The sequence below is a fragment of the Mastigoproctus giganteus genome, chromosome 7 (assembly GCF_048544385.1).
Source record: "Mastigoproctus giganteus isolate SK-2022 chromosome 7, ASM4854438v1, whole genome shotgun sequence".
Lineage (NCBI taxonomy): Eukaryota > Metazoa > Arthropoda > Arachnida > Uropygi > Thelyphonidae > Mastigoproctus > Mastigoproctus giganteus.
In genome coordinates this window covers 23386134-23458222 of record NC_143581.1, presented here as the reverse complement: position 1 = coordinate 23458222, position 72089 = coordinate 23386134, and the positions used below count along the sequence as shown (strand labels likewise).

Here is a 72089-nt window from a genome sequence, read left to right as displayed (position 1 = left end):
GGTTTTCCACTCCACACACAGCCGTGTTAGTCAAACTCCTAAATTTTCTTTCACGTAAAATGATAATCCAAGCTCAAACACGCATTTCAATATAGAAATCTCAAATATCCCATTTTATTTAGTTACTGGGACTGTCTTGTCTAAATGCATGAATTTCTCCTTTAAAGCTCATAAAGCAAATAAATATTTAAACCGCATAAAGTGCCTCCACGAAAATTTCTTGCTTAGCTTGAATCGTGTAAAAACATTACCTGAAAGAACAGGGTTTCACAAGGAAACTGGAGATTTTAAAATCTCAATAATTGACTAAAGAATTGGTATTTGACAAATTACGAATTTCTCATCGTACAGGACGTCTTACAGTACATAACATGCCATTTCTTTTTGTGAAGATAAAATACTCGAGGTTACTTGCGTATCTGCTCAGACATTCTTCTAATGGTCCATTCATGTTTGCCATGACCGGGCGTAGCATCTCCACGGCCATTCCGGATATTCCTTCATGAGTTACTTCTTCCAGCTCATCCATATTGTGTGGCGATGAGAGTACTTGCTTTTCAAGTGCCCCCAAAAAAACCCCACATGCTGATAGATCTGCAGAACTTGGAGGGCAAGAAATGTCAATATTCCTGGAGATAATGTCGTTATTAATAAAGAATGGTACTGCTTCCATTGACTTTATGGTAGTATGAGACATTGTGCCATCTTGTTGAGACCAATTAATCTCATTGAGTTGAGGAAACTCACAGCGGCCTGAAGTAACAGTTGTCACCCTTCTTCAAAATAAGGGCCAATAATCGTTTTCAAAATCATCATAGAAATAATCGTCTTCAAATGACCAATTATGGTCTTCAAAAAAAGGGCCATTAACCCCTAAAATGAAATTGTACCCACCCACACTGTTTTTTCCCTTCACTGCCCGATGGTTGTTGATGGAATTGGTGACGATTTCCTTCCGATCCCACCAATCAGGAAAGTTGTGTTTATTCACAAAACCCTTTAGATAAAAGTGAGCTTCACCATACATCCATATATTACAAATAAAGTCTTCATCATGGTCCATTTGAGTTAGAATTTCTTGTCAAAAGATTTTTTAGGGAAGAAGTATGCTCGTGTCAGACAGCACATGGGATTTCTTCCATCTCCCCGAAGTCCTGGAGGTTTTAATCCTTGGAATATCTGTATCTTGTAAGTCCCAATGCAATATTGGTTGTATGCTCCTACTGGATTAGTTCACGACGACGTTCAGAACTCTCTGGACTTAATATGAGTTCGGTCCTGACTGATGCGATATTTTCTGAAAAGTACTGACGTTTTTTATTCCTCTGGAGGCTTCTTTTTGAGTAACCAATCTCTTCAAAATTATGTATCCTTTGTTTAATGGCATGAGCAGATGCAAAAGTATCTCAAAGCTTAAGCTAAAAGTGAATGGAAATTAAACGTCGAGCGGTTTCGTAACTGTAGTTATTTTTGTAATTCCTTGAGGGCAAAAACACATTGAAAACCAGCCCATTCTTCCAGTGTTACTAAATGGCATGAACTGGACAAGAGTAGATCGGGTGACGAAGACCTGCCCACCACAGTGGAACCCACAAAACTCGTTTTTAAAATGGCCCGTTTCTTTGACCGGCCCTAGTAATGGCATAAATAGCAAATATCTGCTTTGATGCATTAATAATGATCTGATAATATTTTGAGTACAGAAAGAAACCATAAAATCATGAAGTAATGTTAACAAAATGCTTTTTTCTGGATGTTCAGAATAATTTTGGAATTCTTTTCCTGTTTATTTTCCTAAATTTCATGGTTGTTTAATGCCATAAAAATTATTTATATTTCAGGATAAATGTATACCAAATGACAGAATTTCTTGTTTTGGAGAAGGTCTTGGTTGCCACGTATGTGGAGCGGCAGGATTGAGGACCAAAAAACAAATGAACGCTATTTACGGTAAGTATCTTTTCAGTTGAACTGTTAGTATAACGAAGCTGCAGGTAAAAACACCAAAAAGCTAAACATAATGAATAAATAATGATTATATTCGAATGATCATCAAAGTGTCTAAAACAACAAAGAACGTTTTCCGGTTGTGTCATTTATTTGCTTCACACAACCGTTACTACAGAATTATCCGACATTTCACCCTAAATTACGAACACCATTTGACCTTACAGTGTGGACAAGGCGTGGGTTCTAATCCGGTTAAGAAGCGTGGAATTTTTATGTATCGAGTTAGTCTGCTTTCGGAGAACATTGCATAGCTCACATCTGTTTTTATATTTGAGAAAACATGCAAATCTGCCATAGAAATCGCAATCAACACAAATGATTAATTGCTTCATTTCAATTTTTTCCCTAGATAATTCAATCTCCTCATCCACCAATGAAAACTAATTAAATACTGCAGCTTGTTCAATTAATCATGAAATCCATCAGTCCTTTCTCTATCCAGTTCCTTAGACCAAATTAGAAACTGTATAGAAAATGTATTGTTTTATTCTTCCTTACCATAATCCCATTCCTTCTGCTTTGAATTCGAACGGGTAGACAGTCTCTTTCAAATGTTTTGTGGGGGTGGGGTTTTATATATGTATATGTTTATTATTATTATTATTTTATATTATTACTATAGTATTTATTGTTATTTATATTCTTAAAAATCCCCACTTTGCATCTGACTTGTTATCTCACAGAAGAATTCCGGTTCTGAGAGAGTTCCTATATTAGTGCACTCCTCCTTTGGATTTTTTTTTTTTTTTTTTGCTGTGTGTTCAGAAATGACCAAACACTATTTTCATTAAGTTAAACATAATTAGTTTATTATACATAATTAGAAATAAAAGATCAAGCAATTCATTACACATTATTCACTTCATATATAGGTACATGGCATGGATTACGTTCCTGGTCATTAGGCTCTCCTATCATCATCTTCTTACTATTCGGCAACTAACACATTCCTACGATTAGTTTTACCTAAGTCTTTCTTAAATACGATTGACATTTTTTATTTATTAATCATACTTATCTAGCACAATCCTACATTCTTCTTCATGGTTAACACAATTCCTCTTCTGGAATTATGTCCACTTTACACATTATTCTATTCTATTCTATTCTCACCCTAACACATTAAAATTACATGTTAATGAAATATACATTGGTTTATTTATTTCTTCATCCTCTCAGGTAAACTTCAGCATATAGCGACTAATTTCTCTACTTCAGTAACATTATATAAATAACATACAACTGTACCTGCTTTATAGGTTAACCCGTCCAAAATTATTACTTTTACTCCATTAATTGATCGGTAAATAGACCACAACTGTAAACCATCCTTCGTTAAACTAATTCTACAATATTTCTTTGCTTATCTATGCAACATGCACTGAGTTAACTGTAAGCTTCCCTAAATCTCACTTAATATTTATCTATCTTCCCTGCAGTCCTTTGCAATTACATAGAGGTAAATTCGTTGTTTAACCACTTACTTCTGGGGATTTGGATCTTACCGCTAATACAACGTGTGGCCTGCGACTTTCTGCTCTGCTTAGCCGATCATCCTGGTGTCGTATCCTTCTTTGCTGTGCCGGATCATTTAGTAGGAGTCGCTTCCCATCACTTTATTTATACAGGACGGTACGGTATTCTTCTCGCTGTCCTCCTCTCAAATATATCTCTCGTTGGACGCTTTCCGACTTCTATGTCCCATCTCGAGAAAGTTCCCCTTTCTGTAACTTATCTACACTTTATTAAAGCTATCAGAATTTAGTCAACTCACCATAACTGGTTCTACTGGTGGATTACTTCTGGGGACTGTTTCCCGAGCCTACCTCCGAAAAAACTTTCATCACCTCCGAAAAATTTTTAATCAACTCCGAAAAACTTCATCACTCCTGAAATAAACTTCATCACTCTTTTAACCAGCGCGCTCTTGCCTTTTTATTTCCCAAAATTTCGTAACGCCCCTCCTTTCCTCAACCAATCATTTCTATCTGACCATCATCGTCTCCATTCTCATTTGCCTATGACCCATGACACGATGGTCGAGCCCCTTCCGGTGTAGAGAGGACTTCCGTTTCTAGAGAATTCTCGAATGTTCTGGAAATGACCAGAAATTTCGGAGCTCAGAATCCATCCGGAAAACATCTGCGTCCATTTACTTGATTCGTCTCGCCTTATTATAAAATGACCACACCTGCTCTGTTTGCAGTAAACAAAAACGCTTACACCTGGTACCCCTATTGTAATCTCTGGAGCACTCCGTCCCTTTTTCCATGCCATCAATTAACCCCCCACGGTTCCGTCTTGATATCTTCACTTGCTGCTTCAGATAGTGGGCGCAGATCGTATATCTGTTTCTAATGTTTATCTTCAAGGTATATTTGCTTGTACATTAAATTTAACCTTCTCTTAAATTAATTCCATTAGCGCGAGACCCATTATCTTAAACAATATTTGTGATTTTAAGTGTTTTCTTGTAAGGTCTATAATATCACTCTATCTAGCATTCTATCATTAATTATATAGATATTTAATTTGTAAGACTTTGTGTCTTACAGTTTCTCGATTTTACTGCTCTTTGTATTCCAGCTATCATTCTTGGAACAAACTTTACAATCTTTAAATCCCTTCTCCTAGAAAAACTCTAATTTTTTTTAGGGACAGGTGTCTTACAAGGCCTTTTTCTCTTTGGGAAAAAGGAGTTCCTATTTGGGAGAGATGGCCCGAAGTTTGCTTTCTGCCAAGGCTTGTAATTCAAAACACCTGGATGAGCAGGGTGTGTCCACGTCAACTAGAAGACAGGTTGCAGGGAGCAGTGAAGGAGAAATTCGGAAGAAAAAGAGAAAGGTCTATCCAGAAGAACAGAAATTCCACCCACAACAGGGAAAGAGCCATTGTTAGCACAATCCTATCCATAAGTGAAGTCGTTTATTTTAGCAGAAGCACACAGCTGGTATTGCTTGGAAAAGCTCGCTTTTCCAAGCAGTACCAGCCTAGAGTTGAATAAGTGACCCTAGAATAGGGACACATCAAGAAATAACTTAGAGACGAAGGCAAAACCATTATAGGTCAGAGGGAACTGGTTGTTGGATGATTGGGGAGGAGTTGATGTCAGGATGGGGCGTCTTCGCGTGGAGCAAGAAGTGGCAAATGTGGTAAAACCTGTGAAAGCATGTTTCGAATTGATTAGCACATTAACAAGTTGCGTAGTATTCAGGTTAAGATCTCGGAGTAGTCGTAACCGAGGATCAAGATAGAAGGTGCAAAAAGAGATTAAGTGTTCATTGGAGGTAACACGACCATTTAACGATATAAGGGATCCAAGAGAACAAACGCCGTATCACGACAACAACTGCGGTAGCTTGAATGGTGGACAGAGACAGTCTGGATAAATGGATTCTTTAGGTTCAATCCAGTCGTTCCTCTACAATTGGTGTAAAAATAAGTGAAAATCGAGACTTGTCAGACAACACAATTCGTTTGTCGCACAATTTTTAATTTCTGCAGTTTCGTTCTTGAATTACCGAATATCTTCCTTTTTGAGCTGCTTCTCCTTTCGTCTTCCACTCAAGATATATTTGTGAGGTGGCCCTTTCGACACACCAGTGATTTTCGTTTTCTCAAGTACGAGTAAATTAGCATTCAATTAGAAAGGTAAGAAATTAAAGTACATCGTTCATTGATAGGAGTTTAAAATTTCCACCAGTCATCTACAGAATTCGAGCCAAGAAATCTAAAGACGAGTGGCAGAGGGCGCTGTGTAGGGTTTACTAAGCTGTCACGGGCGACAATACAAAAGCTATACTCACTGCCCCAAAAATTAGAAACCTTTTAAATACTGTCAACAGATAACTCAAATTTTCAACGTGAACCGATCAAAAGTACCCTTGTATGGCTGACGTTTTCCTGAGATTTTTAAGTCGGTCCGTGGAGAGGTTAGGGGATCTTTTCGATTTTTAGAAAGATGGCATTAATGGAGCACTATTAATAAGAGAAACAATTGAAAAAACAAAGGAGATCCAACAAGATGTGCACCAAGCAACTGTCTCAATAATATTCAGTGAGTGGAGGACGAAAGGAAAAGCAGCAGAAAGTCTGTACTCTTAGAATAAGATCGTTGGCATTCAAAGTTAATTGTGGATCAGATTAGAAATTCCAATGTGCAGAAAATGACGAAAGAATTTAAGTTAGGCAAATAAAAACCAATTTCCATCCAAAACATGCGACGGCAGTTGAGGAGTCTGGGTTTGGGAGATCTTTCCCCTATATGAAAGCCACTTCTGTGAAAAATCGAAAGATTTGACTGGAGTGATGCTGCCAACGCCAACCCTTGATTGTTTAACATTTGAGATGATCATGTGGTCTGAAGAATCTCGATTTTCACTTTTATGAGCAAATGATAGTGCTAAGGTATGGCCTGAATCCATGAAGCCATGCATCTAGACTGTGTCGTATCCACCACTCGTGTCAAGTTGCAGGTGGTATCGCGGTATGGTGTATCTAGCTTTATACAAAATCACCACGTAATGTCCTCCCCCGATTGTATTAGGTATGGGGTATGTTCTGTTGGTATGGACTAGGTACACTGATATCATTAGGAGGTCGTATTTCTTCCAGTGAATATCTTTCTTTCGTGTGGGGCAAACGCTATCCTCCATTTTTTTCATTTTTACTCGGATTGCGATTGATTCTATCTAGACGACAACACAAATCCACCGTGCAAAAACTGTATCCGAATGGTTTGGGCAATATTCACAAGACTTCTAACATCCTCCCTGGCTGCCTAATTTTTTAGATTTGAATCCAATTGAGAATATCTGAAATATTTCGGGCAATTTGGCTTTGCAGGTCTCTACCGACCAGAATACCGCAACTGACAATTATCCTAATGGAAGAATGGTCATATCTGACTCCAGATTTCCTCAAATAGCTAGTTAATGTATACCACGATGTGTACCTGCTGCATTTGTCACAAAAGGTGACTCTTCTAGACATTAAAAAAGGCTTCTAATTTTTTGCCCATTGATTTTATAATAAGATATGCATATAAGATTAATGGCATTTAATAAACGCATTTATGAATTGAATTTCTCTAATTTTTTTATTTAGGTTGCGACTGTGCCACCCTCTGCTATTCAAACTATGAGGACAGATATCTGAATGCCGCGAAACATTCAGAGGATATTAAAACAGGAGGAGGAGGTGATCCTTGTATAGGTAAAAATATGAATCGTTTTATCCTTGGACATTAATTTATTAAAATTTATGGTTGAAATTTTCAGATTCATATTCAGTATTTGAATTAATTAATAGTTAATCTGATTCATATCTTTGTTTTCAAGGAGAGAGAGAGAGAGTGCACTAACCTTCGCGGGAACCCCTAAGCTATTTTACAAAGAGGTTGCTCAAATATGTGTACTTTTCATTTATTATTTGATGTGTATAGGAAAGCCAAATTAAAGCTTTTTTTGCCAAAATAAATCTGCAGCTATGCAAGAATTTCCCAATTAAAACTTGGGCAGGGCAAATCTGGATTTACCATCCGAGTTCACTGACAGAGTTGGCAATACCAATGGATGCAATTATTGGAATATTTGTATCTTATAATGTCATAAATACTCAAAATAATGAAAGATATCATAATGGGGCGCGCCATAGACACCTCTCTCTTAATCTTTGATTATTCGTCTGTTTTAATCGTTGGCTTTTCATCTATTTTATCTCTACTGTGAAATTATAATCTTATTTCTATTTTTTTCACAGAAACTTTGCCGATTACAAATTTCCCCAATTTTATGAAGGAGAATTACTATTTCAATGGGGGAAGGATTCAGCCGAATTGCCCTGTGGGTAGTTTGGTTCTCTGTGATCCAAATAACGTGACCGTTATTAATATTATTAAGACAGGTAAGGAAAAATTTTTATTGTCATACTAGAAAAGAAACACAAACATTTCTTTTGTTTTCTATTTATAGACTTTAAAAGATATTTGAAGCAAAAGAAAGAGTCGTTAGACGTGTGTAGTTTTAACTGCTTTATCTGAAAAAGAAACACGAATTATAGACACTGAGGCCACGTTATATATATTATTCGCTATCATTACTTGTGAGCAATTCACAACAAAGCTGTTGAGGTTGGAAGCTGAGCGAAAAGGAATACAAATGGGGGAAAAGAAGAACGAAAAATGGGAGAAAAACAAATCAATATCTTTATGCAAGCTGTCCAGAATCTGTAAAATGAACTACACGTTACGAACGAAGATTCCAGCCAATGACTTCGTTTGCCTTAGTAGCACTTGAATTGAAGTATAAAGCACCAATGAAGACAATTTATTCCAATTATTAATAACTGGCTTACTGAATGAACATTTCCTGCAATTCAATTGAACTTCTTTCCTCCCTGTAATCTGAATATATGCCCCTTAGTTTTCGAATCAATATTAGCAATGAAAATTCACCTCTGCCGTTTCTCTTTCACCGCTCACAGCCTTATACACCCCAGTCAAATCGTCTATGGTGGCTACTTTCCATGCTCTGTAGCCCAAATATTCGTAGTGTTTCGTCAGTTGGTCAAACTTTTGATGATCTCTAAAGACGAGTCAGTTTGTCTGTTTGTTGGACGAAAAACACGAGTTTCTTGGAGAAAATACCATGGAACCTTGGACTGAGATCAAATAGAGGATTGAATGTCCCCTTCCACCTTTATTTAATCTACAGGCCAGAAATAATTCTCTGCTTGGGAAATAGTTCAAATAATCGAGAATCTGTTAAAAGCAATAATGGCGTTTACATTCCACTGGATGTAACTTTAGAAAACGTGTGTAGATGATATTTTAACCAACCATTCTTCCCAGCACTAGTGAAATGACTATTTTTGAAAAGAAATACGCCAAAAAGGTCAATAAACAATAATTGTTGTTCTTTTTTGTTGAAATTTACCTTTCAGATCGCAATACACAATGGATCATTCTGATGAATGGTCCATTGTGTTCTTCTGAAAAAAGATCAGCCTTAGATTCAGCAATTATGTTGTTGAACTATAGACGTACCAACGTCTTCCCAATCTATTAAAGTGGAGCCGATATAAGGGCGAATTATCGATCAGTGAATTCCCTTTTTGGTTAGTGAAGTTATGGAATCTATGTGGAAATACTCATTACAGAGCCAACTGGACTAGACAGTATCGAAAATGAGTGTCAGCATGGTTTTGTGAGGGCTGATCTTTGCTCACTAATCTGGTAGTGGCATATTATAACAAGGATGTTATAATCATTTGGATGAGAAAAAAAATTAACATTTTTGTACCTGGAATTTAGAAGACTTTTCTCTCGAGTTCCCCAACAGTGATTATTTTATAAATTAGAGTGAATCAGGATAAAGGAGTAGCTCTATCAATGAATTAGGGCTTGGTTGAAGGATAGGAGACAGGCATGCGAGTGAGTAGTAAACATGTGTTCCTCAAAGTGTGGTGCAGTAGCAAGTCTCCGAAGGGCCTTGCACTGATTCAAATGTCAAAAATATGGACACTCGCTGACTGCATGTAGAAATACACAGACATGTGCCAAATTTGGATCCAAAGAACATCAGATCGAAGACTGCTCAGCTCCAAATCCAAAGTGCCCAAATTATAAAGGAGCGCATCCTGTCAATCCTTGTACTTATCTTCCTAAATGACATTGATGGGAGGATAAAGAAAAATTCAAAGAAGAAAATAATACAGTATATATCCAGTAACTAGAATTTTAATGAAAAAGAATGAACCTTTCAGGGCAACTAGACCCCTTCTTCAGCAAACGTATACAGATTATAACAGAATATGGACGTTTTAGATTGAATTTCAATAGATATAAGAGCTGTGCTTGCTCTGGTGCATGTATAGCTGCAAAATTGACATTCATCTGCTAGATTGGTGTTCATTATTGGTATACGGATTGTGTGGGCTTGCTGCCAGCGTTTATCAAGCTTCAAGACTGTTGATTCCAAGATAGGGTGTAGCCTCGTTCCTTTGCAGCGGTTCAAGGTTTTTAAATTGCATGATATGTTCAACGATACCAGCCAAAGGGGTTGGCAGAACTGTCGGGATTGGTCGATCACTTCGTAATCGCGTTTAGGTCATGGTGGGTCGACCAGAAATGTTCCGCGATTGCGGAGTGGTCAGTGTCACCAAGACAAATTGATCTGTTATGTTTTGCAAGGTGGTCCTGAAGGCGTCTCGAGCTCTCCCCTATATAGCAACTGCCACCAACTTTGTAAGTTACGCGGTATACTCCCCACACCCGGTGGGAAAGGCCCGGGTTCGAATCCCGTCGATGACGCGAGGAACTTTAATGGGCTTTTTTTCACTCCGTGTCTGAGTTAGTCGGTCACAGGCGTAGATAGCAAGATTCTCCACCTCCCCCCCCCCCACAGAGACTGGGGTTTTTCGTTCAGCAAAGAGATAAATCGACCATAGAACACACGCAATTAACACACATAAGACAAAGCACGGCAGATGAATTTAATTATTCGGGGGGCCTAAATATAATATAATAGTTAGTACTACGCGGTATATCACTCTGCGAAGCAAAAGTGGGCGATTGGAGTTTTCACTTTGGAGACCAGAGAACGTAAGGTCCTACCAAGTAATTGGACGCAGTTTAGGTGGTATTCCCGGAAGATTTTCGAGATGTGGTCCGACAGGCCCGAATATAGACAGTGGGCATATTTTCATGTGGCGATGACGGACTCGCGCAGAACATAAGCTCTTGCGCTTGTAGCAAGCACTTGTCTAATATATAGGTTGGGTAACCACAATTGACCAGGTCAGTTTTTACTGTGAAAATCTCGGCGCGCATAGCTTCCTCTGAGCTGGAATGGGTCCAAGCTCGGGAGAATAGAGTGCGTGCGGTGCGGTGCTGTTGAGATGGCAGGGGGCGTGGCCAGATCTGTATTTGGTAGACTACCCGCACCACATTGGCTTAGAGTATACCGAGGTTTACAGGTGTGAGCCCATTCACTTTACTAGAACATCTAAGGTTGGAAGGGACCCATCCACTTCCAGTTCTAAAGTGAACTGGATCAATAGTGATAAAGAATTGAGATATTCTAGTAGTGTTGTCCACGTGGGATGACGGTGAAGATGTCATCGACGTATCTGAACCACATTGTAATAGGTACGGACGGGCTTAGGAATACGTGTTCCTCTAATTCCTCCACGGCGATGTTGGCCATAACGTAGCTGACAGGGGCACCCACAGCTGCACCGTGTCATTACCTTCGGGAATCCCTGTTTAAACAGGTACACAATCAGTATTCATCCACTTCACTTTAGAACTGGATGAATACTGATCTACTACTAGATGGTCTCAGGAGACAGTAGCATTGTTTCCCCACACATCGAAAACTCAAGCAAACAAAAGGGACAATCACAAAAGACACGCAAATTACAAACATCTTTGTAATTTGAAACCCTACAACCACCAACCTACCTCCCCACACTGCGTAAAAAAAAAGATTCGAAAATTGTTAATGTGCGAGGAACTTTTACTGGCTTTTTTTTCAATTTTTTCACCAAGTGTGAGTTTCACCCAATCTGAGTTTGTCTGTCTCAGGAGTGGACAACAAGGTATTTTACTCTAGAAACTGGGGTATTTGTAGAGTTTCAGGCACGTCTGCATTTTAGTACATATTGTGGCGAATCATGGACATAATATACATGGGCTGAAAGTTTCTACTTCAGGTGGGGGTGGGGTATTTAACAAGACAGCTTTTTTATCGCAATAGCCGACGATGGAATAGGTTTCCACTCATGTGAGCAGAAATGAAGGAGAGGTTAAACTGGATTCGGGAACATCAATATTGGACAGTGTATGATTGGTAAAACGTTGCGTGGTCTGGTGAATATCGGTTGATACTATCTCACGATGATGGGAGGAACACAATATGGCGTAAATAACATGAATCCATCATATCAAGTGCCAACAAGCAGGCTGATGGGCGCTGAATAATGGTATGAGCTTTCCATGATATATTGGACTCCTTGATTCAAGGGCAGTAATATTTGGATATTAAAGGTTTTCTAGAAATTGATTCCAAAAGGCACATCCCTTCATTGCTGAAGCCTATCTATCTTGATTGGATTTTTCCAACAGAATAATACATTAAGTCAGTAGATTATATAAACTGGTTTAATGAGAATTCAGCCTACTGCGGTGCCCCTCTAGTCACGAGATCTCAGTCCATTTGGGCAAATGGGCGATGAGGTGGGACGCACTCTTTGGAGTTATATGTAACTTTGTCATTTCAAAATATTAATAGAAATAATTTGAGTTATCATAGAGATTCATCCATGTGACACGCTTTCACCACTTCGCGAGACTCCTTGCCAAGAATAATATCGCATCATGGACACTCTTTGCAGGGCCTGCACAAGTGCATTAAAACAATTCCTTGCATTAAATAGTGACATTTATCTTTCGTAAAAATTCATAAACTGAATTAATATTATTATCATATTACGAATAACCACTAACTGTTCTTTTATGCAATTTCAGCCGTGAATCTCTTTTTCTGCAATCATTTCGAATGCTTTAGATATTACATCGAATCTCTGACAACTACGTTTTATGCTTCCCAGTGTCAGCAGTGCAATTTATGTAGTCTCGCCTCGCCATGTTTAATTGGTTGTAACAAAGCAGGATTCGGTTTTGAGCAAAACACACACAGTGGAGATTTTTGCGTAAATACATAGTGGAGCTTATTGGGGTAAGTTACTTCCATGTCCCAGTTTATTATTACTTAAATTGTCGCAACCGTTATTTGAAGTTTAAGGCGCTTATGATTAAAATTGATTAAATTAATTTAGTCTGCTTTTGAGTGTTTGAGTGTTTGTTTTCAATGTTTCTTCTTTCTTCAAGTTTTCCTCACAGTGATTCTAGACATTTAAAACATCTCTGGGTTGGGAAGTGCTACATGAACGTTTGGTTGCCTTCCATGGTCACAATTGGCCTCATAATAAGCAATTGGATTACATGAAGTGGTCAAGTGATTTATCTTGGAACCAATTAATGCGTTTGTTTGAGCTGAAATAAAGATGCTCAAGTGGTAGACCAGAGAAGTTAAAGATTCAATTGAGAAAACTAAATATCGCGTGACAGTTAAAGACTATTGTGAGATACGTATCACTAAAGAAAGAGTTAAAGTGGAGAAGAAGAGTGCCTTTCGTAGAAGAGTGAATACAATAAAGAAGACATAGGTCAGATAGTTGCGATATTTACATTGAAAAGGAAAAGCCACAATCAGCACAGTAGAGGTGGAAGACAATATAAACAGGTATTTTTGCAACAATTTTTACAGTAGAAAGACCTTGCGAACCACGAGCCACCAGTCACAAGAAGTCAGATTGTATTAATTCAGTAATACTAGGGATTAGTGTTTGGACACTTGTTTCTCATTTTCCTTAATGACATTGATAATGGAATATATGAGAAATTAGCAGAGGCATATGATGCAAGAAATCAAGTTTATACAGCATCAGCCAAAAAAACAACTTTTCCCATTAAATCCATCCACTCGCTCTAAACGTTTGCCCAGTCCTTTCTTCTTTTAATGTATTTAAGTTATCAACTTCCACAACGAGAGCTGAAAGTTTGTTCGAACAATCAACCACCCGCTAGCTAAAGGCAAATTTCCACATATCTATTCTACAACTGCCTTTCCTCAATTTGAGTTTTTTGCCCCCTCAGGTGCTGAATCTTAGCAATAGGAACAGTCCCATCAACATTGAGCCTGTTCAATCCATTCAAGGGCTTTTTTCACCTCTCAGGTGCCTAGTCTTCAGACGCTGCAATTTGCAAAACTTAAGCCTTTCTTGGTAAGCGCACCCCTAAGAGCAGATTCCTAATACAGTACTACGTATTAAGCTATCTACGTATCAGAAGAATGCATATTTTCGGTGGTAGTATAGAGAAGAAGCTGGTGGCACAAATGCAAAATTTTGGGGAGTAAGAGGAAGCTATCATGAAGTTTACCTTTGGACAACATGTTGTGGATCACTGGAATGAATTCCCTGTCACCGTGATGGAGGTGGACAATTCAGTAGAGTTCAATGAAAAACTGGATGGACACTGTTAGCTTCGAGAAATGTGTCAATGATTCCAAATTGCAGTCCGCACCTTATGCCGTCTGTAATTCTTTTGGAGAGGTGCGTTCGATGACTGGAGAAATCTTCCGATAATCTCTTCATTCAGGGCTGTATTGACTCGACATCAGGCAGAAGGATGAGGTGGTTTCTCCTACATCTCAACCTGAAAATGTACAATTAAATGCATGAAAAACTTAAATAACTAGTAGTATTCGAGGTCCAAATTCAACATTTTCTCATGCTACTGTTTCAAATGGTAAAATTATAATTACTAAATCATAATCTGAGCCTCAATTGGTTTTATACAATATTTGATAAAGAAATGAATCCGAAAGAATATTTTACTTCTGTGGACTCAGTTAAAGATCTCCAAATAAATATTATCTCAATTTTTATTGCAGACTCCTGTTCTCCTAGATAAGAAGAACGAATAAGAAAACAATGTCAAAAGACCAAGCACTCCTCGAATTTCAGGGACCCCAGTATTAGTGAAAAATTCATTATTTAATTATTATTATTTAATAAGTTATTTGGACACGCATATAAGTCCTGCTTCTTAATGAATGTACTGCATTTATTTACCTTGGGATGTAATGGAAATGTAATTCTTAAAGGAGAGATTTAGGAAATGGAACTTAGTCCTCCTTCTTTGTATTTTATATGAAATAAAGTTTTCCTTTTTATGCAATTAAAAGATGTGTACGATTCTTCTTTCACTCCATGAATGCTGCTCTCCTGTGATTTTGTTTAGAGTCTTGTACACGTTTTCTGCCCTCGGATTCACATTCCACTGGACAGTTTAAACCAATATAAATACAAAATCAACACTGCCATTTATTTATTAATTTTCTCATTAGATGAATACAGTGGGATTTATAAATTCAAAAAAATGGGAAAATGACTCGCATATTCACACAAATGTTACTCTTATTGTGAAACTGATGTAGTAAAGACAAGGTTGAATTCCATTATGCAGCAGTTCAAAACTAAATTCATTCTTAAGAAATTATGGAAGTGGAGTAACTGTATGAAGCATTAGAATAAACGTTCCATACCTGAAAGATGATATAACCGTTGAATTGTTAAATGAAAATAATAATGAAATTTCAGATAGATCTGACTAAATATTTAATTTTTTTTTCATCAAATAAAATCGGCTTAATTTCATTTCAGAAGTACACCGATGATATTTTGAAATAAATCGAGGGAAAAACAGTTTATTAGATGATTAGTTGATAAACAGTAATATGTAGTCCAATTTTACCATCGCATTCAAGAATTCTCTCCCAAATTCATTTTTTTAATTTATTATGTGTAGGATACCAAATATCCCAAAAATGACAAAAAAGGTCCCGATGACATATTCCGATTCCATTCATATTAACTGTTAGTGACCCAGCCAAAAATGTCAAACAGGAACGAGAAAGAATAGTAAACAAACTAATCCACATCTGGCAAAACAGATGGATAGAGACAATCATTGCCAAAAAATTCTTTCCAAATGTTGTCGTCCTCTATCCCATTTAATTGATTAAATGCTTTAGTCCCAGTCTGTGTGTGACGTTCCTGATTACAGGCTATGTTTCAATCAACGACAAACTGTCCTCAATGGGTACAGTTCACGATCCTCGCTGCCTCTGCAGGCTCAATAAAACTTGGAAGCATCTCTTCTGTGACTGTCCCCTCTATAAAGACATAAGATCGCTCTTCTTTACCAAAATCCAGCAAATACCGCGAGGTTATGAACACCTTCTAATTAATGATGAATAGTAAAGGGATAAGACGATACTTATATTAAAGATGTGCCTTTGTAGGCAGCAAATAATGGATAGCCATCATGCTCCAACGTTGCCTTGAGTGAATCAGTCGTGGCAGAAGGGACCAGCTTTGTGGAGATCTGCCCAAAAGGACTACTTTCAAGGGTACAAAATAAATATTTGGTAATTCAAATTTTAACTTACATATGGCATCATTGCTGGAACTTTGCACCCCATCAGGCTACTGATACATGCGTACTATTGGTTTTTTTATACCGTTTTATTATGACACGTCAGTACAACTTGTCTTTAATAATATACATCTCTTGGTCGATATTCAGGTTTACTGAAACTAAAACAGAATTTCTGGGAGATAAAACTGTGTCCCTCGCGGGAAAAAGCAAAAAGAAATTCTTCTGAAATTGGAAACCAGAATGTACGAAACACTAAAATGCTGCTTGGAACAGGTGGCTTCAACACATGATCCTCTTTTGTTCCACAGTGCGTATTTAACATATTCACTAGTACGCTGATTATGAAAGAAGTCGTTTTTGTTCCTAACCTATTGTTCTGTGGGAAGGGATCATCACTTTGATATTTCCGTCATAATATCCGTCCCCAGCTACATTACATCTACTAAATACACTCACTGCCCAAAAATATAAAATCCTTTATTCAATATCAAATAAAGCCACCTTTGTTTCGAATAACAGCAAGTGTATGGTGCATTGTAGACTCTATAAGGTTCTTTTGTGCGTTTTTTCTAACTGTAACCATTCTTCTTCCATCTAACTATTGTGCAATTGCGACAAAGGTGAAGGAAGAGGCGTTCTCTGTCGATTCGCTCTCTTCAGCATATCTCACACATTCTCAATAGGATTGAGATCAGATAAATGTGGAGACCAGGAAGATGGTGGAAATCCGTGTCATATTCTCCGCACCATTCTTGCACGATTCTGGCAAAACGCTATTGTGTTTTCATCCATAAAGTGGCCATCACCTTCGTGCTAAAAGTGGTGCAGAAGAGCTGATACAGATCTCATAACGCTTGTGCAGTGTTTTTACTCAATGGGGGCAACACGTCATCACCCCATGTTACACTTTCTTTCCATCTATTTGTATTTATTCACATTTATTTGCATATCTTGTGTCTGTGACTGAACGAAATTCAGCAAACGGAAAAATCGAGCAAAGTCAAAAATTCAAAACTCAAAATCAAAATCAAAATTTTGATTTTGATCCAGAAACCTGAGTTACCCTCGCCTGAAAACGAACTCAGCAACACTGAGAAAAAATTCTTCATATCATCGACTACATTCAGACCCAGGCCTTTTCCATCCGGTGTCTTGAGATGTTAATTATATCCACGTGCTTCCCGCGAGGGCCTTATATAATAATATAGTGGTAAGTTAGTTACAATAGAGTAACATTAGAGAATGTTAATTTCATTCTGTACAGAGTGTATAAGTCAGAGTTTTCACAAATTCGTTTCTAGCATGGGTATCCTGGTTCTCATAGGACACTCTTTGATGCTTTTGTCATCTCGGCTCTGTGGCAGTATAAAGTTAAGTTTTTGCAACTTGTCTCTGGTTTAGAGCGGTATGGGTTCGAATTCCGTCAGGATACAGTCTCCTCTTTAATCGATTCTGTAGTTAGCTTATGGCATTGGCCCAGGAATATATACAGGCGAAATAAATGTTGTGTAAAAGAAGATGTTGAAGAAGGTCTGGAGCCAAAATCCCTCCTGTAAAAATCTGATATAATAGTTTCAGATTAAGAAAAGCTCTATCAGAAAAAAGCGACTCCAAACTGAAAGAGCAACAAAGTTGCTTGTAGAAGACTTTGGTAGAACAAGGATACTCTTTTAGTAAGGCAATTAATGCAATTTCTGTGCAATTGTTCCAGTTGGTGTATCAGGTGACAGACGAGCAGATTCCAGACAATAGACAAAATTTTCAGGAGCGGTATTACCAAAGATTTAAATAGAAGAATGGAGAAACGTTGATTCCTGGAAATGTATGTATCTTTTAATAAATCTGACCTGTTTCGTTGTTTGGAAAAGCATATTTCTAATATGATTATCAAATTCACAGTTTCTCTCAAACAAAACCGCGACATCTCCAACATCAGAGGCAAAGACAACATCAACCCCATCCACAGTATATTTGGAGAGAAAAGAAACCTTTCCTTTAAGGGCCAGAAAATGAATGAGAGCGGCATTTACTTGCATTGACACTGTGAGCCATTGTAAGTTTCCCAATGCACAACGGAATTTATTGGTCATAACATATATATCTAATAATCCATGTTTGCATGGGGTCCAAGTATTCCGTCGTGTGTAAGTTCAGTACAAACCAGGTGGGGGAGCACTTTCTCGAAGACTTTGGCAAGCTCTATGTAAATAACATCACATTCATTTTTGGAGCAATATGGTCTTTTTTGCCGATGTTCCTAAAATTCTATTACAATAACAACATCAGTTTACATAAGTTTTTGTAGAGACTGTTGTTGGTTTTTCGGAGTATTAATTCCGTATATATTGTTTGTAAATTACGTGGGTTCGGTGGTAGATTTTCTGTTTGCTGGATGAAAACCCCGAGTTTCCGAAAGACAAAACTATGCTACCCACGCCTGAGACCAACTAACTGAGCCACATTGTGAAAAAGACATAAAAATTCTCACATCATCGAAGGGACTCGAATCTAGGTCTTTTCAATCAGGTGTGGGGAGGATGGCGATTTTACAAACTGTGCTACCCACGAGGGCATGCAGAGATTGGAACCTTGGTCCATTCCTTCCGTAAAGCTGCGGCTAGTTCTTTACTTGAATTCGGACGTGATGTACTTGATCTCAATTGTTCTTTCGAAATATCCAAAAGGTGGTTATCTGAATTCAGATCACGGCTCTTGGCTGAAAATAGCAACAACGCCACGTATTCTCCTAAAACTTCTTCCTGACGTTGCGCATTGTCATAATACATGTGCCCTTCCCTTTCAAATCCCTGCTACAAAGCAGAATTATACAGAATCTCACAACAGAGAAATAAATCAGTGGTTTCTTTGATGCTAGCCACTAGACAAGTCCAAACCACATAAGCAGGTCCATACACTAGTACCACCAAACAGCGCTCGAATTTTAGTTTCATTCGAATATTAGCAAATTTTACTAGAATTGTATAAATTAGATGGCTTCACTACGTTTGTACTCCACTGAAGGTTGTTTGTGTTGGGAAAAAAAATTAAACAAGAATCGCTTTTGGGGAATAGCGGATATCCATGTATCTAACGCCAGATAACTGAGATTTGGCCCACTAGATTTGTCTAGTGGGCCAAATTAATCGAAGAAACCTGCTCCCTCTCCGGCATACATGTTTTATTATCATTTTAATCTAGTAAAAAGTTCTAGATATTTTATGCAATAATAAAACTACAGAATAATTCAGACAGTTTTCACGCTTCAATAACTGCACCTTTCCCACGTCACGATGTTTTTCAAACCTTTGATATACGTGTGGTTGGTTGCAAGGCCAATGCAGGTACATTGAAAAACAGAATAACTAACTTTTCAGAACGGGAAATTCATGGCATTTTCATAAAGAATATAAACACGTACACAGCACTCGAAAAGCCATATAAGACAAGCGTATGAACCTCTGAGTCAGTACCAGGAGCCACTCATCATGATGAATCCCTGTTCGAGATTGTTGCAGATCGCAGTTCTGATCGTTGTTCCTGCTCATCTCTACTGTTTGTTACAAGATATTCTGTGTGGCGAAGAGTTGGGTGGATTGTGTGGCCTTTCTTTAAGCAATAGTGGTAAGTAGTGTCTTTTCAATCTTGCATATATTTTTTATATTACATTTTCATTCTGATGGTAATCCTTGGTTAGAGGTAGATACGATCACTGTTCTTCCACAGTACGTAGCACACAATTAGGTTTCGGTACGTACAGAAGGGAGGAATCCATGATGTTTCTTACCTTGTCGCTAAAACAGTAATCTATCTCGGAGAAGAACTCAGGTTTTCTACCTTTTTTTTTCGGAAACAGTTTATTTATGTGCCATGAGTTTCTATAACTATGTGTATCGTAGAAACTCATGAGTTGACTGCAGCTCATGTTACTCTGCCCAGTTATTTGCAGCCTCAGTTGTCTTCTTGCATCAACAAGGTGTGTCCGTCTTCCGGTTCGATGTTGGGCCGGATGTTATTTGATCATTGAACCACCCCGATACACACTCGTAGTGAAAACCCCAGCACGATTGCAGTATCTGAAATACTCAGAACGGTTCGTATCCCGCAGATGACCCTGTAGCCATCAAAATCGATTAAATCTTTCTTGTTTTCTATTATCGCACTGAATTACAATACACAGCGTCAATAGCATGCCCACCTGCTTATACTGCATGGTAAGAACACATTCTGCTGTTGGTCGTGGTAGCACAGTGGGTAGGATCGTCGTCCTCCTCACACCGCGTAGAAAAATCCTGAGTCGAATCCCGTTAATGACATGCACAATTCGCAACGCGGCAGCGTTAGTCGGTCTCAGGCGAGGACAGTATTTTTTTCTCCCGCATCCTCGGGTTTTTCCTCCAGCAAAACAGAAAATCGACCACACAACACACACACAATATACGCGGAGCAATATGGCTTTAGTTGCCGATGCCCCTAAAACCCAACAACTTGGTAATAGAATCTAACAGTGAAAAATTATGCAAGGAAATAAAGCTTACAGCGAATTAACCAACAAAATATTTATTTTGTGCTTCCCTTCTGTAACAATTAGTCTATTTCTTCCACCATAAATTTATTTAAACTACCCACTTCTGCAAACACCAGACATTTGGCAGGAAGGAAATTTTCATGCATCCATCCTTTTATAATAATTATATTTAGATTCTCTTATCTGTGTGCAGTCCGAGAAAGCGTATGGAATCGATCAGCATTTATTTTACTTAATCCATTAAAAGCCTTAAACATTTCAATCACAAGGTCCCTCGCAAGTGCTTAGTTTCCAAGTATTGCCGTTTGCAGAACTTAAGTCGTCTGTGGTAAGAGTGCTAATATCTAATTTTTTTCTTAATAAACCACAATAACTATTGATATTGTTTAATGAGGAATAATTTTCTTTCAGTTTCCGCCAAATATTATGAAGGTTACGGAAACATAAGTTGTGGCACCTGTCCAAACATTGTTCCACGATGTGCCAATGAAGACCCAGTCAACATGGTGCTGTATACTGCACAGAATCCAAATGGTGTGAACTTCAATGATATCGACTGTTCGTTGATAAACTGTCCAGCAGGCTCAAAAGTGTACTTTCTTGTACACGGCTGGAACCCCCAATATTCATGTCTGAAACGGCTAATGGTAAATCTCAGTTATACATTTTATGTAAACGATGTAGTTGTTTGTTTGTGTGTTATTGCAATTGCACTCATTGGACAATTTGTGAGGGACAACACCCTTGTAGTACAGCAAATCCGTTTGTGGCAGATTTATGGTTTGTGTTTGTTCAGATCATTTTCGAGACCCTTTTGTTTATGTAGATATATTTTAATATACTATGGAATTTAAAAATTATAATAAAGGGGATACGTACCAGATTTCAGGAATTCTCATCTTTATTTGAAAATCAATTGGAAAAAAAAATTAATGATACTCCCACAAAGTAATTAAATACATAGTTTATATTTGCTTCTTTTTCAAGAAAAGTGTCCATCATTTAGTCATAATTTACATGATGCAATGCAGAATTTCCGATTGGTAAAATCGCTAAACTTGCTAGGTTCTCCCGAGATATTGTTGAGTTCAAGTAATTTTTGACTCTTTTAAAGTACTGAGCGATCTTTCCCTGGAAGCATTTGAAGTGGATAGCTTAAGTGGATTTTAAGAATCGTTTCTTAATTTGAGAATGTGGCACTTAATCCACCAATAACCATCTTATAAAGTTCAGTTGGAGATTTTGATGATGTGAAATTGTCACTGCTGTGACTGTTGGAAAAATGCAGAAAGTGCCTTAACTCATCCACGAAACAGCATAATCAGTGTCTTCTGAGTATATATCCAATATTTATTTCATGTTTTCGTTTTTCTTAGCCTCGTAAAGTTCTTTACAAAGTAACCTGGAATATGTTAATATTAACTGAGTTAACCCATTCTTCATGAGCGTTCATTCTTTGCAATACACCATTACAGAATATTGAAAGAATAGCGCATTCATACTTACCATATTTTTACTCAGGCTTCTCATTCTCTGCTACAGCAATATGAAGAAGGACATTTTTAATATCATGGTAACTTTCCTTCAAATTCAATACGGTATCGGCTCTTGAATACCACCTTCCATCACGAATCCTTTTCACTATTTTCTTTTGTTGTAGATGCCAATTCAAAATACTCCACCGATTGTGGATGTTGACTAAAATGTGTACACTTTCTGAACAAAATACGTAAATACAAGCTTCACTTACAAACAACAAACTGAGCAATGTAAACGGCAGTTCAGGAAACCCCATGGTGTTCTATCGATGATTTATCAAACAATATCCTATAGCATAGAGAAGCCATAATCCCATTCTATAAGGTAATTGTAAGACCGCATTTGGAATACTATATCCAAGTGTGTGGGGTTTCAAGGTATTGAGCTTCTTGAAAGGTTCAATAATGGGCAAGGCAACTTGTATGTTGAGATCGGCAAAAGGCTGACCACACGAGGAAAGACTTCCATTATGTGGGCTACAGAATTCGGCAACCAGACACATTAGAGAAGACCTTATTTTGGTTTATAAGGCTCTGAGAGGGTCTACTAAAATGAATGAACACGCCGTTTTAACTGTTATGAATAATTCCAGAACTTGGGGCCATAAATTCAAATTACAAGGAAAGACGTTTGGACTTTGTTGGATTAAAAACCAGAGTTTCCTCCCGGAAACTCTGGTTTTTAATCCAACAAAACAGGAAATTGGCCTTAGTTGCTAATGTTTCTAAATTTCTACTACCACATTCTGACTGTCGTCAGTTTCATGCTGTTTTGATTCAATGTTGCTGAATGCTATCAGGTTCGATCCACGGAAATTCTGCTAAGAATCTGAATGCACGTAATTGTAAAGCAAATTATTGGAACAAGGCAGTGTTTGAGTAACCGAATATATAATGTGCCTACAAATTCTCCAATATATTTAGATTATTTCTTTATATTTTTAAGAAAGATTATTTATTTTTGCACTTTGCAGTTTGTAAGTTTTCACTTTTCCAGGAACTCAGAGACGCACTTCTTAAAATTCCATCGACTTGTGCAGTTGTTATAGTGGACTGGAGTGAGGGTGCAAATGAGTGCTATGCACAAGCAGTGGCAAATGCAGAATACGTCGGTGCCTTCCTGTCTAAATACATGAGTACATTAGTCGTAAGTATGGACTCCATTATTCTGATTGATAAATTCATATTAAAAAAAGGAAAAAAGTTGAGGTATAAATGTAGTTGGTACTATTATGAAGTACCCTTTTAAATCATAAAGCAATAATATCTAATCCTACAGGACATGGTATGGTATATCCAGCTCATCCATATTGTGCGGGGATTAGAGTACAGTACTTGCATTTCATGGGCTCCCATAAAAACCTCACATGCTAACAGGTCTTCAGACCTTGGAGACCAAGAAATGTATGTTCTCTGAATATGATGTGGTTATTAATAAAGAATGGTACGGCTTCCATTGACTTTAAGCGGTATGTTACGCCATCTTGTTGAAAACGATTGGTCTCATCCTGATGTAACAGTTGTTACATTTCTATTATCGTCTTCAAAAAAAGGGCCCGATAATCCGGGAAGATGAAATTGTACCTCACACTGTTATCCGTTCATTGCCCAATGTTTTTTGGTGGAATTGACAACGGTTTCCTTCAGACCAATAAGGAAAGTTTTGTTTATTCATAAAACCGTTTAGATGAAAGTGAGCTTTAATGATTATTTATATTTCTTATAAAATTTCTAACTTCTTATATTTCTTTTCTGTCTTATGTTTGTTAAAATTTCTTAAAACATTCCAACCTTCTCTCAACTCCAGCCAACTCTCCATCAATTTCATTTTCAAATTATTAGCCTTTTCCAGGAAAGTGAGCAGAACAGATAATGACTAATTTAAATGTCTTTTTAATTAATATTTCAGGATAAATGTGCCTTACCATATGACAGCATTTCTTGTTTTGGACACAGTCTTGGCTGTCACGCATGTGGGGTGGCAGGATTGAGAACCCAAGGACAAATGCACGCCATTTATGGTAAGTATCTTTTCTGCTGAATTGTTAATAGAACGGAATTGCAGATAAAAACACCAAATAGGTATAAATAATGAATAAATAAAGATTATATTCGAATGATCATCAAAGTGTCTTAAATAGTAAAGAATGTTTTGAGTTGTGTCATTTATTTGCTTCACCAACCGTTACTACAGAATTATCTGACATTTCACCCTTCCAGTAGCCCAGTAATTATGAACACGGTTTTATCTTACAGTGTCGAAAAGGTGTGGGTTCTAATCCCGTTAAGAAACTGGAATTTTTATTAATCCAGTTAGCTTGCTTACAGCCAAGTAGAAACTTTATACTTGTATTCACATTACAATCAGTAATTTGTTTCCCATACTATTTAAATCCAAACTTTTTTTTCTCTACATGAAATGTTTCGATATAAAGTTTCTAGCTATGCACTCAACTTCAATTAACCTTTATCTCCTTAATTACTAAGGAACTACGCTGTCCAATTTATTTTCCTATTGTTGGTTTCTTATATTTTAACAGCATCATTCTTTCTTTGGGAGGGGTTGTTCCTAGCGGGTCCTTCCTTTTCTTTCCTTATTTTGGCAGAGGTGCCTGTTACTGGAATGTTCCTCCTAGAATTGTTATCCTGCTCTCTATACGTATTTTAGGGGAAGATCGCCTTCAAACAGTTGGCTACCAAAGTTCTTAATTTTTCAATTTATCCCTTTGCTCCAGCATCCGCTTTCTGCTACAATTTCCGATTTTCCACGTGTATAATAGAGAAATTATAAATATCCTAAAAAGGTATTCAAACCATTCATTATAGAGTGCAATCTGAAGCCACGCTAATCCGAATCAGATTCTGGATTAAATTATTTTTAATAAGTTTATATTCAGGATATTTGTCAGCTGCTGTGTTTTCTCGGTACAGCACTGCGAAGCCATTTCCAACAAATTGTTTAACATTTGAAAAAGATAATGTGGTCTAATGAATCTTGATTTACACTTTTTTGCACAAATGATAGGGTGAAAGTGTGGCATGAACCCATGCATCTAGACCGTCTCCTGTCCACTACTCAAGCAGTTCCAGGTGGTATCGTGGTATGGGGTATTTAGCTTTCTATAGAATCACCACGTAAATTCCGTTCCCAACTGTATTAGGTATGGGGTATGTTGTGTTAGTAAGGATTCGGTACACTGATAACGTTAGAAGGTCGTATTACTTCCTGTGAATATCTTTCTGTCGTATGAAACCTACTTCGCCCTGCATTTCTTCATTTCTACCGGGATTGCGATTGATTCTTTCAAGTAGCCGACACAACTATCCACCGTGCAAAAATTGTATTTAAATAGTTTGAGGAATATTCACAAGACTTCCGACATCTTCCCTGAGCGCCTAATTCTACAGATCCAAATGGAATTGAGAATGTCTGAAATATGTTGTGCAATTTGGCTTCACGGGTCTCTACCGACCACAATACAGCAATTGACAATTGTCCTGATGGAAGAATGGTGAAATCTGGAGTCAGATCTCCTCAAACACCTAGTTCAATGCATGCCATGACGTGTACCTACAGAAATTCGACGAAAGGTGGACATTGAACAAAGGCTTATCTTTTTTGCCCAGTGAGTATGTAATAAGATATGATTACGATTAATGGAACTTTTAATAAATGCATCCATGAACTGGATTTCACTTTTTTTTTTATTTTAGGTTGCGACTGTGCTACAGCGTGTTATAAAAATTATGAGGACAGGTACTTGAATGCCGCAAAATATTCGCAGGATATTAAAACAGGAGGAGGAGGTGATCCTTGTATAGGTAAAAAATATAATTTGTTTTAGAATTACAGACTAATTTATTAAAAGTTAAGGTTAAAATTTCCAGGTTTATGATAAATGGAGTGCAGTATTTGAACTAATTAATAGCAATCTGATTTATATCGATATTTTAAAGGAACGAATGCACTAAAGACCGGAGGATCTCAAGGTATTATACAAGGGGCTTTGCTCCAACGCGTATGATTTTAGCTTATTATTTGATGTGTGGGAGAAAGCCAAATGAAAGCTCTTGCAAAATTAAATCTACGCCAGGCAGAAATATCTTAATTGAAAGTTGGGCAGAGCAAATCTAAAATTTTCCATCCGAGTTCACTGACAGAGTCGCCATACCAATGGATGCAATTCTTTGGAAGATTTAATACTCAAATTAATGCATATTATCAACTCTCATAATGGGGGCGCCATAGACACCTTTTTTCTAATATTTGATTATTCATCTGTTTAAATCGTTGACCTTTCATCTTTCTCTCTAATTTCGAAATCAAAGTAAATCTCATGTATCGGGACGTTGATCTCAGTAATCCCCCTTTCTCCAAAGAACTCTTCGAAGAATTGACGCGGAATGAGCATATGAATTCTCGCTAAACAAAAAACAGTTATTGTGTTCGTGTAACTGTGGCCTGACTGGACCTGTCGAATTCTTTCCAACAAGCGTTTCATCCTCTAGTACGTTTCATTTTCATTTGCAAAACTCGTTTCTAGAAGTGGGGTACACGTATAATGAATTACAAGACTATTTGGTTCGTGTCAAGTCGATGTACAAGATAATTTAGTGAAAGACAATTGGTGAATTGGTTGAGAGTTGTGAATGCGTACTCGCCTGCCCTTAACCCATCCACAGTACTAGCCTGCTACTAACTTTTTTTCAATAAAACGTACAGCGCTGAATGCAAAATGAATGTCAGAAGATGCACATTACCCACCCAACACTGGAACAACCCTCCCAACCCCATTTTTTGTCATGTTTTGCCATACACCGAATTCTCCCAAAGAATTTACCCCATAGTCGTACTCACCGAATTGTCGTAGCCACCAATTGTCTTTCATCAAACTATCATATACCAAATTGTAATAAACACTGCAGAATACAGTAAACGCTACTGTGAAATTATAATCTTATTTCTATTTTTTTTTTTCACAGAAATTGTGCCGTGAAAAATGAATGTCATTTTTCAATTTCCCCAGTTTTCTGAAGGAGAACTACTATTTCAATGGGGGAAGGATTCAGCCGAGTTGCCCTTTGAATAGTTTAGAACTCTGTGATCCAAATAACAAGACCATCATTAATTATATTAAGTCTGGTAAGCAAAAATTTTTATCGTCATGCTAGAAAAAAAACACAAACATTTCTTTTCTTTTCTATTTATAGACTTCAAATGATATTTAAAGCGAATGAGTGCGTATTAGATGAGTCCCTTTTTAACTGCTCTTCTCCAAGATAATTGTTCAGTTAATTTATAAATACTGAGAAATATCAAGCGAATGATCCAATAAATATTATTCCAAAGTGGTGGTCAGATGGAACTTATTCAAAACAGATGCTGTTATTATGCAATTAATTCGATAAATTCGTACATCGTTACCCTCTACGATGGGATTCTTTCATTTTAGAGAGATTTTAATAAAGATGTTAACAACTGAATGAGAAAACACGAAATTATACACACGGTATCCAAGTTACATATTATTTGCAGGTATTACGTTTGAGCAATACTCAACAAAGCTCTTAAGGTTGAAGCCAAGCGTAAAGGAATAAAAATAAGAACATCGATGAAGGAAACCCCTATTTTCGAATAAAATCAAATAAAAATGGGAGAAAAACAATTCAATATCTTAGCACAAGCTTTCAAGAATACGTACAATAAACTACAAGTTGCAAATGAAGATTCTAGCCAGTGCCCACGACTTCGTTTGCCTTAGTGGGACTTGACTGTAACTGTTATCCTCGTAGACTACTTTTGTTCACTAAATCATTTAATACCATAGCTCAATTCAAAATTAAACGAAAGGAGAAGTACATTACATAAGGGATAGGAGTTATTATTAGTATTAGCCGATTGGGACAAGAAAGACCTAGCCTTTTGCAGAATCAGTTAAAGAACAATGAAATAAAATACGGATTTGATTCCTCCTCCTCATGTAGGTGTTTCTCAATCAGACCTTTGGATTTTCCCAAGTTGTTAGTGTAAACCACCGATGAGGGTAACGTATTCTAATAATCAATAACTCGCTGACTGAATGAACATCTCCTGCAATTCAGTCTAAACCTGTTTTCTCCCTGAAATATGAATTTAGGGTTGAATGCTCTCTTCCAACTTTAAATAATGAGGACAAAAATAATTATTTTCTTGGAAAATGGTTCAATTAATCAAGAATCTACTAAAACAATAACTGTCTAGATGTAACTTTAGGAAAGGTATGTAGATGATGTTTTTGGCATATTTCAATAGTTTTTCTTTTTTCTTGAAATTTATCTTTGAGAGTGTAAAACACTAAGGACCATTCTGGTCAATGAGCCATGGTGTTTTGCTGAAAGAAATTCGGTTTTCCCGAAAGAAAGGCGCACAACCAACCACCAGTAATGTTAATGAGATGATCCTTCGATTCAGGAATTATTTCCTTGGACTAGAGACGTACCAATGTCTCTGCAGTCTATTAGGAAGGAGCCGATATGATGGCGAATTATAAATCAGTGAATTGACTTTTGGTTGATAAGATTATCGAATCTATCAAGAAATACGCATTACAGGACCATCTCGACAGGACTGGCATCCTAAATGGATCTCATCATGGTTTTGTGAAGCTGATCTTGGCTCACTAATCTGGTAATGGCAAATTATGACAATGACGTTGTAATCACTTGGAAGCAAGAAAAAATTGACATTACATATCTGAAATTTAGAAAACCTTTTGCTAGATTTACTCATCAGTGATTATTTTATAAATTGCAGGAGATCAGGATAACGCAGAAGATCTGTCATTAGATTAGGGGTTGGTTGAAGAAAAGGAGACAGAGAATGATACTAAATAGGAAACACATGTTCCTCAAAGGGGAGTACAGTATCAAGTCCCTGAGGTATTTTTGGACTTCTCCTGTTTCTTATCTTCCTAAATGATATTGATGGAAGAACACAGAAAAAAACTGTCACCTTTTGAAGAGTGGCTAATAAGCAATCCAAGGTTATGCTGTTTTAAATCGATTTGGAGATACTGCAAATATGATCAGAAAAACAGCAGCAAAAGTTTAGTTCTATGAAATGCGAAGTATTGTAGCTCTGAAACAGAAACACAAGAGTAGGGAAAGAGAAGTTAAAAGACATTTAGAATGTGAAACATAGGAATTACCATAAAAATACATCGCGTTAAGTATGTCGCGTAAGCAGTGAGCAAGAAGCGCAAATGTTTTTACTATGATTTATAAGAATTTTACAAGTAAAGTGAAGGTGGACCTCTTCACAAGACGATGGTAAAACAATACTTAGAATATTGTATTCAAATACTGTAGCTGATGAATCGCAGCAGCCAATCGTGTCTATCCTAATATCACTGGTTATAACCACGGTCTTCCGCACACTTAGTGGTAAAGACCTGAATTCGAATTCTGTAAATGAAACGAGGAATTTTTATAGGCCTCTTTCACAACGTAGCTGAGGTCGTTCGTCTCAGGAAAGGATGGCATCCCCCTTCCTTTCCGGAAATTCAGATTTTTCGCCCAGCAACAAAACTAAGAATCACAGAAGACATGCAATTTACAAACATCTTATATACGCCGCAATATGGCCTAAGATGCTGATGCACCTGAAACCCTACAACAACCAACCAAGCAACCAACCTCCCTACACCGGGTAGAAAAGGCCTAGTTTCGAATACCGTTATGGCTCGAGGTACTTTTATTCATGGACATAATTTATAAGCTTAAAAGTTCCGACTTGGGGGGAGGATTCTTAATCAGACAGCTTTTTTTATCGCAGTGGAACCGGATTCCACGTCTGTCAGCAAAAATAAAGGTAATGTTACTCGGAACATTAACATCGGATAGCGTATGATTGAAAAATGTTATGTGGCCTGAAAAATCCCGGTTCCTACTGTTTCACAATGATAAGAAGAACACAATATGGCGTAAATTGCTGGAATTCATGAATCCATCAATGTCAGGTGCCGAGAACGAACGTTGATGGCACTTGAGTAATGGTATGAGGTTTTCCATAGTACATGTTGGGCCTCTTGATTCCAGTGGAATAATATTTGGATACCACATGTTTTCTGGAAATTGATTCCAAAAAGGCGCATCCCTTAATTATACAGAACTGGTTTAGTGACAATTCCACCTGCTGCAATGCCTTTCCAGTCACGAGATCTCATTTCCAGTTGACAATATGTTCGATGAGGTGGGACGCGCTCTTCGGAGTTATATACAACTGTGCCATTTAGAAATAATCGAGTTAACCTAGAGACTCATCCCTGTGACATGCTTTCGATATTTCGCTGAATCCTTTCTAAGAAAAATGTCTCATCATGGGCATTCTTTGCATAGGGGTGCACGAGTATATTAAAACATTTCCTCGCATTAAGTAATGACATTTATTTTTATTAAAAATTTATAAACTGAATTAATATTATTATCCTATTACCAATAACCACTAACTGTGTTTTTTCATACAATTCCAGCCGTTAATTTCTTTCAATGCAGTCATTTCGAGTGCTTTAGATATTACATCAAATCTCTGACAACTAAGTTTGTTGCTTCCCCTTGTCGGCAGTGTTCTTTATGTATTTTCACCAAGTCATGTGTCAGCAATTGTAACATGGCAGGATTCGGATTTGAGCAAAACACACGCGATGGAAGCTTTTGCGTAAATACAAATTGAAGCTTATTTTGGTAAGTTACTTCCATATCCTAGTTAATTATTACTTAAACTGTGGTAAACGTTAACTGAAGTTTCAAGTACTTATGATTGAAATTAATAAAATTCATTTAGTCGGCTTATTTGCGTTTGAGATAATTCTTCTTTCTTCAAATTTTCTTCCAAACACAATTTGGTGTTTCTCATCTCGCCATTTAAAACATCTCCGGGGGTTATCAAGTGCTACATGAACGTTTGGTTGCCTTTCAAGATCGCAATAGGCCTCATAATAAGCAGTTGGATACGAGTTCATTATATGAAGTATTCAAAGGATCTATCCTGGAACAATTAATGCATTTGTTAGAGTCGAAAGACAGATTGCAAAGAGGGAGACTAGACAGGTTAATGATTTAATTGAGAAAAATATAAAATCATGGGACAGTATAGAGTATCGCGAGATAATGGTTATTGCGAGTATTATAAGGATAAGTGCAACAAAAGTGTTTTCCTTAATGGCATTGATAAGGGAATGTAGGAGAAGTTGTCAAAGTTTGCTGATGATTTAAAGGTAGGAAAGATTGTTAACTTGTTAACGATCGATCAGAACCAGGCCGTTTACTTCAACATGACTTAAATCGGATTGACAACTGGTCTGATTAGGACATAAAATGGCTTAGAGTTTATAGTACAATCCAATACGACATATTCCATGCAGGATAAACAGGTGGTATGGAAGGCACATCATATCATATGATGATAAACAGAACCTTCACAAGTAAGGAAAGGGATCATATTGGCTTTATATAAAATAACATTGAGGCCGTTTTTAGAATATGATGTTCACGTCTAGAAGCAAAACTTGAAGAAAGATATTGAGCGGGCGCGAACTGCAAAGCTTGGAAATTGGACATCTTAAATGGTACCTAACAGAAGTATGCGTATTTTTAGTGGTAGAATAGTGAAGAAGCGGGTGGCACAAATACAAAGTTTTGGGGAGTGAGAGAAAGCTATAATCAAGTTTGCCTTCGGACAACATAGTGTGGATCATTGGAATGGATTGCCTGTCACCGTGATTGAAGCGGATAGTTTTTAGCATTAGCATTAGTAGAGGCATATGATACAAGAAAGCAAGCTTATGCAGCATCAGCCGAAAACAAAACGCTCTCATTTCACCCCTCCGTTCGTTTCAAATACCTATCCAGCTCAGACTTAAATTTATTTAGGCTATAAACTTCCACAACAAAAGATGGAAGTCTGTTCCACCAACCAACTACCCGCTGGCTAAAGGCAAATTTCCGCACAACTATCCTACATCTGTCTTTCCTCAATCTGAATTTATGCCGTCTCAGGTGATTATTCTGAGCAAGAGGAATAATTCCATCAGCATTGAGCATGCTCAAACCATTCAAAGCTTTATACACCTCAATCAGATCAACTCGCAGGTGCCTTCTCTCCAGAAACTGTAATCTGCAAAACTTAAGCCTTTCTTCGTAAGAGCAACCCTTTGTTCCACACACTGATCTTGTTGCCCTTCTCTGTACTGGTTCCAACAGCTCTGATCATTCTTAAAATGAGGCTTCCAGACCTGCATACAGTACTCAAGATGTAGCCTGACCACTGCCTTATACAAGGGGATAATCAGCTCCTTATCCCTACTAGAAAAATTCCTGTATATCATTGGGCTACTTTTGGAGACTGTCTGCACTGCTCAGAAAACTTCATATCTGCCTGCACAATTACCCCCATGTCCTTTTCGTTCTCTACCACTGTCACTGCAGTACCACACAGTTGACTCTGGGGTTACTGCTTCTCATATGTAGTACCTTACATTTGTCAATGTTAAACTTCATTTGCCACCTCTCAGCCCATCTGCTCAACTTTTCTAGATCATGTGGCAGCAGTGTACTGTCATTAGAGTCCTTAACAACCCTGTCAACCTTGGTATCGTCTGCAAACTTGGACATTAAGCTTGATATACCATCATCAATATCATTTATAAATACAGAAAACAACAATGGACCCAACACTGTGAAGAGCAGTGTCAATTGATTACCACTCGCTGTCTTCTCCCACTCATATATGATATAAAATATATGATATAAAAAATATATGATATAAAATTATTCCCTGCACCCAGTTCCTTTGTGACCACATCATAGTATCTAATTAAATTGGACAAGCAAGTCTTTCCCTTAACAAAACCATGCCGTGTCCGAGCTATAACTGAAATCTTGTCTAGATGATCCTGCAGTGCTTCTTTGACCAGTGCCTTCATTAATTTTCTTGGAACAGAAGTTCAACTAACAGGTCTGTAATTACCTGTGTCTCCCATTGATCCTCCTTTGTGAATTGCGGTCACATTTGCACATCTCCAGTCTATGGGTACCTCCCCTGTGTCCAAAGAAGCTCTCAGAATTATGGCTAAGGGTTTGCTTACTTCCTCTGCTGCCTCCTTTAATATAACCGGATAGATCCCGTCAAACCCGGGTGCATTTTTTGTGTTTATCTTCATCAATTTCTCCTCCACTTTCCTCTCAGTTATTACAAAATCATCCAACTCACTGCCAGAGTTTACTTCACCTCTGGCATTCTTCTCCCTGAATAACTCCTCATGGGTGAATGTAGATGGAAAATACTCATTTAGTTTGTTAGCCACCTGAGCAGGATCATCAACAGTTGAACCATCAATATCCAGTGGACCAATCTGATTCATCCCTTTCCTTCTAGAGTTCACATAGGTAAAGAACTGTTTGTTGTTTTACTTTGCGTCCTTTGCCAAGGATTTCTCATAGTTTGCCTCTGCCTGCCTAATCTCCTTTGTGACTTGGTTACAGACCAGCTTATATCTATCATAGGCTTCTGTGTCACGTGTTAATTTGTATGCATCCGATGCATTTTTCTTCTCTGCCATATGTCTCATTAGTTCATCTGACATCCATTTAGGCCTAAACCTTGAACAATATTTCTTACTTGGTATGTAAAGCCTAGTAGCTTCCAAGATAAGTTCTTTGAATGCTTCCCATTTTGAATTTGCTGTTGGTAACATCATCAGTTGGTCCCACTGTATAGAATTTAAATACTGTCTCAGTCCATCGTAGTCGCCTTTACGAAAGCAATAACCCTTCCCTTTACCCCTAATGGTAGTTACCTCTTTGAGTAAATCCCACTTCAGCACACTGTGATCTCTGCCACCTAGTGGTTCCTTTATCTGCAGATTCTTAATGCATGAAGAATCACTGCTGATAATCAAATCAAGAGTATTACTCCCTCTAGTTGCCTCCCGAACATGCTGATTGTAGAAAACAATCATCCAATAAATCCACAAAATCCCTGCTAGTGTGTGAGTGACCAGCCCCCAAATTCCAGTCAATATCTGGGAAATTAAAATCTCCCATTATAAGACTCTCTGATTTACTGGCCCACTCTATTTCCCTGTACAGTTCCTTATTATACTCATCAGAGTCATTAGGCCTATAGCACACTCCTACTCTCAATTTTGATCTCCCAATGCTTATGTCACACCAAACTGACTCGACACTGCACTGTCCAGCGATGTCGACTGGCTTCACTTCCTTGGATTTCATGTGTTTCTTAACTAATAGCATAATCCCTCCGCCTTTCCTATCTTGTCTATCCTTTATGTAAACGTTGTACTCCCCAAATTCCAGTTCTGCATTCCTTATATGTGTGTGACACCACGTCTCTGATATCCCAACAATATCTGCCTTTGATGTTTTGAGCAATACCTCAAATTCATCAAATTTATTTACTAAACTCCTAGCACTGGTGTATACGCAAGTATACATGCACCTGTTCCTATTCTTAGCTACCCTAACACAACTCATGTGTTTACTTGTACCGCAATGACTCCCAGCAGTCTCTGAAATATCCTGCATCTTGTTTTCCAGGCTTCTGCTCATTCCAATAGAATCAGTGCAAGAATCACTTTCACCTCTGCCAGTGGCTACTGTTAATCTATTAGTCCTTGTGTCCCCCCAAGCTAGCAGTTTTCCGACCCACCTAACACTGCCTCGATGCAAAACTGGATAGTCACTTTAAGCTTCGGAGAATGTGTCAATGATTCCAAAATGCGGACGGCACCATATGCCATCTGCAATTCTTTTGGAGAGGTCTCTGTTCGATTCCCTTCAATGACTGGAGAAATCTTCTAATATCCTCTTCATTCAGGGCTGTAGATGTTCAATATCAGGTAGAAGGCAGAGGTGGTTTTCTCCTCCATGCAGATCTACACTTGAAAATGTGCAATAAAATGCATGAAAAACTAATAATTGAGAAACTAATCCGAATTCCCAAGTTCAATTTTAATTCGAAAGACAACAGTGTATTATGAGTAGTGTTATTTTTTTCTCATGCTACTGTTTCAAATGGTCAAATTATAATTCAGAATTGCTTTTAAACAACATTTGATATAGAAATGAATTGTAGAGAATATTTTCCGTCTGTTGACTTAGTTAAAGACCTCTAAATAAATATTATCTTAATTTCATTGCCGACTTCTCTTCTCCTGATAAGAAGAACAAATAAGAATACAATGTCAAAAGATCAAGCTCTCCTCGAATTTCTGTGACCCCAGTATTAATGAAAAATTAATTATTTAATTATGAAATTATTATTATTTAATAAGTAATTATTATTACTATTACTATTATTTTATTACTATTACTATTACTATTATTTAAATCATTCATTATTCTGATTATTTTGACAGGCATATAAGTGATGGTTCTGAATGAATGTACCTTCTAAATGGAACTTAGCCCTTCTAATGTATTTTACATGAAATAAAGTTTTAATTTTTATGCAAATAAAAGATATATACAATTCTCCTTTCATTCCATGAATGCTGCTGTCTGTGAATTTGTTTAGAGTCTTGTAATTTCTTTCTACACGTTTTCTGCCCTCGGATTCAAATTCCACTGGACGTTTGAAACCAATATCAGAATTGAAAGTTAGCAAATTTATTCCAGTCAGTAATCGGAAAACTAAGAATATTTTCTTAATAACAGAAAGGCGATGCTTTTGGACCATCACTCATTCAACGCAGCGACGGTTGCATCTGATGTTTACTCTTCAGTAGGCACGTTTAGCCGAATGAGGGCAGTTATGTGGCGTCTCCCCATGCTTACAACTGGGTTCGACTCCCATCGATGACACGAGGAACTTTTATGGGCTTTTTTCACTCCGTAGCTGAGTTAGTCGGTCTCAGGCGCAGATAGCAAGGTTTTTCCTCCAGAAACTGGGGTTTTTCGTCCAGCAAAACAGGAAAATCGAAAAGAGAACACACGCAATTTACAGACACAATACATATATGAAATAACTTTCCGGGTGATCCTAATGTAATAGTATGGAGGAAGCCTCTCTAGGGGACTCCCTGCCTCCATCCTGGACATCACCATTGACCAAGTCAAAAATTTCAAACAGAAACGAGAAAGAATAATAAAATAACCAATCCAAATCTGGAAAAACAGATTGACAGAGACAACCAAAGGCCCCATTACCAAAAATTCGTTTTAAATGTTGCCCAGCTCTATCCCAAGCCTCCTCCATGTTTAGTCCCGTCTGTAGATTACGTTCGTTATTACGGGACATGGTTTAATCAACGACTAACTCTCCTCAATGGGCATTGTACACGATCCTCGCTGACTCTACAGGCTAATGAAACTTGGGAGCATCTTTTCTATGACTGCCCGCTCTATAAAGACACAAGATCAGTCTTCTTTACCAGAATCCAGCAAATACCGCGAGGTTGTGAACACCTTCTAGTTAATGATGAACAGCAATATCGTGCCTTCTACCAGTTAGCCCAGGATCTATTCGCTAATAGGAAACATCTGCAAATTACAAATTCCCAGCGTTTACTCCTAATTCAATACATTCAATAATGTATAACTGAAGACATAAACTTAAAAGGATTTGCGATAGAACGGATTTTCAAATAACAGAAATGTTATTCGATTTTTCTGTTTGATAAAACCTATTAACGTTTCTGAAATCAGCGTAAAACATGAATTAAAAACAGCTACTAGTTTAAAAAGTTCGAAAATCATGCAGAGTGGTGTAATCTGTAGCTAATCATTTCTTGTTCTGGGATGAATCTTCTTTGGGAAGGCTTGAAGTAAGAGGTTTTCTAAAAGGGACAAGATGACACTTGTATTAAAGATCTGTTATTTGCTGCCTATATAGGCAGCAAATAGCGGAAAACCATCATGTTCAGTGCATTCAGTCGTTGTAAAAAGGACCAGCTTCATGTAGAAATGTCCAAAAGAACTACTTTCAAAGGTACAAAGCATTTCGTAAGTTCAATCTTAACTACGACATAATTGATGGAACTTTTCAGCCCAATCTGGCTAGTGATACATGGGTACTATTATTATTTGGGATACCGTTGTATTATGAGATGTTAGTTCAGCTTGTCTTTAACTACATACGTCATTTGGTCTATTGCCAGGTTACTGAAACAAAACAAGAATTTCTGGGAGATAAAACTCTCTGTCTTTTCCCTAAAAAAACTAAGAAATTCTCTTTGTGGAATTTAAATCTAGGTCTGTTTCACACTTGAGCATAACGTAATGTATTTCAATACCATATTTCACTAAAATCTAATAATTACTTTATTGTAAATTACTTTGCAGTGGACTGCATCTTTGTCATCGACGTGTACCTTAACGGTTGGCCCTAAATGAAGTTTTATATTTTGCAAAAACAGAATATGTACGAAACGCTAAGATGCTGCTTGGAACAGGATGCTTCAACATGTGATCCTCTTTCGTTCCTCAGTGTGTTTGACTTATTTAAAAGTATTCCGATTATGAAAGAAGTCGTTTTTAAGTTCCTAGCCTGTTGTTCTGCGAGAAGGGATTATCAAGTTCTCATTTACCTCGTAATATCGCTGGCCAACTACATTGCAGCTCCTAAATACACACACACACTGGCCAAAAAAATGAGAACCTTTATTCAGTATTCGAATAACAGCAACTATGTTCCGCTGTGTGGATTCTATAAGCTGTTTTAGTTGGTTTTTTTTTTTAATTATTGAGCAGCTGTGACAAGCGCGAAGGAAGAGGACATCGTTGCCAAAACACTCCGTATCCAGTATATTCCACACATTCTCACTATGACTGACTGAGATCAGGTAAAGGTGGGGACCTGCTGATGGTGAAAATCGGTGTCATGTTCTCCGGACTATTCTTGCACGATTCTGCCATCGGGACAAAAGTGTAACATTTCAGGGTGCAGTAGATTGGTACATTCAGGTAATCTCTTGGTGACATTTTACCTTCCACTGGTATCAACGGACCCAGTCCACTTCAACAAACCGTTCCCCATATCATGATCCGCATACAACTCAGAAGCGCGTACCACCGCATTGCTCATTTGCTCAATTGGAATGAGATCTCGTGAACGGAGAGTGTAAGAATTCAGCGTATTATCTCAATAGGCTAAATACTCATTAAACCAGATCTATATAATCTGCTGATGTTATTTTGTTATTCTGTTGGAAAAAAACATTTGCAGATCGATACAGTTCAGCGATGAAGGGACGCGCCTTTTTGCAATCAATTTCTAGAAAACATGTGGTATATAGCCGAGTGGTCATAAGCTGGAGTGCAGTAGCACACGCTCCTTGAGTAGACTGGGGTTCAAGCCCCTGATTGCTAAATACGGTCGATTTGCCAACCCGCACTGGACCAGCGTGGCAGATTATGATCCATTTCCTTCAACAGGAATTTTTGAGGAGGCTTCCATCCTGCAGTGGGTTCATAATGGCTGCAGTTTACCTTTTTTTTACCTTTTATCCAAATATTATTCCGCTGGAATCAAGGGGCCCAAAATGTACCACGGAAAAACTCAGCACCGTTGTGAAAGAGAATTCGAATTCAGGTCTTTTCCACTAGGTGTGCGGAAGACCAAGATATAACCACAGAAACTAGACACAACTGGCTGCTGCGAGGCGTAAACTACAGTTTTCATATGTGGATACAATATTTCAAGAATTGGTTTACCATCGTCTTATAGAAAGGGCTAATGACCTTGAAAAAGTGCTATAAATAATAGTTAAACAATTTGCGGTTCTTGCACCTTGCTGACGGGGATACTTACTGTATCCTGTAAGTTTTCACTTTTCCAGGAACTCAGAGACGCACTTCTTAAAACTCCATCGATTTGTACAGTTGTTACGGTGGACTGGAGTGAGGGTGGAAATGAGTGCTACGAACAAGCAATTGCAAATGTAGAATACGACAGTTCTGTCCTGTCTAAATACATGAGTACATTAGTCGTAAGTATGGACTCCATTTATGTGATTGATAAGTTCATATTAAAAAAGCAATAAAGTCAAGGTATAAATCTAGTTGGTACTTAGGTGTGGGCGCTATAACAGCTCTATATCCTTCCTAAAATGAGGCCTCCAGACCTGCACGCAGTATCCAAGATTTGGCCTGACCTCCTTATCACCTCCTTATCCCAGCTAGAAAAATTCCTGTATATCATTGACAAGACACCATGAGCTACTCATGAAGACCGTCTGCACTGCTCAAAAAACTTCATATCTGCCTGCACAATTACCCCCAGGTCCTTTTCGTTCTCTACCACTGTCAGTGCAGTACCACACAGTTCATATGTTACTCTGGGGTTACTGCTTCCCATATGTAGTACCTTACATTTGTCAATGTTACACTTCATTTGCCACCTCTCAGCCCATCTGCTCAACTTTCTAGATCATGTGGCAGCAGCGTACTGTCATTAGAGTCCTTAACAACCCTGTCTGTCAACCTTGGTATCGTCTGCAAACTTGGATATTAAGCCTGATATACCATCATCAATATCATTTATAAACACAGAAAACAACAATGGGCCAAACACTGAACCCTGAGGGACTCACTAATAACATTAGTCCACGAAGAGCAGTGTCAATTGATTACCACTCTCTGTCTTCTCCCCCTCAGCCACCCCTTTATCCACAGCAGCAATTTGCCTCCAATGCCACACTGCTCCAATTTATGCAGCAGTCTTCCATGTGCAACAGTATCAAAAGCCTTTCTAAGATCCAAATATATGATATCAAAGTTATTTCCTGCATCCAGTTGCTTTGTGACCACATCATAGAACTCAATCAAATTGGTGAGACAAAACTTCCCCTTAACAAACCAATGCTGTGTCCGAGCTATAACTGAAGTCTTGTCGAGATGATTCATCAATGCTTCTTTAACCAGTTCCTCCGTTAATTTTCCTGGAACAGAAATTAAACTGACAGGTCTGTAATTACTTGTGTCTCCCTTTGATCCTTCTTTGTGAATTGGGGTCACATTTCCAAATCTCCATTCCATGGGTACCTCCCCTGAGTCCAAAGAAGCTCTCAGAATTATGGCTAAGGGTTTGCTTACTTCCTTTGCTGCCTCCTTTAATATAACTGGATAGATCCCTTCCACCCCAGATGTCTTTCTTTCTTATGTTTATCTTCAACAATTTCTCCTCCTCTTTTAGATCGGACACTCATAGAAGAGATGCTCCCAAGGTTTATTGAGCCTGTAGAGGTAGCGAGGATCGTGTACTATACCCATTGAGGAGAGTTTGTCGTTCATTGAACCAAGGTCGGTAATAAATAACGTCATATACCGACTGGGACTAAACCATTTAATGAATTAAATGGGTACAGCTCAACAACACGTGGAAAGAATTTTTTGGTAATGGCGCCTTTGGTTGTCCCTATTCATCTGTTTTAGCAGATGTGGATTGGTTAGTTTACTAATCTTTCTCGTTCCTGTTTGACACTTTTGGCTGGGTCAACAAGAGATAATATGAATGGGATCGGAATATATTGATATGCAACTCTGCTCAAAACAAGTTTCTTTATTATATTCTGGTGGACAAAAGTTAAGGTATAATCGGGAATGAACATTTATACTAAGCAAATGGACATTGCGCATTGCTTTTATATTTTAGAAGCTTATGGGCTGCACTGCTCCAAATTTTTTATATGTAGACCAATTTGTCATCAGGACCTTTTTTTTTGTAATTTTTAGGATATTTCGAATTCTACACATAATAAAATAAAATTTGAATTTGGGTGAGAATTTTTGAATGCGGTGTTAAAATTGGACTACGTATTACTGTTTATGAACTAATCACCTATTATACAGTTTTTTTTCCTCGATTTATTTTAAAATTTCATCGGTGTACTTCGGAAACAAAATTAAGCCGATTTTATTTGATAAAAAAATAATGGAATTTTAGTCAGGTCTGAAAATTCATTATTTTCATTTAACAATTCAACGGTTATATCATCTTTCAGGCATGGAAAGTTTATTCTAATTCTTCATACAATTACTACACTTTCATAATTTCTTAAGAATGAATTTATTTTTAAAATGCATAATGGAATTCAACCTTTTCTTGACTACACCAGTTTCACAACAGAATAAGCGTAACATTTATGTGAATATGCGAGTCATTTTCCCATTTTTTCGAATTTATAAATTCCACTGTATTCATCGAATGAGAAATTTAATAAATAAATGGCAGTGTTGATTTTGATATTGGTTTAAACTGTCCAGTGGAATGTGAATCCGAGGGCAGAAGACGTGTACAAGACTCTGAACAAAATCACAGGAGAGCAGCATTCATGGAGTGAAAGAAGAATCGTACACATCTTTTAATTGCATAAAAAGGAAAACTTTATTTCATATAAAATACAAAGAAAGAGGACTAAGTTCCATTTCCTAAATCTCTCCTTTAAGAATTACATTTCCATTACATCCCAAGGTAAATAATTGCAGTACATTCATTCAGAAGCAGAACTTATATGCGGGTCAAAATAACTTATTAAATAATAATAATTAAATAATGAATTTTTAACTAATACTGGGGTCCCTGAAATTCGAGGAGTGCTTGGTCTTTTGACATTGTTTTCTTATTCGTTCTTCTTATCAGGAGAACAGAAGTCTGCAAAAGAAATTGAGAAAATATTTATTTGTAGATCTTTAACTGAGTCCACAGAAGTAAAATATTCTTTCGGATTCATTTCTTTATCAAATATTGTATAAAAGCAATTGAGGCTCAGATTACGAAATAGTAGTCATAATTTTATTATTTGAAACAGTAGTTTGGGAAAATGTCGAAAAACGTTGAACTTTGGACCACAAATACTACTAGTTATTAAAGTTTTTCATGCGTTTTATTGTACATTTTCAGGTTGAGATCTGCATGTAAGGGAAAACCACCCCTCTTTCTGACTGATATCGAGTCAATACATCCCTGAATGAAAAGATTATCGGAAGATTTCTCCAGTCATCGAAGGGAACCGAACACACCCCTCCAAAAGAATTGCAGACGGCATAAGGTGCTGTCTGCAATTTGGAATCATTGACACATTCCTCGAAGCTGAAAGTGACCATCCAGTTTTGCATTGAACTCTACTAAACTGTCCGCCTCGATCACGGTGACAGGGAATTCACTCCAGTGATCCCCAATATGTTGTCCAAAGGTAAACTTGAGGGTAGCTTTCTCTCACTCCCCAAAACTTTGTGCCACCAGCTTCTTCTCTATACTACCAATGAAAATAGGCATATTTCTAATAGGCATCATTTCAGATGTCCAGTTTCCAAGCTTTGCAGTTCGCGGCGATCTTTCTTCAAGCGTTGCTTCCAGACGTGAACATTGTATTCTAAAAGCGGTCTCAGTATTATTTTATATAAGGAACAGGACCAGGGTATGACATTGTGGAGCAGATATCATCTTTTAAGGGCACAAAAGGAGACTGTTGTACGCGTTGACACTATTGACGTTAAGAGTAGTAGATCTGTGGACTTACTTAACAAGTACAGGTCAACGTTGAAAAAAGACAAGATAGGGAGGAGTATATGATGAGAGCCTTGTCAATGAATTCAGCCCTGGGGAGATTGTGAAGGTTCATGGGGTGGAACTTTTCAAAGCGTGGTCTGTGCTTGTTAATAGGAGAGGCTGCTTCTACAGGGATAGGATACACTTAAATAGAAAGGGTGCGATAACATTTGCTAATGCAATGGAGGCAGCGTTAGGTGAGCCAGTAAACTGCTAGCTTTGGGAGATGCACAGACTAATAGATTAAAAGTAGTCTCAGGTAGAGGTGGAAGTGATTCTTGCACTGCTTCAATTGGATTGAACTGCAGCCTGGAAAGCATGTCGCTGGGAATTCAAGCCACAATGGATGTTAGGTAAGCAAAGGCATATGAGAACTCTTTGTCAAAGGATACGAAGACAAACAGCAAAAACTTCTTTGTTTATATAACCTCTAGAAGGAAGGGGATGAATCAGATTGATCCACTTCTTATCTGTGGGTCGACTGTTGATGATCTTGCTCAGATAGATGACAAACTGAATGAGGATTTTGCATTTACATTCGCATATGAGGAATTCTGTAAGGAAGGCGAGAACAGAAGTTTACTAAACTCTAACAGGAAGCGAAATGATTTTGTAATAACTGAGAGCAAATAGAGAAGAAATTGTTGAAGTTAAACATAAGAAAAGCACCTGGGGTGGATGGGATCTATCCAGTTATATTAAAGTCGGCGGCAAAGCAACTAAGCAAACCCTTAGCCATAATTATGAGAGCTTCCTTGGACTCAGGGGAGGTTCCCGCGGACTGGAGATGCACAAATGTATGTCCAATTCACAAAGGGGGGGATCAAAGGGTGACATGGGTAATTACAGACCTGTTAGTTTGATTTCTGTTCGAGGGAAAATAACAGAATCACTGGTTAAAGAAGCACTACAGGATCATCTGGAAACGACTGCAGTAATAATTGAGACACAGCATGGGTTTGTTAAGGAGAAGTCAGGTCTGACCAATTTGATTTGATACCATGATGTGGTCACAAAGGAATTGGAAACAAAAAATAATTTTGATATCATATACTTGGATTTCAAGAATGTTTTTGATACTGTTGCACATGGAAGACTGCTGTACAAATTGGAGCAGAATTGTATTAAGGACAAGTTGCTACAATAGATAAAAGGATGGTTGAGTGTGGGAAGATAGACAGACTGCTATTGTTAGAGGAGTCCCCCAGGGTTCGGTTTTGGTATCATTGCTGTTTTGTATATTTATCAATGATAGCGATGGAGGCATATCAGTCTTAATGTCCAAGTTTGCCGATGATACAAACGATGGTAGGGTTGTTAATGACAGTAATGACAGCATGCTACTGTAACAGGATCTAGGGAATTTGAGCAGATGGGCTGAGATGTCGTTTAACGTTGATAAATGCAAAGTATTGCATATGGTAGTAGAAACTTCAGAGAAACATACCGACTGTATGCTACTACACTCAGGGCAGTGGAGAATGAAAAAGACCGGGAGTAATTGTGCAGTCAAATATGAAGTTTTTAGAGCAGTGCAGACTGGCTGCCAGAGCAGGTCATGGAGTCTTTTCAAAGAAATCGAGTCATTTTGCAAGAAAGCTGGGCTAAGGAGTTGGTTATCCATTTGTATAAGGCAATAGTCAGACCACGCCTTGAATACTGCGTACAGGCCTGGAGTTTTCATTTTAGGGAGGATGTAGTTTGGAGAACGAGTATACAGAAGGGCATCAAGACTGGTGAAGAGATGAAAGGGGTGCTTTTAACAAGAAAGCTTAAGTTTTGCAAATTGCAGCGTCTGAAGCCTAGGCACCTGCGAGGTGATCTGATTGAGTTGAAAAAGGCCTTGAATGGATTCAGCAGGCTCAATGCTGATGACACTGTTCCTATTGTTGATATTCAGCACCTGAGAGGGGAAAAACTCAAACTAAGGAAAGACAATTGTCGAATAGATATGCGGAAATTTGCCTTTAGTTAGCGGGTGGTAAATTGTTGGAACAAACTTTCAACTGCCGTTGTGGAATTTGATAGCTTAAATAAATTAAAAGCAGGAAGAACCGGACAAACGTTTTTTAAATACATTAAAAGGAAAAAGAACTGGACCAACGTTTGGAGAGAGTGCATGGATTTAATGGGAAGAGTTGCATTTTTGCTGATGATGTATAAGCTTGCTGTCTTGCATCATATGCCTCTGCTAAAGCTAATGTAAATTTTCATATATTCTATTATCAATGTCATTAAGGAAAATGAGAAACAATTGTCAAAACACTAATCCCTAGTATTACTGAATTAATACAAACTGACTTCTTGTGACTGGTGGCTCGTGGTTCGCAAGGTCTTTCTACTGTAAAAATTGTTGCAAAAATACCTGTTTATATTGTCTTCCACCTCTACCGTGCTATCTGTGATTTTTCCATTTCGATATAAATATGGGGACTATCTGACATATGTCTTCTTTTTTGTATTCACTCTTCCACGAAAGGCATTCTTCTTCTCCACTTTAACTCTCTCTTTAGTGATCAGTATCTCGCGATAGTCTGTAACTGTCCCGCGATATTTTATTTTTCTCAATTGAATCATTAACTTCTCTGGTCTCCCACTTGAGCATCTTTATTTCAGCTCAAACAAACGCATTAATTGCTTCCAAGATAAATCGCTTGACCACTTCATCCAATTGCTTATTATGAGGCCAATTATGACCAGGGAAGGAAACCAAACGTTCATGTACCACTTCCCAACCCAGTGATGTTTTAAATGTCTAGAATCACTGTGAGGAAAACTTGAAGTAAGAAGAAACACTGAAAAGAAACACTGAAACACTCAAAAGCCATAATTTAAGTAATAATAAACTGGGACATAAAAGTAACTTACCCCAACAAGCTCCACTACGTATTTACGCAAAAGTCTCCACTGTGTGTGTTTTGCTCAAACCCGAATCCTGCTTTGTTACAACCAATTAAACATGGCGGGGCGAGACTACATAAATTGCACTGCTGACACTGGGTTGCATAAAACGTAGTTGTCAGAGATTCGATGTAATATCTAAAGCATTCGAAATGATTGCAGTAAAAGAGATTCACCGCTGAAATTGCATAAAAGAACAGTTAGTGGTTATTCGTAATATGATAATAATATTATTTAGTTATATACATTTTTAGGAAAAATAAATGTCATTATTTAATGCAAGGAATAGTTTCAATGTACTTGTGCAGGCAAAGAGTGTCCATGATGCAACATTTTTCTTCGCAAGCAGTCTCGTAAAGCGGCGAAAGCGTGTCACAGGGATGAATCTCTACGTTAACTCAAATTATTTCTCTTAATATTTCGAAATGGCACAATTGCATATAACTCCAAAGAGCGCATCCCACCTCATCGCTCATTTGCTCAAATGGACTGAGATCTCGTGACTAGAGAGACACCGCAGTAGGTTGAATTCTCATTAAACTAGTTCTGTATAATCTACTGACTTAATATATTATTCTGCTGGAAAAATCCCTTCCAGATAGATAGGTTTCAGCAATGAAGGAATGCGCCTTTTGGAATCAATTTCTAGAAAACCTTTGATATCCAAATATTACTCCCCTTGAATCAAGGAGTCCAATGTACCTACCATGGAAAAGCTCATACCATTATTCAGCGCCAATCAGCCTGCTTGTTGGCACTTGAGAAGGCCGCCGTAGCCTAGTGGTCAGGCGCGCGGGTGCATAAGTACACGTGCCTTGAGTGACCGGGGTTCAAGCCCGTGACTACTGAATACGGTGCTGTTTCTTGTATTCTGTCTATCTTGTGAACTCCTCTGACCGTTTGGTCGTCCCGGAGTATAAACAGAAAATTTATTTTATATGGTGGATTCATGTTATTTACGCCATATTGTGTTCCTCCCATCATCGTGAAACAGCATCAACCGATATTCACCAGACCACGCAACGTTTTACCAATCATACACTGTCCAATATTGATGTTCCCGAATCCAGTTTAACCTTTCTTTCATTTTTACTCACATGAGTGGAATCCTATTCCATCATCGGCTATTGCGATAAAAAAGCTGTCTTGTTAAATACTCCACCCAACGTCAAGTGGGAACTTTCAGCCCATGTATATTATGTCCATGATACGCCGCAATATGTACTAAGATGCAGATACGCCTGAAACTCTACAAACACCCGAGTTTCTAGAGTAAAATACCTTGTTGTCCACTCCTGAGACAGACAAACTCAGCTTGGGTGAAACTCAGACTTGGTGAAAAAAGTGAAAAAAGCCAATAAAAGTTCCTCGAACATTAACAGTTTGTTTTCGAACCTTTTTTTACGCAGTGTGGGAAGGTAGGTTGGTTGTTTTAGGGTGTAAAATTACAAAGGTGTTTGTAATTTGCGTATCTGTTGTGATTGGCCCTTTTGTTTGCTTGAGTTTTCGAGGTGTGGGGAAACAATGCTACTTTCTCCTGAGACCATCTAGTAGTAGATCAGTATTCATCCAGTTCTAAAGTGAACTGGATGAATACTGATTGTGTACCTGTTTAAACAGAGAATCCCGAAGGTAATGACACGGTGCAGCTGTGGGTGCCCCGGTCAGCTCTGTCATGGCCAACATCGCCGTGGAGGAATTAGAGGAACACGTATTCCTGAGCCCGCCCGTACCGATTTAAATGTGGTTCAGACACGTCGATGACATCTTCACCGCCATCCCATGTGGTTAAGAGGCAACACTACTAGAATATCTCAATTCTTTATCACTATTGATCCAGTTCACTTTAGAACTGGAAGTGGAAGGGTTCCTTCCAACCTTAGATGTCCTAGTAAAGTGAAAGGGCTCACACCTGGAAACCTTGGCATACTGTAAGCCAATGTGATGTAGGTCGTTTACCAAATACAGATCTGGCCATGCCCCCCTGCCATCTCGACAGCACTGCACCGCATGCACAATATTTTCCCGAGCTTGGAGCCATTCCAGCTCAGAGGAAGCTATGCGCACCGAGATTTCCACAGTAAAAACTGACCTGGTCAATTGTGGTTACCCAACCCATACATTAGACAAGTGCTTACTACAAACCGGCGAGGCCGTCATCCCCACATGACAATATGCCTACTGCCTATATTCGGGCATGTCGGACCAGACCTCGAAAATCCTCCCGGAATACCACCTAAAATGCGTCCAATTACTTGGTAGGACCTTTCTTTCTCTGGTTTCAAAAGTGAAAACTCCAATCGCCCCTCTTTTGCGTAGCAGAGTGGTATACCGCGTAGTAGTGACTATTATATTATATTTAGACCCCCAAATAATTAAATTCATCTGCCGTGCTGTGTCTTATGTCTGTTAATTGGTCGATTTGTCTGTTTACTTGACGAAAAACCCCAGTCTCTGTGGGGGGGGGACCTTGCTGTCTACGCCTGAGACCGACTAACTCAGCCACGGAGTGAAAAAAGCCCATTAAAGTTCCTCGCGTCATCGACGGGATTCGAACCCTGGCCTTTCCCACCCGGTGTAGGGAGGACTACCGATACCACTGTGCTACATGCGCAGAGAAGTATACCGCGTAACTTACAAAGTCTGTGGCAGTTGCTATATAGAGGAGAGCTCGAGACGCCTTCAGGACCGCCTTGAAAAGCATGACAGATCAATTCGCCTTGGTGACCCTGACCACTCCGCAATCGCGGAACATTTGTGGTCGACCCACCATGACCTAAACGCGATTACGAAGTGATCGACCAATCTCGACACTTCTGCCAACCCCTTTGGCTGGTATTGTTGAACATATCATGCAATTCAAAAACCTTGAACCGCTGTAAGGGCACGAGGCTAAACCCTATCTTGGAATCGACAGTCTTGAAGCTTGATAAACGCTGGCAGCAAGCCCACACAAGTCCGTATACCAATAATGAACACCAATCTAGCAGATGAATGTCAATCTCGCAGCTATACATGCACCAGATTAAGCAAAGCTCTTATGTCTATTGAAATTCAATCTAAAACGTCCATATTCTGTAATAATCTGTATACGTTTGCTGAAGAAATGGTCTATTTGCCCTGAAAGCTTCATTCTTTTTCATTAAAATTCTAGTTACTGGATATATACTGTATTATTTTCTTCTTTGAGGTTTTCTTTATCCTCCCATCAATCTCATTTAGGAAGATAAGTCCAAGCATTGACAGGATGTGCTCCTTTATAATTTGTACACTTTGGATTTGGAGCTGGGCAGTCTTCGATCTGATGTTCTTTGGATCCATATTTGGCACATGTCGGTGTATTTCAACATGCAGTCAGCGAGTGTCCATATTTTTGACATTTGAAACAGTGCAAGGCCCTTCGGAGACTTGCTACTGCACCACACTTTGAGGAACACATGTTCACTACTCACTCTCAAGCCTGTCTCCTATCCTTCAACCAAGCCCTAATTCATTGATAGAGCTACTCCGTTATCCTGATCCAGTTTAATTTATAAAATAATCACTGTTGGAGAACTCTAGCGAAAAGTCTTCTAAATTCCAGGTACAAAAAGGTTAATTTTTTTTCGCATCCAAGTGATTATAACATCCTTGTTATAATATGCCACTACCAGATTAGTGAGCAAAGATCATCCTTCACAAAACCATGCTGACACTCATTTCCGATGCTAGTCTTGTCCAGTTTGCTCTGTAATGACTAAGTAAAGAGATTCAGTTTTCTTTCAGGAAAACTGAATTTCTTTCTTTCAGCAAAACACAATGGACCATTCACCAGAATAATCCATTGTGTATTGCGATCTGAAAGGTAAATTTCAAGAAAAAATAACAACAATTATTGTTTATTGACTTTTTTCCCATATTTGTTTTCAAAAATAGTCATTTCACTAGTGCTGGGAAGAATGGTTGGTTAAAATGTCATCAACACACGTTTTCTAAAGTTACATCCAGTGGAATGTAAACACCATTATTGCTTTTAACAGATTCTCGATTATTTGAACTATTTCCCAAGCAAAGAATTATTTCTGGCCTCTGGATTACATAAAGTTGGACCCCCATTCAACCCTCTATTTGATCTCAGTCGAAGGTTCGATGATATTTTCTCCCAGAAACTCGGGTTTTTCGTCCAACAAACAGACAAACTGACTCGTCTTTAGAGATCATCAAAAGTTTGACCAACTGACGAAAGACTACGAATATTTGGGCTACAGAGCATGGAAAGTAGCCACCATAGATGATTTGACTGGGGTGTATAAGGTTGTGAACGGTGAAAGAGAAGCGGCAGGGGTGAATTTTCATCGTTAATATTGATTCAAAAACTAAGGGCATATATTAAGATTCCAGGGAGGAAAGAAGTTCAATTGAATTGCAGGAAATATTCATTCAGTCAACCAATTATTAATTATTGGAATAAATTATCTTCATTGGTGGTTTATACTTCAATTCAAGTCCTAATAAAGCAAATGAAGTTGTTGGCTGGAATCTTCGTTCGTAACATGTAGTTCATTTTACAGGTTCTTAACAGTTTGCATAAAGATATTGATTTGTTTTTCTCCCATTTTTCGTTCTTCTTTTCTCCCATTTTTATTCCTTTTCGCTCAGCTGCCATCCTCAACAGCTTTGTTGTGTATTGCTCACAAGTAATAATAGCAAATAATACATATAACGTGGCCCCAGTGTCTATAATTCGTGTTTCTTTTTCAGATGAAGCAGTTAAATCTACACACGTCTAACGACTCTTTCTTTTGCTTCAAATATCTTTTAAAGTCTATAAATAGAAATAAAATAAATGTTTGTGTTTTTTTTTCTAGTATGACAATAAAAATGTTTGCTTACCACTCTTAATAAGATTAATGATTGTCACGTTATTTGGATCACAGAGAACCAAACTACCCACAGGACAATTCGGCTGAATCCTTCCCCCATTGAAATAGTAGTTCTCCTTCATAAAATTGGGGAAATTTGTAATCGGCAAAGTCTCTGTGAAAAAAATAGAAATAAGATTATAATTTCACAGTAGAGATAAAATAGATGAAAAGCCAACGATTAAAACAGACGAATAATCAAAGATTAAGAGAGAGGTGTCTATGGCGCGCCTCATTATGATAGCTTGCATTATTTTGAGTATTTATGACATTATAAGATACAAATCTTCCAATATTTGCATCCATTGGTATTGCCAACTCTGTCAGTGAACTCGGATGGTAAATCCAGATTTGCCCTGCCCACGTTTCAATTGAGAAATTCCTGCATAGCTGCAGATTTACTTTTGCAAAACAGCTTTAATTTGGCTTTCCTATACACATCGAATGATAAGTGAAAAGTACACATATTTGAGCAACCCCTTTGTAAAATAGCTTAGGGGTTCCCGCGAAGGTTAGTGCACTCTCTCTCTCTCCTTGAAAACAAAGATAAGAATCTTATTAACTATTACTTAATTCAAATACTGAATATGAATCTGAATATTTCAACCATAAATTTTAATAAATTAATGTCCAATGATAAAACGATTCATATTTTTACCTATACAAGGATCACCTCCTCCTCCTGTTTTAATATCCTCTGAATATTTCGCGGCATTCAGATATCTGTCCTCATAATTTGAATAGCATGCGGTGGCACAGTCGCAACCTAAATAAAAAAAGTGAAATTCAATTCATAAATGCGTTTATTAAATGCCATTAATCTTATATGCATATCTTATTATAAAATCAGTGGGCAAAAAATTAGAAGCCTTTGTTGAATGTCTAGAAGAGTCACCTTTTGTGACAAATGCAGCAGGTACACATCGTGGTATACATTGACCATACAGGGGGGAGCTCGAGACGCCTTCAAGGCCGCCTTTCAAAGCATGACAGATCAATTCGCCTTGGTGACACTGACCACTCCGCAATCGCGGAACATTTCTGGTCGACCCACCATGACCTAAACGCTATTTGAGGAAATCTGGCGTCAGATTTGACCATTCTTCCAGTAGGATAATTGTCAGTTGCAGTATTCTGGTGGGTAGAGACCTGTAAAGACAAATTTCTCAAAATATTTCAGACATTCTCAATTGGATTCAAATCTAAAAACTGAGGCAGCCAGGGAAGATGTCAGAAGTCCTGTGAATATTGCCCAAACCATTCGGATACAATTTTTGCACGGTGGATTTGTGTTGTCGTCTGAATAGAATTAATCGCAATCCGAGTAAAAATGAAGAAATGCAGGATAACGTTTGGCCCACACGACAGAAAGATATTCACTTGAAGAAATACGACCTCCTAATGATATCAGTGTACCTAGTCCATACCAACAGAACATACCCCATACCTAATACAATCGGGGGAGGACGTTACGTGGTGATTTTGTATAAAGCTAGATACACCATACCACGATACCGCCTGCAACTTGACAGGAGTGATGGACACGAGACAGTCTAGATGCATGGCTTCATGGATTCATGCCATACATTCGCCCTATCATTTGCTCATAAAAGTGCAAATCGAGATTCCTCAGACCACATGATCTTTCTCAAATGTTAAACAATCAAGAGATGGCGTTGACAGCATCACTCCAGTCGAATCTTGCGATTTTTCACAGAAAGAAATGGCTTTCATATAGGCGAAAGATCTCCCAAACCCAGACTCCTCAACTGCCGTCGCATGTTTTGGATGGAAATTGGTTTTTATTTGCCTAACTTAAATTCTTTCCTCATTTTTCTGCACATTGGAGTTTCTAATCTGATCCACAATTAACTTTGAATGCCAACGATCTTATTCTAAGAGTACAGACTTTCTGCTGCATTTCTTCCGTTTTGAGCTGCTTTTCCTTTCGTCCTGCACTCACTGAATATTATTGAGACGGTTGCTTTGTGCACCTCTTGTTGAATTTCCTTTGTTTTTTCAACTGTTGCTCTTATTAATAGTGCTCCATTAATACCATCTTTCTAAAAATCGAAAAGATCCCCTAACCTCCCCACGGACCGATTTAAAAATCTTAGGAAAATGTCAGCCATACAAGGGTACTTTTGATCGGTTCATGTTGAAAATTTCAATTATCTGTTGACCAGTATTTAAAAAGGTTTCTAATTTTTGAGGCAGTGAGTATAGCTTTTGTATTGTCGCCCGTGACAGCTTAGTGAACCCTACATACCTACCCTCTACCACTCGTCTTTAGATATCTTGGCTCGAATTCTGTAGATGACTGGTGGAAATTTTAAACTCTTATCAATGAACGATGTACTTTAATTTCTTACCTTTCTAATTAAACGCTAATTTACTCGTACTTGAGAAAACGAAAATCACTGGTGTGTCGAAAGGGCCACCTCAAAAATATATATTGAGTGGAAGACGAAAGGAGAAGCAGCTCAAAAAGGAAGATATTCGGTTATTCAAGAACGAAACGGCAGAAATTAAAAATTGTGCGACAAACGAATTGTGTTGTCTGACAAGTCTCGATTTTCACTTAATTTTCCACCAATGGTAGAGGAACGACTGGATTGAACCTAATGAATCCATTTATCCAGACCGTCTCTAACCACCATTCAAGCTACTATACTTGTTGTCGTGATACGGCGTTTGTTCTCTTGGATCCCTTATATCGTTAAATGGTCGTGTTACCTCAAATGAACACTTAATCTCTTCTTGCACCTTCTATCTTGATCCTCGGTTAAGACTACTCCGAGATCTTAACCTGAATACTACGCAACTTGTTAATGTGCTAATCAATTCGAAACATGCTTTCACAGGTTTTACCACATTTGGCACTTCTTTCTCCACGCGAAGACGCCTCATCCTGGCATCAACTCCTCCCCAAATCATCCAATAACCAGCTCCCTGTCACCTATAATGGTTTTGCCTTCGTCTCTAAGTCATTTTTTGATGTGTTCCTATTCTAGGGTCACTTATTCAACTCTAGACTCTCGCTTTTCCAGGCTACACCAGCTGTGTGCTTCTGCTAAATTAAATGACTTGACTTATGGATAGGACTGTGCTAACAATGGCTCTTTGCCTGTTGTGGGTGGAATTTCTGTTCTTCAGGATAGACCTTTCTCTTTTGCTGCTGAATTTCTCCTTCACTGCTCTCTGCAACCTCTCTTCTAGCTGATGTGGACACACCCTGCTCATCCAGGTGTTTTGAACTGCAAGTCTTGGCAGAATGCAAACTTCGGGCCATCTCTCCCGAATAGGTACTGGTAACGATAAATACTTCGTCGTGGGATTGATTGACAAGCTAACCCCTTCTGGGGTGAGGATTGATATCTCCCATGTGGGCTACATATGGCACTTCCTTGGGAGCATCTGTCTCTCATGATTTTCTCCCCCTGGGGCGAGTACACTTCCCCACTACTCCCTGTTTCCATTTCTAGTAGGCTCACTTTTTCCGAGGCCTGCATTCTGTCCCACGTTTCTTCCATATTTCCTTACTTACTCCTTCGAAACTTTGTTTTTTTTTTTTGGTTTCTGTCAGGAAGCTGAAGCGCTATGGCGGAGGCCGACCAGATTAAAATGGGCAGCTCGGCACATCTCCCAGCGGTGGTGGAGGGCAACGTAGGGTCCCACTTGTAGTTTAGTATGTTTCTGCTGTAGTTTACGTTTGACTTAAATTTATTGAAAAGTTAACTTAAAGGGAAGTATGCTCTGAACAAGTTTACAAAGATGATAAGAGTAGATAAGTTTGGAGAGCTTGCTGAAGAAGGTTTTGCTGATAAAGACGAAGATTGCGTATTTTGGGCAAATAGAAAATTGTTTCTTCAGTGGTTTAACTGAAAATTTGTTTCTTCTCTAACAAGATGCCCTGATGAAAACAACAGAAGAACACGTTGATTGGTAACAATTCAACAGGTCGTCCAGGAGTGGATGAGCTACACAAAACCATCTTTAACAACATTAATTCATATGGATTCATGGCGTTCCAACCTCTGTATTTAGTACGAAAATAAACTTATCTTATTAAAAATCATTTAATCCAGAATATGGTTTGGATCAGCATGGGTTCAGATTGCTCACTGTATTGAGTGGTTTGAATACCTTTTTACAATATTTATAATTTCTGTATTATACATGTGTGTAATTTACAGTTTTGTTATACGCGCTGATTATTATTTTTTCTTTTTCGGTTAAAAAGGTTGAACATTTGATAGCTTAAAACATTGTGCTTGAGTTGCAAAGATCTTTAACTGTGTACGAAACTAAAAGCTGATCTTCTTTGGATTAAATTTTTTCCCAAAGAGGAAAAGGCCTTGTAGAACACCTGTCCGTCCTTAAAAAAATTAGAGTTTATCTAGGGGAAGGGATTTAAAGCTTGTAACGTTTGTTCCAAGAATGATAGCTGGAATACAAAGAGTAGTAGAATCGAGAAACTTTTGAAAGAAACTGTCTACCCGTTCGAATTCAAAGCCAGAAGGAATGGGATTATGGTAAGGAAGAATAAAACAATTTAAAACAGTTAGGACGTTGCTAAAAACCTTAAAAGCTAGATTTCAAATTAAGAATGGAAACCTTAACTTCTGGTATTCCAAAAAAAGCATCATTTTTTCTGGTTGAGATTAAGAAAGGTTGTGTGGGAAAACATCGGAAGATTTTGGGGGTTGAAAAGTAGAGAAAGGAAGCATGTTGTTCAACCCTTGGAATGCTACCGAATGTGAGAAGAAGAATTTGAAAAAAACACAGACCTATATACAGTTTCTAATTTGCTCTAAGGAACTGGATAGAGAAAGGACTGATGGATTTCATGATTAATTGAACAAGCTGCGGTATTTAATTAAAGTTTTCATTGGTGGACGAGGAGGTTGAATTATGTAGGGAAAAAAATTGAAATGAAGCAATCAATGATCTGTGGTGATTGCGAATTCTATGGCAGATTTGCAAGTTTTCCCAAATGAAAAAACAGATGTGAACTATGCAATGTTCTCCGAAAGCAGACTAACTCTATGCATAAAAATTCCATGCTTCTTAACCGGATTAGAACCCACGGCTTGTCCACACTGTAAGGTAAAATGGTGTTCGTAATTTAGGGTGAAATGTCGGATAATTCTGTAGTAACGGTTGTGTGAAGCAAATAAATGACACAACCGAAAATGTTCTTTGTGATTTTAGACACTTTGATCATCATTCGAATATAATCTTTATTTATTCATTATGTTTAGCTTTTTGGTGTTTTTATCTGCAGCTTCGTTATACTAACAGTTCAACTGAAAAGATACTTACCGTAAATGGCGTACATTTGCTTTTTGGTCCTCAATCCTGCCACTCCACATACGTGGCAGCCATAACTGTGTCCAAAACAAGAAATTCTGTCATTTGGTATACATTTATCCTGAAATATAAATAATTATTAAGGCATTAAACAACCAAGAAATTCAGGAAAATAAACAGAAAACGAATACCAAAATTGCTCTGAACATCCAGAAAAAGCATTTTGTGAACATTACTTCATGGTTTTATCGTTTCTTTCTATACTCGAAATATTATCAGATCATTATTAATGCATCAAAGCAGATATTTGCTATTTATGCCATTACCAGGGCGGGTCAAAGAAACGAGTCATTTTAAAATCCAGTTTTGTGGGTTCCATGTGGTGGGCATGTCTTCGTCACCCGATCTACCCTTGTCCACATCATGCCATTTAGTAACACTGGACGAGTGGGTTGGTTTTCAATGTGTTTTGCCCTCAAGGAATTACAAAAATAACTACAGTTACGAAGCCGCTCGACGTTTAATTTTCGTTCACTTTTAGCTTAAGCTTTGAGATACTTTTGCATCTGCTCATGCCATTAAACAAAGGATACATAATTTTGAAGAGATTGGTCACCCAAAAAGAAGCCTCCAGAGGAATAAAAAACGCCAGTACTTTAATATCGCATCAGTCAGGACCGTACTCATTAAGTCCAGAGTTCTGAACGTCGGCGTGAGCTAATCCAGTAGGAGCATACGACTAATATTGCATTAGGACTTACAAAGTACAGATATTCCAAGGATTAAAACCTCCGGGACTTCTTACCCAAAAAACCTTTAACAAGAAATTTTAACTCAAATGGACTATGATGAAGACTTTATTTCTAATGTGGATGTATGGTGAAGCTCACTTTCATCTAAAGGGTTTTGTGAATAAACACAACTTTCCTTATTGGTGGAATCGGAAGGAAACCGTCGCCAATTCCATCAACAACCATTGGGCAGTGAAGGGAAAAAACAGTGTGGGTACAATTTCATTTTAGTGTATTATTGGCCCTTTTTTTGAAGACCGTAATTGGCCATTTTAAGACGATTATTTCTATGATGATTTTGAAAACGATTACTGGCCCTTTTTTTGAAGAAGGGTAATAAATGTTACTTCAGGCCGCTGTGAGTTTTCTCAACTCAATGAGATCAATATTAATTGGTCTCAACAAGATGGCACAATGTCTCATACTACCATAAAGTCAATGGAGGCAGTACCATTCTTTATTAATAACCACATCATCTCCAGGAATAGTGACATTTCTTGGCCTCCAAGTTCTGCAGACCTGTCAGCATGTGGGTTTTTTTATGAGGGCACTTGAAAAGCAAGTACAATCATCGCCACACGATATGGATGAGCTGGAAGAAATAACTCATAAAGAAATATCCGGAATTGTTTTGGAGATGCTACGCCCTGTCATGGGAAACATGCTTGGACTATTAGAAGAATGCCTGAGCAGATACGCAAGTAACCTCGAGGATTTTATGTTCACAAAAAGAAATGGCATATTATGTACTGTAAGATGTCCTGTACGATGAGATGTTTGTAATTTGTCAAATACCAATTCTTTAGTTAATTATTGAGATTTTAAAATCTCCAGTTTCCTTGTGAAACCCTGTTCTTTCAGATAATGTTTTTACACGATTCAAGCTAAGCAAGAAATTTTCGTGGAGGCACTTTATGCGGTGAAAGATTTAATTGCTTTATGAGCTTTAAAGGAGAAATTCATGCGTGAAGACAAGACAGTCCCAGTAAGTAAATAAATTTGGCTATTTGAGATTTCTATATGGAAATGCGTCTTTGAGCTTGAATTATAATTTTAAGTGAAAGAAATTTTAGGAGTTGGCGCACATACGTTCATATACCTTTGCTAAAAGTTACTTTATTTAAATGCACAAAAGTTATATTTATACTCTAACGTTTTCGCCCACTGCAATATGAACTATTGAATGAGATAAATGGAGTCCATACTTACAGCTACTGTGTCGATGTATTTAGCCACAACAGCACCGACGTATTCTACATTTGCCGCTGCTTGTGCATAGCACTCATTGGCACCCTCACTCCAGTCCACTACAAAAACTGCGCAAGTCGATGGAGTTTGAAGAAGTGCGTCTCTGAGTTCCTGGAGAAATGAAAAACTTATAAACTGCAAAGTACAAAAATAAACAAGCTTTCCTAAAATTATAAATAAATAATCTGAATATATTGGAGAATTTGTATGCACATTATATATTCGGTTACTCAAACACTGCCTTGTCCCAATAATTTGCTTGATACTTACGTACGCGCAGGTTGCTAGCTGAATTTCCTGGATTGAGCCAGATAGCTTTCTGATAGAATAAGCAGCATCACTGAATCAAAATAGCTAGGATCATTAGCAATTAAGGCCATATTGTTCTGTGTATAATGTCTGTAAATTGCGTGTGGTCTGTGGGACATTTTCTGTTTGCTGGACGAAAAACCATTCCAAACTACGTTTGGTTCATTACTAGTACGTATTAGCCAAAACGTTCGGTCATCTGTTGCACAGACACCAGAAAAAAAAAGTAGTAATTAGATAAGAAAATATGAATTATGCTATCCCTCTTCACTTATGTAACTATCCAGTTGGCCTTCGAATTTCTTCAAACACCCTCAACTACCTGCGGAGGCAACTTGATCCAGTAGTCGACAATTTGAAAGAAAACTTCCATCAGCCGAGTATAAACCTCTCTCTGTGTAATTTGAATATATGGTCCCTAGTACTAGAATTCTTTATAACAGTGGAAATTCTGCTTTCACTTATTTTAGTAACTCCTCTCAGAGCTTTATAAACCTCAATCAGAACCTCTCTAAGATGTCCAGTTGCTGAACTCTATAGTTCATATAATGGAAGCCTTTCCTCGTATGGTACCTTTTACCGATTTCACCATGCGAGTTGCCCATCCTTGGATCCTTTCAAGAAAGTCAATATCTTTTCAGACGAGGTCTCCACACTTGGATATATTATTCCAAATTTGGCCGTAAACTGGGACTACGACCTCTGTATGTCTACAGGATATTGTTCGATAAATCATCGATAGGACACCATCGGCTTTCCTGAACTGCAGGTTACGCTGCCCAGTTTGTTGTTTACACGTGAAGCTTGTGAGTGGTAGTTCTATGTGACCACTGTCATAAGGATTGTTTTAGTTAAAGCACCCTCTTCGAGAATTGCCACTCCTGACATATCAAATTTTTCATTAACTGGGTCTTGGTTTAACTTTGAAATTGCATTTGGTCTTGCATTTTGATGCTTGCGGCTATTAATAAGTGGACATTCTATCTCTCTGAAATTTTAGTTCCGTATGACGTAGGAATTATTAGACTTCCTAACATGCCCACTCCTTTCCACAAGATTGTTAAAAAATAACTCAATTGGAATCTTTATCTTTTTGTGGGGTGGGACAGTCGTGATACTTTTGGAGGGATGGATCTATATTTTATGGAAAGGACATGTAGCAGACAGAGATCACATATAGATTTCTAAGAATGGTATAGAAATATTCTCAAAGGTTAATGTAAAATTCAATTGTAATCCGGGCTTATTTGATAAATTATGCTGAAAGTAGATGAAAAAACAAAGTGATTATATAAATAATGGGTACGCTTTTAGGAACAACAATCCTTTACATCCCCAAGTAGGGAAATCGAAGATGCAACATTGGTGGTATCATATATCTTTGGTGCTGCATATAAAATGGCAGCAGCCATCGGATTCTAAGAAATGTGAGCAAAGGACCACAAATTCTAAGAAAGCTAATACACATAATATCAGAGATTTACCGTTAGCTGTTTCAGACATGTAAATTGGGGTTGCCAGCCGTGTACAAGAAAGTACGCTTTGGAGCCTGCTGGACAGCTTATCGGCGAACAGTTGGTGAAATTGTTGAAGTTTACACCATCTGGATTCTGTGGGGTATGCAGCACAATGTTGACTGGAACTTCATTTGCACAACGTGGCTCCTCGAGCGGGAGAATGCAGGTTCCACAGCTTATTTTGCCGTAACCTTCAAAATATTTGGTGTTGGCTGAAAGAAAATTATTCCGTATTAACCAATATGAATATTTATTATGGTTTATTAGGAAAAAAATGAAATATTATCATTCCAGAACAAAGAAGTTATGAAAGCAGCGTGAAAAATGCTATGAAACATTTTACAAAGTGTATTCAATTCCACATGGAACTGTAAAAGTACACTCTGAACTTTATCGGCCTGGCGGGTGCTGAACCTGCCCAGATAATTTTTAAGCTTTATTTATTCGACATTATTTTTACTTGAAGACCATATACATTGAGTGACCCCTGTATTAGATGCATCTACTCTTTTCATGATATGGAACGGTCCTTCACTAAAACTATAACATCCATCCCTGAACCCTTAATCCCTAAGGGTTCAGGGATGGGCCTTATACGCCATATATGAATAGCATATCTAGTTTATCTAGCAATAAACCCTAAGGATTTATTACTAGTTTCATTACTGTTTTCTATATTTATTAACAGTATCGATTGAATGTCTATCAAGCTTCATGTCTAAGTTTGCAAAAAACACTAAACTTGTCAGGGTGGATAATGACGGGGACCAGAAGAGAGGCTACTGCAATACGACTTATAAAAATTAGACAGATGGTCTGAGAAGTGGACGTTGAAGTTTAACATTTAAAAATGCGAGGTACTGCATATGGATATCAGCAAATCGAGAATAACATAAATATTGGATGGTACCACAACCAGAATGATGGAGAACGAAGGAGTCTAGGGATAATTGTACAGACCAACCTAAAGTGTTATCAGCAGTTCAGACAGGTTACTAGAAATTTTAAAGCACGGACAAGAAGATGATTATCCAGTTTTACAAGGCAATAGTTATGTCTAATCTGGATCACTGTCTGGTCTAGAATCTTCATTTTATGTAGAACGTGGATCTTTCGGAAGGAATTGTAGAAATTACAGTTTGCTTGTTCTCTCTCGTCCAACAACACATGTTAGCCAGCTGATACACATTTAGCACGTTATTGAATACCAGCAAGGGAGTAGACAGAAATTATAAAATGAGCTCATCTGCAGAGCAATAACTTTGCAGTGATCTAAGGTACGAGAGAGCCAAATCAAAAACTCCGTTCGAAATGAGAGAACCCTGGGACAGAGCCATGAGGGCACCCTCTACAAACCTGCCTAGTTACATACAGATATTTAGATTTCACAACAACGTGGAAATTTTAAATGTAGCTTTTAAAAAGGTTGAACAGTTGAGTTGTACATCTGACAGAACTAAGACGTTCGATGGATCTGTTCTAACAAAAAGAAAACAACGCAAACAAAGCACTGGACTTTAATTTCTGGCCATTGTACAAAGTAAAAAATAGATTGAACAAAGTGGATCGTTAAAAATAGGGGGGGAGATTAAATTAAGTCTGCCGAACCACAGGTGTCTGTGGTTCGGCAGACTTCAAAAGAAACAGACGGGCTGAGAAAGGAATATTGATATTAAAATGGGAGGTTGGATCTAGCGGGGATGGAGACAGCATGGGAAACTCACACTAGCGAATAGTCGGGATGAAAATTTAAATATTGAGGTATGAGTGGTTAAATTTCTGAGCGAAGGTGGGCCAACAAAAAAAGGTCTGTACACAAATTCAGAGAACAAAAAGAGAGCGCGCGTAGCCAAGAGTACTGAGGTCAGCCAGTTGAGAAAGTTCTGACAAGGTTAAGATGGAGTAGTAAGTTAAGTTTAAGTGCAGTCAGTAAGTTAAGAAAGGTTGATAAGTTTCATGATAGAAGAGAACAGTCGAGTAGTTGGTCATATGGTTGGTGATGGAAGAAATATTGGTAAGGAGAAAATAAGCCTAGTCCGTCATCGTAAGGTAGTGAAAGTGTCCTGTGATGAAAGTATACAACCCTCAGAAATAACCGGAAAGGTAACTCGTAGCTACGAAAAAGTCCAGCGGTACCGGAGAGGAAAGAGCGTGTATTCCAGGCAGAGTAGTAGAGCAAGGCTAAGTAGCAGTATCGGAGACCAGTCCATAAATTCCTAAGAGACTCAGTGATGCCCTATCCAGACGTAGTCTACAGCCCATTGAGAAACGGAAGACCCTCCCAAGAGATCCGGTTCAGTTTCAGAAGTGTCTAATTAACACGAGTATTCACTTGTAAATTATAGGACTCTAAGGAAAGGTTAGGAATTATAAGACGGACATTATAACATATATAATAAGAGATATGTACTTTAAAAAAATGTGTAATTAAGATAAGATTCCCTAGATAACGGTAGAGAGAGGAAGATTCATAGATGTAGAAAATTTTCTTGAGTAACGTAAAATAAGGTAACAGTTTTAGAAGTGGGATAATCCAGGGAGATTATAGAGTGTTATGTATATATGTGATACACTGAACTGTCATAAGCTGACAAGTCAGAAGTAAGGTGTTGGCATAATTTAGAGATTGAGATAAATATTGATTTAAAACATGAATGCTAATGTATTAGAAAAGATAAATAATCTAATTAGAAAGAGATTAATGTTGCTAAGAGGGAAATCTTATCGTTAAAAAAGGAAGATTGGAATGTGAGAGACAAGCCTGATCTATTAGGAAAAAAATGATTTACTCGGAGAATGATTTACTAAGTAATATATAAAAGGAGTGGCATAAGAAAGATGTTGTTAGCCTTGTAATATAATGGAAGAAGTTGTACAAGAAAAAGCAAAACATTAAATAAATGGAGAATAAAGACATTTTCGATTATATCCACTTCAGGACATTGGAGACATTGGCATTTTGAAGAACAAAAGCCAGTCCTTCCTGAGTAAAGAACTCAGTTTGAATCACCACTCAAAGTCTCAAAGAAGAACACTGCGTCGCACTACTATCAAAGCAGTTTGACCAATCTTCTTTGGAGATTATATTTATACCATCGATTAAGGCCTGTAAAGCTTCTTCACCCCTCCTATTTTTTTCATTTTGAGAAGATATTTGACTTTTGGGAATAAAAAGAAATCACAAGACGCTAATTTTGGAGAATAAGGTGTTTGGGTGACGACTGAATGAACGCTAGAAGTGGCTAAGAAGTCTAATGGCAGAGATAAAGTAAAAGCCCTCGGATTGTCACGGTGAAACATAGTTAGACGATTAATCTCAATATCACCTTATGCAGCCTTCACAAAAAAAACTAGCACCCTGTCAACGAAACTGCACCCCTCCAACGGTGACTATATGGAGGATGTTGATGAAACTTAGCACTTAAGGTAAAAGAACAATGCAGATTTTGATGGTACTATTTATTTTCATTATTTAACATCAATTGCAAAAAGCGTTTTGGAGTGACTTTTCCCTAATCCGCATTATCAGAGAGATTTTATGAAGAAAAGGACAGAAAAACAAAGCCATTAATCCTCTGATTTATGTCTTTCAAACAGTAACAATTTTTTTTATTCCGATATCAAATCTGTGTTGTGCAAGATATTAAAAGAAAAGCGAAAAAGGAGTTGGTAGCAGTTAGTTCAAATGCGTTTAATAAGGGTGTACTACCGCCGGTCTACGAGCGATCCGACTTAATTTTCAAACAGCATATAAATTAAAAACCCCTATCGTTGGTTTTACTTATTTGGACAATGAAGAACTCTCGAGTTTCCGAATAAAAAACATACAGTCCTCACCAGAGATAAGTCACTGAGGTTAGCGACAAGGTGAGAATAACCCCATAATTCCCCCCTTCTTTATGTGCCCAAAACCTAAGTAAGGGTTACCATCTGAAAGAAATTATAATAGAAAAATCACTGCAATTGTGAAAAGGTGCTACTCACCATTCGGGCTTAAAGAAATGCCACACAGTCCACTCAGCTCTTCACCACAGACAATTTCTGGCAAAGCACAGTAGAGATGAAGAGGAACAGCGATCACAACTGCAATCTGCAACAATCTCGAACAGGGATTCATTATGATTGGTGTGTCTGGTTGCAATGACTCAGAGGTCCATCCGCTAGTGTTATATAGCTGTTAGGGTTCTACGTACGTGTGTATCTTCTTTATGATAATACAACGAATTTCCTGTTACGAAAACTTTGCTATTCGGTATTTCGATGTAAGCGCATCGGTCTTCCAAACAAACCACGCGTATAGTCAAAATTTCGAAACTTTTATGACGCATAAAGGTGCCATTATTGAACTGTGGAAACTGTCTGAATTTTATTTCACAGTTGTATGGGTCTTATTTCATTAAAATTGAATACAATATGTATTTCGGATTGGGAGCAATTTTATTTTATTACTTTGACTCCTTAGCTCATTTAGCTGGCGTCAGATGCATGGATTTCTGTTATTCCCCAATGACACCCTTGTTTCTGTTTTTTTTTTTCCCAACACAAGCAGCCTACCGTGGAACACGCATGTAGTGAACCCAAATACGTTCTCTCCCCTCCCCGCTGATCCATCTAACTTAAATATTTAGCAAAATTTGCTAATATGCTAATGAAACTAAAATTTGAGCACTGTTCGGTGGTGCTAGTGTGAGAATGGACCTGCTTTATGTGGTTTGGACTTGTCCAGTAGTTAGCGTCGAAGTGACCACAAATTTATTTGTCTGTTGTGTGATTCTGTAAAATTCTGCCTTATGTGCAATGTGGCAGGTTTTTGAAAAGGAGGCGCAAGTGTATTATTAAAATGCACAGTATCAAAAAACACAGTTTTAGAAGAATGCGTGGTGTTCTTGCCGTTTGCACCCCAGAGCCGAAATCTGAATCCAGATGATTACCTTCAGGATATATTTAAAGAATATGCCATGAGAGACTGTACATGACGTCCGAATTCAAGAAAAGAACTAGCCGCAACTTTACTGATGGAGTTCCAAGGTTCCAGTCCATACATACCAGAAAACTTATAGAAACTGTCTTCCAAGTACTGTAGTTATTCCATCAATGGCTGTTAAATTCCAAAGTTTCAAAGTTACCCACTGGTGCTCTCTTCAATATCATGTTGTCCATCTCTCTTTGGCCGCAATGTCACGCTTCACTTAAGGCCGAAGAAAGTGGATTTTTTTTGAATCGGCCAACAAAGATATAATGATAACATAAAATAAAATTGTTCTATTCATACTATTCCCATTTCCAGAAGGTATCTATCTAATTATGCTTCGAAATTAGCCAGATTCACTGCTACCGTCACACTGGGGGCTAATTTATTGTTGTTGTTGAAGAGTTTTAAGTACATGAGCGTCTTACGCTATATTGTGCCTAAATAAGATGTCTCTAAATAGCATGTATTGTCTGGTTGATTTACTGTTTGCTGGACCTTACCAGTGAAGCTTAAGACCTCAGACACAGAAAAAAAAACACCCCATGAAATTTTTTCTGGGTCATTGACGGAATTCGAACCAGGGCCTTTTCACAGTCGTTCACACTCCTCCGTACCAAGTGTATGAAGGACGGTTATTATACCAAACTCGCTACACGGGCCGAGCCTTATCTTTTATAGAGAAAACTGTGTTAATCACTTTGTTGTTATTTATATGGAGCTTGCCAAAGCATTCCCCAAAGTGCCACCCCCACCTGCTTGTTACTAAACTTCTATACTGCGGAATACTTGGCCATCTGCACAACAAGTCCCTGAATTATGACCTATATATTATGACCAATCAATTCCGCTGTGCACTGGGCAACTTACAATGCCATCACAGTGCCACCATCACACAACAGCAACTTACCGTTTATATCCCAAGTCTCAACTTGGAATAAACCACAACAGCTTTACTTATCCGCGCAACTTTCCTTGAAAATGAACTGAAGTTGGATTCGACTGCAAATTCAACGAATCCTTACAGGCGGTTTACAGACTTCTGCATACCAAAACATCGTCCAGCAAACTTGAACTAGAAGATTTCATTATTGCTGTTATGCAGCTCCTGCTTTTGCGATTTCTGATTGACTTCCACTTGCGTGAAATCCATCTGTGTTAAATTTTTTTAAAGATAGTTTATGTTTTTATAAATTAAATTTTGTAACTATCTCTTTGTGAATGGTGAAATACTTTCAGTGTAAATATTGTAATTCGTTCAATCGAAATAGTGTACTTCAATGCATTTTGTAAGAACTGTAATTATTTTCCTTGACCAAACACTGTAAATGTGGTGTCAACAGTTTTGTACCCTAAGATTTAAATAAATAAATAATGACGTTAGGCTCTCTACTAGCAATGGTCCCGGGATTTATAGACATCAGGTACCTTCATAGTTGGCTAAACCGAGTGCTTTTCGAATGACCATCTACTATTAAAACTATCGAAATATTTTATATGATATATCCCCATTTATGTGTACAAAAATGAATCGGGTTGTAACACAGAAATAATAATATCCTCTTTAATTAAAGTCTGAATATTCTCCAATTATTGTACATGTATTGTGCAACGTGTACGTATGTATACACTCTGTACAGAATGTAATTAACATTCTGTAATGTTATCCTACAATTTACTAACTTGCCACTCTGTCATTATACGAGGCCAATGCGAAAACCACGTGGATATAATCACTGTCCTCCCGATGGACGGGGATTATATCCCGTCCATGGATGTAATCCACGAATTGCTGTTATTCGAAACAAAGGCGGCCGTTTTCGATACTGAATAAAGGTTGTTATTTTTTTGGCCTGTGTGTGTATTTGATAGCTGTAATGTAGCTGGTGACCTATATTTCGCGGGAAATGAAAACTTCATAATCCCTTCGCACAGAACAGCAGGATAGGAAACAAACACTTCTATCATAATCACCGTACTATTGAGTATGTCAAACACACTGTGGAACAAAAGAGGATCACGTGTTGACCCCGCTGTTCCAAGTGGCATTTTGGTATTTCGTACATATCCTGCTTTTGCCATACACAAAACCTCATTGAGGACCAACCGTAGATGTCAAATATGCAGTCGACTCTAAAGTAATTTACATAAAGTTATTATTACATTTTAGTGAAATGTGATATTGAAGTGCATTTAGTTATGCTCAAATGTGCAACAGTTCTGGTTTCCAATTCTACGAGGAGAATTTCTTTCTGTTTTTTGAGGCAAGTGATTCATAGTTTCCTGTCCCAGAAATTCTGTTTATGGGACTTAAGATGTACGATGTTAAAGCGAATCTGTACTGAGTGCTCATAATTCAACGGTATCACAGATACTAATAGTTCCCATGTATCAGTAGCCACATTGGGCTGAAACGTTCCAGCAACGATGTCATAGGGAAGTTAAAATTGAAATTACCCAATTTTTGTTATGTACCCTTGAAAGTAGTTCTTTTGGGCAGCTGTACGTGAAGCTGGTTCCATCTACCACCACTGGATGCACTCAAGGCAACGTTGGAACCTGGTGGCTTTCCGTTATTTGCTGACTATATAGACAGATCTTTAATACAAGTATCATCTTATCCGTTTGGAAAACCTGTAATGTCAATCCGCCTTTCCAAAGACTCATCCGAGAACACAAAATGATTAGAGACACATTACACCACTCTGCATGATTTTCGATCTCTGTAAACTAATAGCTGCTTTAACTCAGTTTTCCATGCTGCTTTCAGAAACGTTACTCGTTTTTTTTCTATCACGTAGAATAAGCGAATTACATTTCTATTATTCGAGAATATTCGAGAATTCGAGAAAATTCGAGTAACGCTTCTTATCAGAAGCAGCCTGAGTGCGACGATAGCTTTCCCGAATTCAGACGTTTCACATGCTAGTATAGAACCTGCATGGTGCGAGATAGTTGGAAACGAAGGTATAATGCGAGTAGGAGTAATCTGTAGACCAGGTGATTGTGAAGATTATGACGAAAGCCTCTACATGCGAATGGAATGGGCAAGTAAGCGTCAATGTCTTATTATGGGTGATTTCAATTTGCCTCTAATTAATTGGAGTAAATGGGAAGGAAACTCGACATGAAGGAAACTAGATGACTGTTATTTGTATCAACATGTCAGGGAAAGTACTAGAGAAAAGAATATCCTAGACCTCATCATCACCCATGAATCAGATGACATAACGGGGCTGACAGTAGAGAAACCAGTAGCAGGAAGTGATCAAGGAGTTCTACGGTGGGTGATGATGAGAGAGGTAACAGCAGTATAAGGCAAAGGAATGGGTTTTAACTTCAGAAAAGGAAATTACGATGCCTTAAGGTACTACATTGCCTCTATTAACTGGTTAGATATCGCGCAGAGAATGAATACAATTGAACTGTGGTACGCTTTTAAAACATTAATCACAGATGCCTTGAATGCGTATATACCATTAAAAAAATACTCCACGAGAAGGGTTCCAAGTTGGATGAATGGTGATGTTGCCACATTACTTGAGCAGAAAAAGGTGGCAGGGAAAGGTTACAGAGAAATAAAAAGTACTGAAGCCTATAACAGCTACAAGGTGATGTGTAATAGAGCCACAGAAAAGGTTCGACAGGCAAAGGCAGTTTATGAGAAATCACTAGCAAACAGAGCAAAGAGGGGGGATAAAGAATTCTTCACATATATAAATGCCAAGAAGAGCAGGACAAACCAGATCGGACCTTTACGTAAGGGAAAGGGGATAGTAATAAATACACCAGCTGCCGTTGCAGATGAACTCAACAGTTATTTTGCATCGATATTTACAAATGAAAAGCCTTTTGTGGCAATGGGAAATTGTGGGAGCGAAGTCAAAAAATATGTAATTAATGATATTGAAATTTCGCAAGATTATTTAATGAAAAAACTTTCGAGCCTACAGACCAGTAAGGCTCCTGGAGTTGATGGAATATACCCTATAATCTTAAGAGAGGCGGCAAGCGAGTGCATTGAACCACTGAGGCTAATTATGCGAGCATCACTAGACTCTGGGGAGATTCCCTTGGATTGGAAAAGTGCCAATGTATCTCCCATACATAGGAGTGGCTCTAAGATTGAAGTGGGAAATTATCGACCTGTCAGTCTGACTTCAGTGGTAGGGAAAATCATGGAGGCAATGATCAAGGGTGGAATTCAGGATCATTTGGATCGAATTGAAATTCTCAAGGATACTCAGCATGGTTTTGTAAAGGGAAAATCATGTTTACCAAACCTGGTTCGCTATTTTGAAAGGGTCACTCACGAGCTGGATTTAGGGAATAATTTCGACATTGTTTATTTAGATTTCAGCAAAGCTTTTGACTCAGTCCCACATGAGAGATTGCTTTATACGCTGGAACAGGTTTGGAATCACTGGGAAAAATCCTTAGATTGATAGCAGGATGGCTTCAGGGCAGGAGGCAGAGGGTTGTGATAAATGACTATTCCTCAGATTGGGTTGATGTAAGAAGTGGGGTTCCCCAAGGATCAGTATGAGGATCACTATTGTTTTTAATTTTCATAAACGACATCGATGAAGGGACAGAGGGTTTGATGTCTAAATTTTCAGGTGATGTTAAAATTGGTAGAGTGGTTAATGATCACTGTCAAGCTGAGCTTCTTCAGAGAGACCTAGATAGACTTCAGGAATGGTCAGAAAAATGGCAGCTATGCTTTAATCCAACAAAGTGTAAAGTATTACACCTGGGAAACAGTAATCCCAAAAAAACTTATTCACTTGGTGGAGTTCAACTAAACCCAGTACTGGAGGAAAGGGACTTGGGTGTTACGATACGGTCAGACATGAAATTCTCTGAGCATTGTAAACAGGTTGCAAGGAAGGCCCATGGTGTCCTATCGATGATCTATCGAACTTTTGCAAGTAGAGATAGGGACGTGATAATCCCATTATATAAGGCTTATGTTAGACCACACTTGGAATACTGTGTTCAAGTTGGAGACCGCACCTAAAGAAACACATCGAGCTTCTTGAAAGGGTGCAAAGACGGGTAACTCGCCTGGCGAGATCGGCAAAAAGGCGTCCTTATGAAGAAATACTTTGAATATGTGGGTTGCAGAGTTCGGAATTTAGACACCTTAGGGGAGATTTGATTGAAGTGTAAAATGAATGAGGACGAAATTCAGTAAAATGAATGAGGACGAAATTTTCAAGATTATAAATGATGTTAGAACTAGGGGACATGAATTCAAGTTACGGGAGGAGATGTTTAGATTGGACTGAAGGAAGTTTTATTTTAGCCAGTGAGTTATAAATTACTGGAATAAGTTGCCTTCATGGGTGGTAGAGGCTGACAGTTTGGGGAAATTCAAAGCTCATCTGGATAGTACTTTCGGGTCAGGGAAGCGCATTTGATGATAGGTTTAATTTCCTTTTTTTATTAAATATTATTTTATTATTTTATTATTTTTTTACCATTGTTTTGTTCGTTTTTTTTTGGCTGGTGCAGCATAAGCCATAGACTTTCTTGCACCATGCGGCCATTACTAATACTAATATTAATACTAACACTAATACTAATCCGTATTTTTACTAATCGCTTAAGTTGAGGTTTTTAGCTGTATTATTGAATGTATTAAGATAGCAGTAAACGCTGGGAATTACTAAACTACATCTTTACATATTGGCAACGCTATCTTCAGTCATTTGTTTCTTGACTTTGAGAGCTCCATGCAGCAGTGACCATCGATTTTTTGATTTTAGTTTGATTTTGAGTTTAGGCTGTGAAACTGTTGCTGTAAAGACTTTATATTTGGGGAAGTTACGTCTTGCTCAAGCAAAGATATGATATTACAGAATTTGTAAGAAAAAATGTGATTTGTGCTTATTTTGTGCTGAAACTCAGTGACCAAAATAAACAATAGGCAAAAGTTCAGTAAAAGTTTGCTGAACCTCTGATGAAGCATTGAGATTGTGGAAAAACAGCAAAAAGGCTATTCCATTTTTAATTTCCATGATTTGCGAAGTCTTCAAACCACTGTGATCACTGTTACTTCTGTTTAGTTTTAGAGGGATACAATGCAAACTAAAACTGTTATATTAGCCCCACCAGGAATGTTGAGCCACCTATTAGGTATTAGGTATGTTCGGGGTCTGACGGCACCTGGGATTTCTCCCATCTCCGCGTATGTTCTCTGCATCGGACAAGCCAGAGATTTAAAAGTGTGTGGGATATGTACTGTGTAGTTTGTTGTGCCCATTGTTCATCCGGCCTGTTAGCCGCCGGGCCCCTAGTGAGACCCGACGTTACCAATACCCGCCACGGGGAGGCCGGCCGGGTGTTACCAATATTTGTACTCTGGCTGGTCTTGCCACTTACTTTCCTGGGATTTCAGTAGCTAGGACCAAGAAAAAAAAAAAAAAAAATCGAGGTTGATATTAGTGATACTTTACAAGTTAGTATTAATAGTGCGCGACAGGGGGCTGTGCGGTGAAAGTGAGTTTTTAAAAACCAAATAGGTTCGGGCAAGAATTTTGATGTTCTCTTTTGATTTTGACATGTAGGGCTAAACGCTGTGCAAGACAAAAGTTTGGGGGGGAGGATGAAGACTGGGGGGAAGAAATTGGAAATAAGGGGCCGACAGAGTAGATGGCCCCTGCAGGTGGTGAGGCATGCCTGTGCCCCACCAGAGTGAGAAAATTGGGGAGGCAAGGAGAGGCAAGCCTCTCCTCCCCAGGAGTTTGGAAAGAAAGATCCGCTCAAGAGAGTGCGGATTTGGGTCGCCAATAGGCTGTTCCGGCGGGAGAGTGCCACGTATGTCGTCTCCATCAGTTTGCAGGCCCTAAAAAATTGGCCGTTGAGTCTCATCTAGGTGGGACACTAATAGGGGGTTAAATCTGGGATGTCATCCTTCCAGACTGCATGTGGTCTGGGTCCTTTTTTCTGGTCATTATCTTGGGGTCATAATCAAGTCTACTGGCTGTCATTATGGGGTTTTATCCCTTCCGTGATGTTTGATAGTCCTCACGCTACCTTTTGTCATTATGTAGCGGGTCTATGCAGCAAGGTCTTGGGGCAGTGTCCCTTTGTTCTGATGTCACGACTATTTAAAGGTGTTTTTTCGCTTCTATTGGCGGTAATCATGACTCTTGTAGTTCGACAATCTATTGTAACTTGTCATTTCCTACCAACTAGTGTAAAGTGTAAAGTGTAAAGTGTGTTTGGTGTCAAGCGGCACCAGGGGTTCCCCCATCTCCGCATTGCTTGCATTGTGATGGGTGTGCCAGTTTACTGGAAATGCCAGAGATTCAAAAGTGTATGGATATTGTACATGTGTAGTGTCGTGTACCGTTGTTCATCTGGTCATTTAGCCGCTGGACCCCTGCTGAGGCCCAACGTTGCCCCACTTTAGCCCCGTGGAGGCAGACCAGGAAACACCAGTCGAC

At 38.2% G+C, this 72089-nt stretch overlaps 1 protein-coding gene across 1 annotated transcript; it reads right to left on the bottom strand.

Moving 5' to 3' along the window:
- Positions 1–41717: 41717 nt before the first annotated feature.
- Positions 41718–63783, bottom strand: LOC150082647 (pancreatic triacylglycerol lipase-like). Its single transcript, XM_090378227.1, has 8 exons — positions 63651–63783; positions 59634–59878; positions 57802–57951; positions 55814–55922; positions 51147–51254; positions 50460–50603; positions 45555–45765; positions 41718–41789 (listed from the first exon to the last, which is right to left on the bottom strand). The coding sequence occupies exons 1-7, from the start codon at positions 63781–63783 to the stop codon at positions 45569–45571; spliced, it is 1086 nt and encodes a 361-aa protein (XP_090234353.1). The 3' UTR covers positions 41718–41789; positions 45555–45568.
- Between the last annotated feature and the right edge of the window lie 8306 nt (positions 63784–72089).

What these genes read in the sequence shown, in the direction of transcription:
- LOC150082647 (XM_090378227.1), bottom strand. Translation starts at nt 63,783, where the DNA reads ATGAATCCCTGTTCGAGATTGTTGCAGATTGCAGTTGTGATCGCTGTT. An exon ending in AATACATCGACACAGTAGCT is followed by an intron (nt 55,923 to 57,801) that starts GTAAGTATGGAC and finishes TTTATATTTCAG; the next exon opens with GATAAATGTATACCAAATGA. An exon ending in AGGAGGTGATCCTTGTATAG is followed by an intron (nt 50,604 to 51,146) that starts GTAAAAATATGA and finishes TTTTTTTCACAG; the next exon opens with AGACTTTGCCGATTACAAAT.